Below are 72,089 nucleotides of genomic sequence, written 5' to 3'. Positions count from 1 at the left end.
GCAATGTCCAGATTATGTAAATGTGTTACGAAATGACGAGGCGGCAGTGCGTCAAAGGCGGCAGTGCGTCAAAGGCGGCAAGGTCCAGCATTAAAAGAACAAAAAAAGAGCCGTAACGTTAGATTTATTCACTGTTCACATCATCATGCAGTCAGTTAAACTTTCAATTTCTGCTAAAAAAATACGCTCGAACGTAATTTTGCGTTATTCACAATCCACTGTTGTCAATTAATCAGATTATAAATTCGAATACATATTTACTTGTACAAATACGACGAAGATTCGCTCGAAAACTAACTTCATGAAATATTGTCATTATAGATACATGATAAGGGTCAATTCCCTTTGTTTATAAAAAATAGTTTGAGGTACTGTGCAGGATATTCTGTACACTTGAATTCACATAACTTAATAAAAATTGTAATGCAATAGTAAGAGTTAACTTGAAGTATAAATAATCTATTTACTCAACCAATTAATACTTTCCTTTAGAGAAAAAATATATTATTATAATTGAATTCAACAAAATAAGCAATACAAGCGACGTAAAAAAAAATAAGGAGATGTGGTATGATTGCCAAAGAGACGACTATCCATCAAAGTTCAAATGAAGTGGATGTAAGCAATAACAGGCAACAGTACGGCCTTCAACAATGAGAAAAAAAATACCCTATGGTCGGCTATAAAATCTTGTTATTGATTGTCCTCAGTTATTACCATTCAGTATTGATTAAATTTGAAGGAAACAAGTATAATATGTATAATAAGCATTTGATTCAACATTGAATTTGTGTCACGGAACACATATACTACATGAAACGCGTCTTCTTTAAAATATTACACTTGTACGAAATTGAACTGATCTTTGTTTGAATTGATCTTAAAAAGACCAGTTCGCGTTTACATTTGCACAAGCAAGATGGATCGAGATCGATCTTATTTAATGTAGTGCGTTTACACTGCAACATAAACAGAACCGGTCTGACCTGATTACTTTACATTTCGTAAACAAATAATCGTAAAAATAGAATTGAGTAATAACGAGTGCATTTCGCGCGGACTATCACACACTGCAAAATCATAGAGAAAATAGTTTGATCATTGGAATTTCGTATTATCTTTTTGGTTCACACGTCACAAGTCATTAGACAAAGAAATGCGAGAAGACTATCACTTAAAAACAAACAGTCAATGCCTTTGAAGATGAGGATTTGCAGCAAAGAACTAGAATTTATCGATTCAGAAGAATGATGCAAAAACGGCGGAATCTTTTCCCATCCATCGTTTTTAAACACGTGTGTTTTTGCCGCCGAACATGCGCAGATTTATTTTCATATCTAAATATATCATTCACTTGAAGAATGATCGATCGAGACTGATCTTAGCGTTTTCACTTGACGAAGAATCGATTCAAATAAGACCGAGCTTTTTAAAACCACCTCTGGATTGAAGATCGATCTTTCCAGTTTACATTAGACTAAGGATCGATCTTTTTAAGATCGATCTCAAGAAAGATCGATCTTTTTTTACAAGTGTAAACGGGGTCTTAGAAAGTTACATAAATGCTTCCAATAAAAAAAGACTAAACCACTCACTAAATTCATTTCGAAATTGCAAAATTGCTGCACTTATTTGAACCAAGCGTATGTCAAAGTGTTGCATGTATAATTATGTTTAAAATCTAACAACATTTATCAAGTTGAATTACCTTTTTTTACCACGATACAGTTTATATTAATGTGTACAGTAGCATGTCTTCATCCTTTAACCCCAAAGGTGACTGGTGGTATAGAAATATGGTTTTCTTCCGACCACAAGTAAAACCCTTGGCAAAGTGGAGCATCCGTTTGATTTGTGTTTTTAATTTTTATTTCTATGCTTAATTTATTATTACTGTCTGAAATCTGGAAATATTTAAGGTTAATGTAGAGATTTTCACATGGAAAGGTGGATTGAAACTAATTTTCTTTGATTTTATCATAATAAAAAATGGTAGAAATAGGGGGGGGGGGAGTCAGTTCTTACCCTGGACCTTAGACAAACCGACTTTTGCATCCAACAATAGTAGTCTTATTAAACACTTGCAACACTTCTAAAACAAGAAACTGCTATTTGTGTAAATCATATGGTCAAAAAAGTACATGGAAATTAAAAATTCAAAACATTTGAAAATTTCGTTTTTTAATGTTTTGTGCTAACTAGTACAGTTTCCCGTATTTTCCTGTGCGACATAAGATTTTCACGATGTGTGCTGCGGTAGTTATATTACTAAGTTTTTAAGTGTGTTTTTATTGTAAGTTGGAATGTTGGCAGACAAAAGGTATATATTCATGAATATCAGGCAGATGCTTGGGGTCAAAGGTCAACCATAAAAATGAAAACTCTTGTCCTAGTATATTTCTACCACATATATATTTCAAATAATAAATGCTTTTTGTGTATTTTTTTCATTAAAAAAAATCCCACAGAGTCACTACTAATACTTGCCACTATACATCATGTTTTGTGTTACAACCCTAGAATAGGCCGGCGAGGAATGGCATTACTCAACTAACGCAAGCTATATTTAATAAAGTCTAGTTGGTGCAAATGCATGATGGCGATTCCCGCTGAGGAAAGAACTTAGATATGCCAGAGAAAACTCGCCATGTATAATACAACGGAATCATTTAATGGCTTACTCAAAAACAATGATTTAAAAGCAAAAGGATAATCATATATTTCAAATGTAAGTTTATGTACCTGTAAGTATTCCATCACTTCTTTATACTGACGCCTCCCTCCTAATTTTACTGTTGCTAAATCGTACGGAGTCTCACCCTGAAATACAGAATTGTAGATTTTGTTTGCGAAACGAACATAAATATTATCAAGGAGTTTAACGGATATTTCTAACTTCTTATCTTTCTTCATAAGAAGTTCCTGTATAAAGTCAGCTTCATAAAAATGAAGGAACAAGTCGGCAAGAAGAGGAGCACAACTGATTCCCTTTGGAATGCCGACAGTCTGTTGAAAAACACTTCCTCCAAACGTAACAAATATGTTGTCAATAAGGAAATCAAGCATCTATATAATGTCAGTTTCAGAGAATTGTTTGTTTGAATCAGAGTGATTCTTTACAAAGTAGGATTTATCCCTCCCTAAGACATGATACTTGTATCATGTTTGCCATTCTTTTTTTTATGAAACAAAGCAATACCAGCTCTTTCAATTTGTTTTTAGTTTGGAATGGGGAAGTCTTGTGTAAAGTGTAAAAAAGTCAAAACTTTCTGTAGGGGTTTATCCTCTTTGAAAACTCGAGGTTTTGCTTTTAATCTTTAACAGGTTTGTCTTACTGAAAAGGCAGAAGTTATTAATTTCAACTTATGGCTTGTCCTGCATCCCATGATGCTCCTAACAATGAAAGCATAACATGATGTTGAATTCAAATTCTATTTTATATGATTTTTTTTATTCATTTGTGAATTCAAAACTTGGCATATCATATATTACCTTTATCACAGGACTCAAACCGGCTGTTTCTACAAGGTATCTCGTAACCTGTAAATGTCCATACTGTGCAGCCAGATGTAAAGATATTCTTCCGTCTTTCTATAATTATAACATACAACATGTAAATACAACGGTAAATGTTTTGTAAATAATATCAATAATGAACAATGTATCGTACATCTGAAATTAAAACCTGCCAATGTTGTGTAATTAATCGAAGAAATTATATATCACTTAGATTAGGGAACCAAACTGAACAGAAATGACCAGTCACATTTATTTAATGTTCTTCGACTTAAAAAAAAGTTTTATTGTAGTGTCATAACTAAAAAGTATTTTTTGTCCATTATGTAACGGTTTGTTTCTTCCTCTGTGGTATTTTATCCTTGGGATAATTTGTTACAGTAATTGTTTTCCAGACATGGTATTTCACAGGTAGATTTTATCCAGAGAAGTGAAATTCTATCTGTCTTATGCGGATAGTATTTACCAGGATATATTTTTTGTTCCATATTTCACAGAACCTTGTGAAATAGAGTCCCATTGTCTACTATGTAAGGTACTCGCAATCAATATATACCTGACCATAATTATAAATGTTTTACCTAGGTAGAACATATTTGCATTATTAATAAATCAAAGGGAGGTAATTATGAGCCATTTATATTTTACAGATATTATATTCCGGAATCTATTTCATAGTGACATTTTTCGGTTATTCTTAATTCTTTATATTAATTTATATAGAAAGATGACTTAAAACATGATTTAATAAGACAGAAAATATTTCACAGGTTAATACTATCCAGCTGTTGAAATTGTTTTTGTTCCTAGATATTGTTATGCTATGATTCATCTTGTTTCCACATTATCAACACCTACATCTCTGTCCTCGGACCCTTGCTTTTTATAATTAACATAACTGATATTGTGGAAACACTTTTTTCTCTATGTATACTTTTTGCCGATGACACATCGTTCAGCTATGCAGATCCAGTGGCGGATCCATGGAAGGGTTGCGGGGGTTGGAACCCCCCTTTTTTGAACGATCAATGCATTTGCATATATATGGTTGGACCCCCCTCCTTTTAATCCTGGGTTTGGAACTCCCCTTTTTGAAACTTGATACTTAAACCCGCGAATCCCACTGTAGTAATGCAACTATAGTTCTGCAGTACCTATACTTTTTTATTAGAACAGAGATCTGAAAACAACTCACTTTTACCTGTATTTCACTTACCTTATTTTATATATTAAATTGATCATGATATTATTTCACAATTAAGATCTGTGAAATTACTTCTGGTTTTGTTTCATATGTTTCATAATACTTGTATTTTAAAAGAATGATATTTACTTTAATATTTCAGGATATTATTTTCAATTATAATCTGTGAAATTATTTCCCATTATAATACATTTATTTGGTTTTTTATTTACTAATTTAGACTATATTCAAATACACTATTATTAGTCCATAGTAATTGTAATATTTTAACTTCCCAGATAGAACTCCACGGCAATGGATAATATATCACAGTGAAATATTTTCCTCCGGATAAAAAAATAAAAACAGCTTCTGTAACATTTTTTCCACCGGATGATATTTCATCCGGATAGAATTTTGCTTTACATATATCCATTATTTAAGGAATTACTGTAATATTTTTTTCTGTCTATGAAGAAATAACATCAAAAATGTGGTGCACACTGAATAACCCGCGTGTGCACTACATTTTTTGTTATTTCGAAAAGACAGAAAAAATATTACAGTCATTTCTTATAATTTAATTCTAAATTCCATTTTAAACCGGAGTAAACCATGAAAAAACGTTGATGACGTCACGGTCACATGATAAAATTATGTCTATGAGCTGATAAACAAAACAACGTCAGCCAATCAGAAGACGCGTTACATCCAAAATTAAATTATTCTGGAATAATACAACTGACATCAAAACGTATCTGAAAAACTGGACTGGATGTAGTAAAAAGTTAAAATCACAAAAATATTGAACTCCAAGGAAAATTCAAAACGGAAAGTCCCTAATCAAATGGCAAAAACAAATGGTAAAACACATCAAACGAATGGACAACAACTGTCATATAAATATATGACTGAAATAAATGTAAACAAAATATATATCACATGAATCAGTGGTCAAATCTGAATGAAATGACAAGTCACATTTGTATTATTATTCTATATCAACAACAAATAAACACCATGTTTTATTGTAAATAACCAGATCTTTCACCCAATTTTTTTTCAAGAAATGTTTATTCCTATGGAGTCAATCGATCAAAGGTAGAAATATGAGACCCCACTCTGGATACTGCATTGTTATCAATATATTACAAAATATCTTTTTTTAGTGCTCCAAGACAAGCCAAACGAAACCCTACTTTTTTTCTGTTCTAACAAGTTATTCAGCTCATCATTAAGATTATGCAATGAAGTGTAAGATTTTTTTCTATTATTAGAAATAATATCCCTGGTTACATCTGTAACGTAATATAGGTCAGATGTTAAGTCTTGAAATGTCAGGTGTTTGTATGTTGTTTCATGAATGATACACCAATGCTAAGTTAAAAACAATGATAAAGTGTCAGATGATTTCTGTTGTCAGAGGAATGGTACAATGTCAAATCAAATAAAAAAAGTCCATTATAACTTTTGGCGTCGGGATTAAAGTCATATCAAAACATGACGAAATACAAATGAAAACGCTACAGCTGAAGGCTTTTCCGTTGCATGAACCCTCGAAATTCGGACAATATTGCTTTAAAAAGGAGTTTTGGTGTAGGTATGGTTTTATTCTATTTTTTATATTTAATACCATTTTCAGTATATAATCATATGATGTATTACATTAAACATAGATGAATTTTGATATTGATTTCATGTCACTTTTGGTTATTTGGTTCTTATGGTGATTCAACACTTTTCTTGTATTAAAATGTCCTGTACCAAGGCAGGAATATGGCATTTATTATCTAATAGTTCGTTTCTATTTATGTTGCATTGGCGTTTGTTTTTGTTGCACTTCATTGTTTCTGTTATTTCGTCCTTTTCCTCTTATAGTTGATGTGTTTCCCTCGGTTTTAGTTTGTAACGCGGATTTGTTTTCTCTCAATCGATGGATGACTTTTGAACAGCGGTATACTACTGTTGCCTTTATTTATCAATCCTTGCGTTCACATATTTTGCTTTTATCATTCCTGATGAAGATATTTCCTAAAAAAAAAAAAAAAAACTTTAGACACAAACAGCGTCTACCGTATTGTTTAAGGAATGTCTGATATTTCAAAAAAAGTTTTTAAATCTGATATATAGTTACCTACATACAAATGACAGTGTTGTAAATTGGATTGTACTATATGTCATTGTATGTAAAATCAATAATTGATGTCTTTTGAAAAAATATTTTGAGACTATGTATTAGTATTAGTTCACCTACATCTTTATGTTCTAAATTAGCTCCATTATCTAAACATAATTGTAAGTCTTTTGGATTTCCCTCACGTGCATCCTTAACCAGTTTCTATAAATAAAACAAAGTTTTTTATAACTTTATTTAGAATGTGATGAATACAAGTATGTCTCAATAATAAAAAAAACAGATAATGATAATTCATTTCACTGTATTAAAACAACTATCGAATCAATAGGTTTTTCCCCAAATTGCATCCTGAGAGAACGAGTAAGCTAAAATACAATAATAATTGATAATAGTTAAAATAAAAACATCAGTTTTTTTAGTCTTCTTTCTAAGAATATGACATACTTGACCCTTACTCATATTTTTCTCTTTAATTCAAGATAATCAAGATAATGTTGATAAATCTTATTTCATTCGAATTTTCCATTGTATCCTGCAAACAGAGTAAATATTACTATTTCTAATACTCAAACGCTTCTTTTTGCTGGCGTTTACTAAATTCCTTATATGTCTGTCCTCTTTAACAGGTGAAACAATTATGTTTCCTCTCAGTTAGCAATATCAAAATTACTTAGAAATACGGGTTATTGAATTTACTAGATATTTCAATATGATGTGCGAAAGTTAATGAAAGTTGACTTCAAGGGATTTTAAATGAAATTCACTAGACTAAGTGTAGATAAATAATATTGGATGCCATCCATCAGGTACACTGACGTACGTAAATCTATAAAAAATAAGAAGATGTTAATAGCAATACCTCTATAATTGTAAAAAGTAAGATAATAATGGTTTTCAAAATATAGATTTAAAGAAAACACGATGAGGTAAAATGTGATTAAAGCGCAATGGAAAACTACAGCATCTATAGACAGCGTTTATAAAAAGCAAAATAACAAAAATTCCGAACTCCGAGAAAAATTCAAAACGGAAAGTTCCATAGCAAATGGCAAGATTTAAAGCTCAAACATATCAATCGAATGGATAACAACTGTCATATTCCTGACTCGGTACAGGCATTTTCTGATGTAGCAAATGTTGGATTAACGATGTTCGCTTGTCATGTTTTGAAATTTTTTTTCTGATTTTCGGAATCCTCTGGTTTTTGTCTATTTGATTGCCTTGATATTTTTTGCCCATTGACCCCCATTTTTCTTTTTATAAATCTTTTACATGTATAATTATAAGCCATCTGTAAAAGTTTTATAAAATTTGTGTTATTCTTTAATTGTTTTTGAGAACTTAAACTTGTCAATGATCATGATAAAGTAAAGCTACGTAAAATCTATTCCCGGCAAAATTTCAATAGCTAATATCTCGAAAACAAGCACACTGACCTATATTTTATTTTTGCTCTTTTGGTTCCTTTATTAATCCCCTATCAATATATACTAGTGCTATGAAAAACTTGTTATTTTGAAACTGGGTGGCGAACTTCCTTAAACCTGGTTTATACGTAGCTAGCTAAACCTCTCACTTGTATGACAGTCGCATCAAATTCAATTATCTTGACAACGACAAACAGACATAATAGTTAAAAATGTCAAAAATAATGGTACAGCAGTTAACATTGTGTTATAATCTTAATCACTATAAAAACAAACTAAAAGTCAACAAAGAAAATCAAAAAGGCATATAGACAAAGCACATTAAAAAAAAAAACGAAAGACAAGAATACAAAAAAAATACAATACTAGTAACAATAACACAATGACGGGAAGTATAAGTACGGAGCTACGTCAAATGAATATTACCAAAACATAGACAAAACGGTAAAATAATAATTTCCAAAGAAAAATAAAAGAATACTATAAAACATTATTACTTGATGATAAACGATGATAAAAACGTCAGTACCTAGAATCTATTCTTCAAGACGATCGTGTATCATTTGAATAGTCGATTTTGTATACTTATCAACAAGGTCTTGTTATTTTCCCGATGATTTTTTTCAATAAAAAGGACGAGACTTCATCAACTTTCCATATTAATCCAGCTTTAACCAACCATTTTTCTTAAAATCTCCTGTACCAAGTTACGAATATGATAGTTGTTATCAAATAGTTCGTTTCTATGTATGTTGGCGTTTGTTTTTGTTGCACTTCTGTGTTCCTGGTGTTCCTTTGTTTCCTCGTATAATTGATGTGTAAACGTTTCCCTCGGTTTTGTTTGTAACCCGGATTTGTTTTCTCTCAATCGATTTGTGACTTTTGAACACATGTATACTACTGTTGACTTTATTTAAAACCACACCACTACATTTTATAAGGTACTATACGTGTTTTTTTTATTTGGAATATACAAGCAAATGTAAATATAGTAATGTTTTAATAGATTTTTCATATGTCTTTGAATGTGAGGTATAATTGCAAGGCTCTCACTAACGCGAGTCTGTAAATCCTGGATTCATGCAAATCTGTCTGGACTAATCATTTTCAAAACTGGTGAGTCCAAAGATGCATCAAGATTGTAAAATTTTGTGAAGACTGAGTACAAATATCATTATTTTATGACAAAAGTTTAAAAAAACATTAACCAAAAGATTTGTCTAGCACTAATTAAACAAACAGTTCTAATTTCTAATTTTTCACAAGAAATAGAAAAAATCAAAACACTTGTAAACATTTAGAAATGTATTCTTTAAGGGTAGACATTAAAGAAGTGTACGATGCAGAAGGCATTTTTAAACACATTGACAGTCATTATTGACTCGGAAAAAGTGGGGAATATGAACAAGAAAATATTCCCATTTGAAATATTGTAACGTCTATGGAACAGAATTATTTGTAAATAAAATAATTTGAAAAACATGTTTACACAATTGTGTGTGAATGAAAGAATATGGAAAGCGCTCACATATGTCTTAGTAGATTATGTTACCATAGCTTGATTTCATTTAGAACACACGGTGTTGACTGTACCCCTATTTTGAAATTTTTTACCTATTATGTCCGTTTGTTTTATTCACCCATCGTTGTCAATATAATGGAATTTGATGCGACTGTCATACAAGTGAGAGGTTTAGCGCTATAAAACCAGGTTCAATCCACCATTTTCTACATAAGAAAGTCATGAATATGACAGTTGTTGTCCATTTGTTTGATGTGTTTTAGCCTTTGATTTTGCCATTTGATTAGGGACTTTCCGTTTTGAATTTTCCTCGGAGTGCAGTATTTTTGTGATTTTACTTTTTATGGACACTTTTGATTGATATTTCATTCTGAATTTAAAATGTTTGACCATATGCTTGTAAAAGACTATTGCAGTCAACTCAACTTACCGAATTAACTTTTGTTCAAGTATGAGGAGGGCGACTTTTGAAGGTCTTTCCAACTTTTAATTTCTACATGATTATAAGAAGCCACTTCCAATTCACTCAAAGTTTTTCTGACGTTAAATCATAGATTTATTCATACTGGTTCCAAACATATATAGTTTTTCAAATATTTTTTTACCTGAAATGAGGGAGATAAATGTCTACTCCTTGTTAAGAAAATGTCATCCCACGCCTAATATGATAGCATTATTCACACTGATTCCAAAATATATACTATCAGTTTCTATATATGGGTTACTGTAGGTCCTACTTCTCCCAATTTATGTAAAAGAATCTTTACCTTTATATTGTACCATTTTTTTTCTTTTTAATTTCTGAAATCTTGAGAAAAATCTTTTTCCCCCCTGCCCCCAATTGTTTTCCCTCAAGATATGGTCATAATCTCAATTCACATTTCCGATGGAGGTTGTAACCATAATTACCCTTTTAAATACTTCACAAAAGTCTTAAAATAGAAAATAACATACATAATCATGGCAAAATTAATATACCTTAATCAGCATTTTTAAAATAGTAAGTTCTAAAAATAAATTGACAGCTAATCACCTCAAGAAAATACAACTTTTCTTTTTACATAATTTAAAAGCAGTGTAAGGTAGGTAATTAAAATACAACATTGTACTTAAGTAATTGTCCATTAACCAGGAACCCTTGTTTTTCCCTTATTCCTAAACGGTTTGATAATATAACCTCCAAAAGCCATTCCTAACCATCCTTTGGGGTATGGAAACTTGTGGTATTATTTCAGAGAGATCCATAAAACGTTCCACAAGTTATTGTCTGGAAACTAGAAAAATGCTTATTTGGACCCATATTTTGCCCCTAATTACTAAACTGTTTAACCCATAACCCCAAAATCAATCCCAAACTTCCTTTTGCGGTTATAAACCTTGTGTTTAAATTTCATAGATTTCTATTTACTTATACTAAAGTTATTGTCCGGAAACCAAATGTCTTCGGACGACGCTGACGCCGCCGACGACGACGACGTGATACCAATATACGACAGAAAAAAATTTGCGGTCGTATAAAAACCTCAAGGCAGCTACATGTTATAAAACTATTGTAAAATTATTTAATTGAATAAGAAACATTAGCTAGTTATCATTCATTAATATTTTCAAATTTTAACTTCTGTCCTCTCTCCTGGCATTTTTGCAGTTAAAATATAACAAATACAAGAAAGAACTTTACTATTTATCATAACAGTAGACCGTTCCATAAAATGTAACTTTAAAAGTGCGAACACTGGGAACTATCATGGCAATCGATGCATGCAAAATCTTCCATAAAGAGAGTTCCTCGCACTTAAATGATATGATTGATATTAAAGATACAAAACATCATTTTTGTTAAAAAAACTCAATCAATTAAATTCCATATCTAAGCTTATAACTATACTCGATTACTGTGTTTTGGCTCGATTCGATTTCATTGGAGAGAAACGAATGTGTGACAAAATCGATATCAATATCTCACAGAATGTGGATATACACACACGGGTTGGTAATGTAAATAAAATCAATCTTATCACATAAATCTCCTTTAAACAATATTAAAAGTGTTTTGCGATGGATAAAAATGGGTATAATTTCAGTTTCTCCTCCTTCTTTTCAATATATAGAAAATGCATTTAATAAAACCATAGACACAGTAATTGTACCTTAACGTAGATACTGCTTTTATGTTTTTCATGGTGAACACCTATCCAAGTTTATAAAACCGAATGCCAGGTGTAAGCCCTATCACATTCAAATAGTATCTTCAAGGGGGAAGTTTTGTAATAACGTCATTTTACTATAAAACTCATTCAAATGTGTTTACCATCAAGCTTTTAATTTTGTTGACTTTCATATCATAATTATTACACAATGTCATATGTATACATGTAAGTGCCTTTCAACTGTTCTTGCATTATTACACGCATTGGTCAAATAAATGAAGTTGCTTCAATATCGCGAACAAAAATTTACTTCAAGATAGTTTTACCTAGAAATTAGTGTAACGTTTATAATAGGAACCTATATTATTTACCTTATCATGCTTCCGTTGAATTACAAGTCAGACAGATTTTCTACCTTTAGTTAGTACTGATCACCCGACGAAAATATATTGCTGCGCATGCATGACTGATGTAACGTATTTTCAAATTCAAGTTTGGACAGTAATAAATACCTTAGTCCGACTAAGGATCTTAAGTAAATCGAATAATTCAGTCGTTATATAACGAAGCTGTTATGTGTTAAAACCGACAGGTAGCCGATATTGATTACGGGTAACAGGTAGGACTCACTTTTAAGTATATATATCTACCTCTGTCTACATTTACGTTAACATTTCAATAAATTCGCTTTCAAAAAGACCAAACGAAATATAGGCCGATCGGTTTTTATCTTAACATGATTTACAAGCTATTTTTATCCAGTTTGATACTGAATTGCAGTAACGACGTTATAAGTTTGAGAAATTTGATATTCAATTTTTCCGAACAAGCGTTTTATTTTTTTATGTTAAGGGTGTCAATTTTGCTTCGGAAAAGAAATAGATCGTTTCAAAGAGTATAAAAAACAAGAATTTGTCCATAGTACCTGGATGTCCCACATGCACTATCATTTCAAATGTGCATCAGACCATCGAATTGGGATCAAAACTCTAATGTGGCAATAAATTTAGAAAGATCATATTATAAGGAAAATGTGTACTACGTTTCAAGTCGAGTGGACCTAAACTTCATCAAAAACTACCTTTACCAAAAACTTCAACCTCGAGTGGGACAGACGAACTGATGGAAGAACGAACGGACGCACAGACAGAAAAACATGATGCCCTTAGGTGGGGCATAAAAATACCGAACTCTAAGGTAAATCCAAATAAGGAGGAACGTCTATGAAAACTGACAAAATAAAATATTGTCAGGCAATCAACAAAAATAATTGAAAACAATTGTCATATTCCGGACTTGTTATTTACATTTTCTGAAGAATCTTCTTGGACTTATTTGTCTGTTTGTCATTTTATTTTTTAGCCGTGGCGTTGTCAGATTATTTTCAATCTATGAGTTTGACTGTCCCTCTGGTATCTTTTGCCACTCTTTTGGATATTTTCATGTATATTTGTCTTTTCCTAAATCATAAAGAGTTGTGTCATATTATACAATTATGGCCCGTTGAAAAGTGAATATCCAAAATTGTCAACACGAGAAGGTTATTTCACTGAGAGCGCAGCCCGAAGTGAAATAACTTTTAAGGGTTGACAATTTTGGATATTCATCGCTTCTAAGGGGCCACAATTGTTTTATTATACCGAACTAACAGAGGAATGACCTTTTGACATGTTTGAATTATTAAAAAAACAACTACGCTTATTTTAGTAACAAAAACAAGTTGACATTCGAAAATAATTTTGTCACAGCTACAGGCGTGCATGGAAGTTCTTGTATGTACAACAAAGGTTGAATCTTTTTGTAAAATATCGTTGGCCCTAAAAAGGACCGTTTATAAGAGATACCATTGGACCTAGATGCATATCAAAAGTCTAATATCCTCGTCTTTCGATAGGCTTTTTGTAACGTGGACGTTGCCATTTTGTTTAGTTACATCTGTGACGTCATTTTCATTGGAGATAATTCGTGTACAAATCAAGGAACTGAAAAGGTTATTCGCCGGTGAATAATAGGGTTATTCAACGCTGGTGTAAATATTTAGGATTATTTGTTCTTCCTTGCAATTGAATGAAAATTTACTGAATTATTCCATGTCACGTGATAACGTATTGCCCAATAGAGTTGTTTGTAATATATGTAAGGTATAATAATATCAAATGCTTACACTCCGCGAGATGACAATTTGCATAGCCAGAAATTAGTAGTACTTTTGCTAATTAATATTCATAATATGTAAATGACAATTGTACCACGTGATAATAGTTTGAACTGGACTGGCTTGATATCATTTAAATCTTTAAAACACGGATATTATAAGTTGCCCTTCACAGAGTCCTTGTTTATAATCACTCTGATATTTCCGTAAAGTTGTCAGGCGGTCAAAATCAAAACAATGAACGCGAATTTAGTGAATTTTTCGTGTTTTCGTGAGTTTATTCTTCTTGAAATAGGGGCATTTTAACTTTACGTGGGAACCTAGAGTTTAACGACTACACAAACAAGGTTTGGACTTGCTTATTCTTTGGACATTCAAGTTTCAAGTTTCATCCCGGCAACCTGTTTTTGTAATGACCTTGTTAGCCAATTTTCAACACGAAGTTTGCAAATTTGACGTTTCAGCCATTTTAGCCTGTATTTTATACTGCAATGTTAAAAGCCTCTCGCTTCGATTTTTAAGATAGCTCAGGAACCTTGATTTTTGCAACGACAGTCATTATGTTTCGTTTAAATGGTGTATATTGTTGTGTATATTTATTTTCTGTCCCGACAACCTGTCTATCACTTAAATTAAAGTTAAAACAGACATTTGTTTCAAAATTCCCTATCATTTCAATATAATTTCCGTGACCCTTATCCGATTTCTTTAGTATAATATTCAAATAAGCAAAGTGGCGTTCATTTCTGGATATGGTTGCAGTAGAATATTGAGGCCAATAAGTGTAAAGGGCACAACTCCTGTAAAATAATGGAATCATAATTTTCGATATGAACATCAACATAGTATGATCTTAGTATTAACAAAGTTTCATGAAATTCTGTTGTGTGGTTTCAGAGGAGTTGCGATGACAAACACAGGACTGACAGACCGTAGCATAAAAAGGCCAATAAGTTCAAAGGGGCATAACTCCTAGTAAAAATATGGAAGCAAAGTATGATCTTATTATTAACAAAGTTTCATGAAATTCTGTTGTGTAGTTTCAGAGGAGTTGCTACAAAGTATATAACAAGAACAGGAATGTCAGACCGTAGTATATTAAGGCCAATAAGTTTAAAGTGGCATAACTCCAATTAAAAAGATGGAAACAAATTCTCCTATCGATATGCACATCTACATAGTATGTCCTCATTTTATTATCTACAAAGTTTCATGAAATTCTGTTGTGTAGTTTCAGAGAAGAGGCGATGACAAACTGTTTCAGTAGTATATTGAGGCCAATAACTGCAAAGGGGCACAACTCCTAGAAATAAAATCGAATCATAATTTCCTGACCACATGCACATTTACATAGTATGTCCATATGTGGTTTCACAGAAGTTGCGATGACAAACACAGGACTGTTAGACAAACAGACGTAAAGATAGACAGACAACCAGACAGACAGACCGACGAGTCAAAAACATCATATGCGATGCAAAAATTGCGTGGGGTATAAATATCACACATAATCTAGGAGCATCAAAAGAACATTGGGTGGACACCAATTTTACATATTGTTCTTAAGAATAAACATTACAAAGATTATCTTCTATGTTCTGTTAAGCAGGTATAACTTAAAAATAGAACCAGCATCCTCTCTAAAGCTATTAATTTCAAGCTTGTATCAAAGAATGTCATGATCTTCCAGATCAAAAGCTTTTTTTAAGTTTAACAATATAACTAGTTTTTGATAATCATGGTTTAATTCTTGAAACCCTTTTACCAATGATATTTATAAGTGCAATTTCACAAGAATGATGCGACATTAAACCGGATTGTGTAGGATGTAAGAGTTCAAAATTTAGATAAGTATTATATATATTATTAGAAACATAGCTTTCTATTAATTTAGATCAAGTTGAAAGGACGGGCAATTTGTTGCAAAGAGTTGGTCATCAACTATGACTCCTATATCATTTTTTTATGACATCCTACAAGAAAATGCCTCTCAAAAGTTATGATTTTTTACCAAAATGTACCTTTTTAAAAATTAGTTTCTATTTGCCAATCACTTTGAAATACATGTAACTTAATACACAGGGTTTGTTCATCAACTTTTGTTAAAATCCTATAGTTATTATTAGAAGACATTTAAAATAAATGGGGAATGTGTCAATGGGACACAGATGATGCCCCCGCTTGCATATAACATTATTATTCAAACTTTTTGTGGCAATAAGCAATGTGCATAAATTTCATAACATTTGCTTGAGGCAACTAAAGATGAAGCAATTTTTCCATTTGTAAAGGGGCACTCTAGAATGATAAAAGTGACACCACCGATTTTCAAATATGATCTGTGTTATGTGATAATATGCATTGTGTATAAGTTTCATAACATTTGGTTGAGGCAAACTTAAGTAAGAGAAAGGAAACCCGTTTTGGGATGTATGGACGTACAGACGGCCAAGGGTAAAACTTAATATTTGTAATTAAAATGATTAGCAGAGCGCAGCCTGATACGACCACAGAGGTAGTACCTTGAACAGTTGGTGCAAGTTTACACAAAATTTTTAAGCTTGATACTGTCTGAATTTGGATTTTGATCAAATTTTTGACATAATATAGGTTTCTAAATGTGGTGAAAGATCTAAAAAATTTGAAATGGGTTGAAATATTTGTATTAATTTTCAATTGAAGATTTCTTGCTATTGCGCAATACTGTGATAGATAATTAATTTTGTTTACATACTGGTTCCCAGTTATGATCTCTATGTTTCATCTCATAGAGACATAACTTGGGAATGTTACCAGTAAATATACATATGCATATTGTTTATATTGAAATCTGTGGTAATCCTTCAGTCAAGGTAGGGATAGTTAAGAAATTTAGTGTTAGTTTAAACTCTTAGAAGTTCGGGGCGTATAAACGTTGAAAATATGCCGCACAGCCCTATATTTTGACCTTTGAAAAAAATTGTAGTGCAAATGAACTTTCCATTCTAGGATATGATTTTTTTCAAAACTTCATAGTAAAAGTGGTACAGTTTTAGCCGTAAAAGGAGTTCCTATGGGAAATTGCATTGTCAATATTTACAGAAATGCAACCTATAAGCCAAAAACTGCATTTTACCCTCATGTTCTATTTTTAGCCATGGTGGCAATCTTGGTTGATGGGCGGGGTCATCGGGCACATTTTTTAAACAAGATACCCTAAGGATGATTTAGGCCAAGTTTGGTTCAATTTTGCCAAGTAGTTTCAGAGGAGAAGATTTTTGTAAAAACTTATAAAAATTTACGAAAAGTCATGTAAAGTTGACTTTAAAGGGCAATAACTCTTTATGGGGTCAATTGACCATTTTGATCATGTTTGACTTATTTGTAGATCTTACTTTGCTGAACAATTTTGCTGTTAACAGTTTATCTCTATCTATTATAATATTCAAGGTAATAACCAAAAACGGCAAAATTTCCTGAAAATTACCAATTTAGGGGCAGCAACCCAACAACGAGTTGTCTGATGCATCTAACAATTTTAGGGCAGATAGATCTTGTACTGATGAACATTTTTACGCCATGTCAGATTTGCTCTGAATGTTTTAGTTTCAGAGCTATAAGCCAATCAAAGAGCTGAAAGCTCTGAGGAAAAATGACGCCATTGTCTCTAATATTAGGATATTTTTGATGCAAGTCTTGATTTTCACATAATTTACCTACTGAATCTTAAGAGACTTTTCAGTTCATGGTAGGTAGGCTGACTGATAATAGAATAGAAATGAATTGTTTTCAATTTCTATGGCTTTTTTATTTGTTCGTCAAGATATATATATATATATATATATATATATATATATATATATATGTGTGTGAAGTGAATATAAAAAAGAAGATGTGGTATGATTGCAAATGAGACAACTCTCCACAAGAGACCAAAATGACACAGAAATTAACAACTAAAGGTCACCGTACGGCCTTCATTAATGAGCAAAACCCATACCGCATAGTCAGCTATAAAAGGCCCCGAAATGACAAATGTAAAACAATTCAAACGAGAAATCTAACGGCCTAATTTACGTACAAAAAAATGAACGAAAAACAAATATGTAACACATCAACAAACGACAACACCTGAATTACAGGCTTATGACTTGGGACGGGCACATACATACAGAATGTGGCGGGGTTAAACATGTTAGCGGGATCCCAATCCTCCCCCCTTACCTGGGACAGTGGTGTAACATGACTATATTTATATACTGGTTGTTTCTTTTGTATAAAGAAATAGCTCAATACTACCTGAACGATCTACAATATTCAAAGTTATATGTGAATTTGTTTCTTGGAATTTCATTATTCTTAGTCAAGGATACATTAACAGAACAGTCTATCCCCTTCTATTTAGAATTATTTAACAAAATGATGATGAAGAGCCTGCAGTAAACAAGCTCTGATACCCCACATAGTCCTTATTTAAGAGATAAGTTATAAGTGACTTAGTGACACTGTTATTTCTGTTACTTAAAGGATGATCAAATTCTGTAGATTTAGACAAAAGTATTGTTATACTAGTTTGACAATTACAAATATAGTGACACCATTTATACAATCAAATTTCATTGTTTATATTTATATATATATAAACTGAAATCTTTAAATGACAACATAAATTATTGCAGAATTATCTTTTTTCAAATGATTTAATGTTTGTGAGTCATTTATTTCAAATAATTAACCCGTACTAAAATAAGGAGATTTGGTTACATGATTGCCAATGAGATAACAGTCTGATAACTATCCACCAGAGTCTAAATAATGTGGCTGTTGGCAGTTATAAGTCACTTTACATCATTATAGCCTCAATTTTTTAAATGACCTAGCTAGACCTTTTTCTTAGGCAAGGTGTATTATATAACTCTGAAAGCAATACAATCCAGTGTTCTCCCCAGGATTTTTTTTTATAGCGCTGTGGTATTAGCGCCCGATTTAAAATTGATTCACCTTAAGTTTCATGTGTGTTACTGGGTGTTACATTTATTCATGACTACCATGTTAGTTTTATTTTATTGTATAGACAAAGACCTGGATTTTTTATACATGTGCCATGTGCATTAACTGAAATGCAAATAAGTGACATTTCAATTATTAATTAAACTTTAAAAATTAAAATGCCTAGATAACTTAAATAATTTGATTTTATTACCACCTGTCCCCAAATGTAGCACAGTAGGTATATCTTTTTTTCTCACTTTCGGTTGTTTGACTTATAAACTAGTTATATATCCTTTACAGCTTCATAATTTACTTACACATATCAAAGAAGGTTTACAATGACAAAATTGGAATTTTTGCATTAATTTTTATTTACATTTATCAAATTACAATTTTGCAATTAAAATTGGTATATCCTTTAATATCAAAGGAAGAAATGGAATAACTCTTTCCATAAGTACTGAAATGTTATTAAAGGCATGTTTAAAATATACTAACATATTTGATCATATTCCAAGATGAATATGATAGAAATCTTTTTTTTAAAGAGTTTTTTTTTATTAATAAAATAGGTGATTATCAATAAATAAATGTTTGCCAATTGGAACATTACAACCTCCTTTAAAAGTTGTGTTTGGTTATTTTATGAATATGTGAATTATTGCCACCAGAAATATTTTACAAGATTTGACAATACTTGTTTTAGCACTTTAAATTTTGCCCAATGAAATTGTCTCCCTTCACAACTTCCTGTTTACACATTTTGTTGTATCTCTAGGAATCATTAAATGCCATTCTATATCCAAGTCATCCACAGTTAACATTGATTTTAAATTAATATTTAATTAATAGATATTGAAAAGTGGATGGCAAATCTCAATATTTTTTTTATTTTCAAGAAATTTTCGTATCCGATTTTGAAAATAGCGATGCAAGTAAATCGTAAAATACGGGCTTGTAATGAACACCTGGTCAACGGGAATGCTTTTCTCAAAACAATACAGGTCCAATGAATGCTTTTCTCAAAAAACAATACAGGTTCAATAGTTTAGTTGTTAACTCGAAAAAGTAATGAAATAATCGTAATATTTCAAAAATGGACGAGACCACGTTGTCAGAGAAAGGGTAAAACTTTCCTTAAATACTTTTGATATAATTTATTGAGCACTGCCTACTCCTTTTATAAAGTTTCTGCATCTTATAATTCTTTTTAAAGTGAAGAAATCCAGAAAGAAATAAAGTCTTTTTGACAGAAAAACTTCTGCAATTATCGCCATTTTATTCTTTAATAGAACTGGCCCCTGCGATATTTGACCTATATTATGTCTGCAGTAGTAACTTTGTAAACAAATCCATACGCACCACGTGGATTATCCTGGCATCCCGGCCCAATCTAGCTGCGCGTCGTATACTGACAAGATTAGCCAGGACCCCAGGCTACACGTGGATATAACCGTATCATTATTAAAAACTTCTTAAATCTTAATAAAGACCAATGTCTTTCGTATGATTTCAAGATGATTCCGATTATTATTTTTTGAATGGTTTCAAAGTTCAGCTGACAAGAAAGGTGGACATTCTTTCAAGAACTATTTTCTAGCGATAGCAGTTTGTTATATTATTGGTATGTAAAAAGTCCAAAACCATAACAATACGGATCTATTTATATTCTGATTTTTTTACGGATTGTAAAGTCATGCACATAAAAGCGAAAGCTCATATAAATATGAAAAATATACCAAAGGGATAGTTCAAAATACCATTTAATAACAATAAACATATGGATAGGTTAAGAATGAAATTCTGTACAGGACATAGGTATTTAAAATACGGAACCGAGTTCGGAAGGCGGCTTGGAAGCGACCGGAAGCGATAAAATCTGGTCAATGGTATAGTAAAATTGACGCTTTGACAGCGTCATTTTCCAAAAACTGCATTTGACCCCCATGTTCTATTTTTAGCCATGGCAGCCATCTTGGTCGATGGGCGTGGTCATCGGATACATTTTTTGAACTAGATACCCAAAGGATGATTCAGGCCAAGTTTGGTTTCATTTGGCCAAGTAGTTTCAGAGGAGAAGATTTTTCTAAAAGTTAACGGACGACGACGACTGACGATGGACGCCAAGTGATGAGGAAAGCTCACTTGGCCCTTTTGGGCCAGGTGAGCTAAAAATGCTTGTTTTTGGCCCCCATTTCCTGAAAATTTGGGGCAATTACCCCCAAAATTCAATCCCAGCCTTCCCTTTGTAGTTTCAGAGCGATCCATACACTAAAACCCAAGTTATTGTCTGGAAACTAGAAAAATTGTTTTTGGCAACTATTTCCTGAATGTTAAGGGCAATTACCCCCAAATTGCAATCCCAGCCTTCTCTTTGTGATATGGAACCTTGTGGTACAATTTCAGAGAGATCCATACACTTACACACAAGTCATTGTCTGGAAACTACAAAAATGCCTATTTAGGCCCCTTTTTGGCCCCTCATTCTTAACTATTGGGATCATAACCCCAAAAATCAATTCCAACTTTCCTTTTGTGGTTTCAAACCTTGTGTTTAAATTTCATAGATTTCTATTCACTAATACTTAAGTTATTGTCCAGAATCAAAATGTCCTTGGACGAAGCTGACGCAGACGAAAAGGATGGCGATGACGACATGATACCAATATATGACGGCAAAAAACTTGAAGAGCCAATTTTCACGAAAATATGTTATGCAAATCTACATATTATGTATAACTGTAACAAATGACATTTCTCAAAATTTCTGATTTATTAACAAATCAATGAACTGAAATTTTATCAAAATATGATATGCAAGTCTACATTTTATGCAAATATTATGGGCCCCCTATCTATGCTTTTGGAAGTTGCTCTTACACAAATTGTTGACTAACAGACACACAGAAAAAGAGACATAGCAAAAACTGAAAGGCTTCCACATCCTCGATTTGGGGCCCTGATAATTATCAAATAGAAATTGTACTCTCGTTACTTTCTATCAATCATCAAAAAGTTTCTATCTAAGTTTCATAAAATTCCATGAAGGTTTAACATAGTTGTTAATGTCTAAATAAATGTGGATAGTGTCCACATGTGGACACAGATGATGCCCCCGCTTGCATATCATATCGTTATAAAGGAACATAACTGAAGAACGGTAAAAATGACGCTACCCAAATTTGAACTTGATATGAGTTTTGTGGTAATAAGCATTGTGTGTAAGTCTCATAACATTTGATTGAGGGTAACTTAAGTAGAGAACAGAAACTAAAAATTCAACAATTTTTCTATTTGTAAACAAGCATAACTCTAGAACGGTTGTGTATAAGTTTTATAACATTTGGTTGAGACAAACTAAAGTTAGAGAACAGAAACATGTTTATAAAGGGACATAACTCAAGAATGGTAAAAGTGTCGCCACCAAATTTCATTCTTAATCTGTATTATGTAGTAATAAGCATTGTGTATAAGTTTCATAACATTTGGTTGAGGCAAACTAAAGTAAGAAAACGGAAACAAAAAATTTGTACTTGATCTTAGTTTTGTGGTAATGAATATTGTGTATAGGTTTCATAATGTTTGGTTGGGGCAAAATTAAGTTACAGAATGGAAACTAAAAATTTTTTGAAGACTCCAATTTTAAAAATTACTTGATATTTAGAAGAAAATAAAAATTTTGCAATTTTTCCATTTATAAAGGAACATAACTCTAGAACGGTTAAAGTGACGCCACCAAAATTCAAACTTGATCTGTGTTTTGTGGTAATAAGCATTGTGTATAAGTTTCATAACACTGGTTGAGGCAAACTTAAGTTAGAGAACGGAAACTAAAAATTTTGCAACTTTTCCATTTATAAAGGGGCATAACTCTAGAACGGTTAAAGTGACGCCACCAAAATTCAAACTTGATCTGTGTTTTTTGGTAATAAGCATTGTGTATAAGTTTCATAACATTTGGTCGAGACAAACTTAAGTTAGAAAATGGAAACTAAAAATTTTGCAACTTTTCCATTTATAAAGGGGCATAACTCTAGAACGGTTAAAGTGACGCCACAAAAATTCAAAATTGATCTGTGTTTTTTGGTAATAAGCATTGTGTATAAGTTTAATAACATTTGGTCGAGACAAACTTAAGTTAGAAAATGGAAACTAAAAATTTTGCAATTTTTCCATTTATAAAGGCATAACTCAGGAACAGTTATAGGTTGCAATTCTGTAAATATAGACAATGCAATTTCCCATAGGAACTCCCTTTGCGGCTAAAACTGTGACACTTTTACTATGAAGTTTCGTGAAAAATAATATCCTAGAACGGAAAGTTTATATGCACTACTATTTTATTCAAAGGTCAAAATATAGGGCTGTGCGGCATATTTTCAACATTTATATGCCCTGAACTTCTAAGAGTTTAAACTTATACTAAAATTCTATACTGCCCTTACCTCCATTTCTGGACCTCCTAAGAATTAAAATTTAGGCGCTACCATGTTTTTCTATACTGGTTACATTCCCAAGTGATGTCTCTATGAGATGAAACACAGAGATCATAAGTGGGAACCAGTACGTAAACAAATTAACATATCTATGAATATTATATATCTCCCCAAAAGAGGCGTGGTTTGAGAAACAGCTGTATTTACAAAGTGCAACCTATACAAACATTTATTCAAATAGAAAACTCTCTAAAAACACTTTTTCTCACAACAATACTTATTTATCATAATTATAGCCTTAAAGAAGTCACTGCATATACTCAAAGTTTCCTTTTACAGTACATTTTATACCCCTACCCCTGTTTCAATTTTTTAAAGAATTTGAAAACAAGACTTTAATTATTGCCAGCTTACCCTATGTGCATGTTTTCTGACATGAACTGTCTAAAGCCTGATTGAAACTATTCTGATAACAAATTGAAAGCATTTTAAAATAATATAAATGTAATGCTAAGTACTTAATCATTCTAACATTCAAGATTATACAAAGTATCCAATCATGCCTGTGTCTCCAGTCCACATATTACTGTATGCCTATTTGTCAATGAAAGTTCACAATTTCTGCCTCAAATGGTCAGTTTAGAATTCCTGTTACAACAGTATCATCCCTAACCATATATCTAACATAAGTTAGTTAATATATGAACTAGAAGTGTTTAAACAAAGCCATATTTGCAAAAGTTGTATTTATGAAGATATCAGTCTGGTGCATAAATTCACTAAAAGTTTGATAAAAGTGACTGCTTACATCTGATCTTTGCATAACTTCCTAGCACAGTTATTGTTTTCTTTACAAAAGACCTTTAAAATAATAAAATCATAGCATTTAGAAGTTAAATTATCTGTTTTATGACCCAGGGGGAGGCATTTTTCTCTGTTTTTTTGCCCCTGGGGCCTCACAATTCCTAATTTTTTTCCCTGTTTCTAGCAATGTGGAATATTTAGTACATATTTTGGATAGAACACACTGTTGTAAGTTTTACTGAGGTCTTTTGGTTATTTTAGCTTGTACTTTTTATGCCGCTGTCACAAAAAAGCACATTTAGGTGTTACGGCTTACTTTTGGGTTATCGACAGGACAAAAACACCCCACCAAAAATATTTAAGAAGGATCAATGAGTTGCAATGACTGCGAAGGGTAAATATAAGCACTACTAAACAATTTAAATTACAAATAGGCATATATTATGAATTTATTTTTAATTCAGGGCTTTAAGTAAACAATGCATACTGTAAACTGTGAATTTATGCTGACTCATCATAGTTGAGGCCCAGGATTTTCTCAATCTTCATGAAATATTTATAAAACTTCATATTTGAGTTAGATTCTTCAAAATCTCTGAGATAAACAAGATTTTGTGAAATTCTGTATGTTCTAATTTTTAACCCTATATAGGTTGCAATTCTGTAAATATAGACAATGCAATTTCCCATAGGAACTCCCTTTGCGGCTAAAACTGTGACACTTTTACTATGAAGTTTCGTGAAAAATAATATCCTAGAACGGAAAGTTTATATGCACTACTATTTTATTCAAAGGTCAAAATATAGGGCTGTGCGGCATATTTTCAACATTTATATGCCCTGAACTTCTAAGAGTTTAAACTTATACTAAAATTCTATACTGCCCTTACCTCCATTTCTGGACCTCCTAAGAATTAAAATTTAGGCGCTACCATGTTTTTCTATACTGGTTACATTCCCAAGTGATGTCTCTATGAGATGAAACACAGAGATCATAAGTGGGAACCAGTACGTTAACAAATTAACATATCTATGAATATTATATATCTCCCCAAAAGAGGCGTGGTTTGAGAAACAGCTGTATTTACAAAGTGCAACCTATAGTGACGCCACCAAAATTCAAACTTGATCTGTGTTTTGTGGTAATAAGCATTGTGTAAAAGTTTCATAACATTTGGTTGAGGCAAACTCAAGTTAGAGAACGGAAACCAATTTTGGGACGTACGTTCGTATGTACGTACGTACGTACAATCGAACAAGGGTAAAACTTAATGCCCCCATCGCTACGCCGGGGGTATAAAAATACTTTAAACACAGACTGAATCAAAATGTTAATGACATGGACAACTGAATATTTGATCATTATGGTGTGACTTCTACCACAAAATGTTGCAGGCCCTCCAAAAATAACCAGTTATCTAAATTATTTTATTTTTAATCTGTCATTTGAAATCATGTTTCTGCTGTTTCCACATGTTTCATCCTTAACACAACAGGAACAGATGTACAAGGAATCAGTCTTAGTTCTGTGATCACCACGGATACAAACTCTGGTGGAGTTACATCATAAACCACATTCAATAATGTTAATGAATTATAGTCTCTCCAGTCAGATAAATAGGCTGTCTTGTTTCCAATATTGACCAGGTCATCAGGATCACCTGTAAAATCATATTTATCCATTAATATCAAGGTGCAAATTCAGTAGGCCAAAAAAAGATAAAATGCAAATGAACTAACTAGTATACATTATTGTTTAAGGGCCAGCATAAGCCCACCTCCAGTTGCAGGATTTTCTCGTCATATCAAAGACCCATTGGTGGCTGTTACCTGCTCTTTGGTCAGGTTGTTGTCTCTTTGACACATTCCCGTTTCAATTCACAATTCTAAATGATATGGTTTAACTTTCCCTATGTACCCTATTTTTTTTAGACCCTATCCTTAACTTATTTTGGCCATTTTTCAAGTAATCACTGAAGAAGCCATATTATTTCAAGGCCACTTACTAATGAGTAATGAGTAATAAGGTTGAGCCACTGGAATAGCTTGCATTGATAATACATGATATACAGACAGGAAATTAAGATTAAATATATGGTTAGGTTGCTGATTTAATCATCAGTATTTGAAACTGAACAAAGTTCCTGATTTTTCATAGATCTGATTAAAACAAAATACAGTCAAACCTCATTGTGTTGAACTCTTTTGTGTCTAAAACTCTGATGAGTTGAAGTAATTTCTAGGTCCCAGTAAAATACCACTTTGATCAATGCATAATTACCACTGATAAGTGGAACACAATTGTTTCGAAAACTCGGTTAAGCTGAGTATATTTTATAGTCCCGTCGATATAAAATTAATGAAAATTGACTCAAATGTCTTGAAATTGGAAAGTTACAATTTAAGAAAAATGCAGACCGTATGATAAAAAATCAAATCGAATGTATTTCTTATGTCACCTAATCATTTTTCAAAAGAGATTAATGCTGTGTAGACATACTTGTTTGTATAACAGTTAAAATGACATGTTTATGGTGTCCAGTAATAAACACCTTTGTTGATAGTTCAAGCGGAACATTAGTGTATTAAACATATTTCACATGAGATAAAAACAATTGGAATTTAAATGACCTAAACCTGAGATTAAATAAATCTTTAAAATTAAAAATCAGTAATTATGAAAACTAAAACGATTAAGACAATCATGATAAATTCCTGATAATTTGATGTAAGCAGACAACCTCATCAGAGACCTTTCTGACCTTATTTTGTTCTGGGATTGATTTCATTATTCATAGTGACTGACCTTTGTAAAATATTTGCCTAGAAAGTTGAATCATTATGAAGGACCAAAACTGGAGATTGAATACACAATGTCATATCAAAAGCACACTGTTCAAAGTTTCTACTTTACGCAAATCTCATACCCTATTTCATGCATTCCAAATTTCTGAAAGCAATACAATCCAGTGTTCTCCCCAGGATTTTTTTTATAGCGCTGTGGTATTAGCGCCCGATTTAAAATTGATTCACCTTAAGTTTCATGTGTGTTACTGGGTGTTACATTTATTCATGACTACCATGTTAGTTTTATTTTATTGAATAGACAAAGACCTGGATTGTTTATACATGTGCCATGTGCATTAACTGAAATGCAAATAAGTGACATTTCAATTATTAATTAAACTTTAAAAATTAAAATGCCTAGATAACTTAAATAATTTGATTTTATTACCACCTGTCCCCAAATGTAGCACAGTAGGTATATCTTTTTTTCTCATTTTCGGTTGTTTGACTTATAAAATAGTTATATATCCTTTACAGCTTCATAATTTAATTACACATATCAAAGAAGGTTTACAATGACAAAATTTTTGCATTAATTTTTATTTACATTTATCAAATTACAATTATACAATTAAAATTGGTATATCCTATAATATCAAAGGAAGAAATGGAATAACTCTTTCCATAAGTACTGAAATGTAATTAAAGGCATGTTTAAAATATACTAACATATTTGATCATTTTCCAAGATGAATATGATAGAAATCTTTTTTTTAAAGAGTTTTTTTTTATTAATAAAATAGGTGATTATCAATAAATAAATGTTTGCCAATTGGAACATTACAACCACCTTTAAAAGTTGTGTTTGGTTATTTTATGAATATGTGAATTATTGCCACCAGAAATATTTTACAAGATTCGACAATACTTGTTTTAGCACTTTAAATTTTGCCCAATGAAATTGTCTCCCTTCACAACTTCCTGTTTACACATTTTGTTGTATCTCTAGGAATCATTAAATGCCATTCCTTATCCAAGTCATCCACAGTTAACATTGATTTTAAATTAATATTTAATTAATAGATATTGAAAAGTGGATGGCAAATCTCAATATTTTTTTTTTATTTTCAAGAAATTTACGTATCCGATTTTGAAAATAGCGATGCAAGTAAATCGTAAAATACGGGCTTGTAATGAACACCTGGTCAACGGGAATGCTTTTCTCAAAACAATACAGGTCCAATGAATGCTTTTCTCAAAAAACAATACAGGTTCAGTAGTTTAGTTGTTAACTCGAAAAAGTAATGAAATAATCGTAATATTTCAAAAATGGACGAGACCACGTTGTCAGAGAAAGGGTAAAACTTTCCTTAAATACTTTTGGTATAATTTATTGAGCACTGCCTACTCCTTTCATAAAGTTTCTGCATCTTATAATTCTTTTTAAAGTGAAGAAATCCAGAAAGAAATAAAATCTTTTTGACAGAAAAACTTCTGCAATTATCGCCATTTTATTCTTTAATAGAACTGGCCCCTGCGATATTTGACCTATATTATGTCTGCAGTAGTAACTTTGTAAACAAATCCATACGCACCACGTGGATTATCCTGGCATCCCAGCCCAATTTTAGCTGCGCGTCGTATACTGACAAGATAAGCCAGGACCCCAGGCTACACGTGGATATAACCGTATCATTATTAAAAACTTCTTAAATCTTAATAAAGACCAATGTCTTTCGTATGATTTCAAGATGATTCCGATTATTATTTTTTGAATGGTTTCAAAGTTCAGCTGACAAGAAAGGTGGACATTCTTTCAAGAACTATTTTCTAGCGATAGCAGTTTGTAATATTATTGGTATGTAAAAAAGTCCAAAACCATAACAATACGGATCTATTTATATTCTGATTTTTATACGGATTGTAAAGTCATGCACATAAAAGCGAAAGCTCATATAAATATGAAAAATATACCAAAGGGATAGTTCAAAATACCATTTAATAACAATAAACATATGGATAGGTTAAGAATGAAATTCTGTACAGGACATAGGTATGTAAAATACGGAACCGAGTTCGGAAGGCGGCTTGGAAGCGACCGGAAGCGATAAAATCTGGTCAATGGTATAGTAAAATTGACGCTTTGACAGCGTCATTTTCCAAAAACTGCATTTGACCCCATGTTCTATTTTTAGCCATGGCAGCCATCTTGGTCGATGGGCGTGGTCATCGGATACATTTTTTGAACTAGATACCCAAAGGATGATTCAGGCCAAGTTTGGTTTCATTTGGCCAAGTAGTTTCAGAGGAGAAGATTTTTCTAAAAGTTAACGGACGACGACAACTGACGATGGACGCCAAGTGATGAGGTAAGCTCACTTGGCCCTTTTGGGCCAGGTTAGCTAAAAATGCTTGTTTTTGGCCCCTAATTCCTGAAAATTTTGGGGCAATTACCCCCAAAATTCATTCCCAGCCTTCCCTTTGTAGTATGGTATCTTGCATCATAATTTCAGAGCGATCCATACACTAAAACCCAAGTTATTGTCTGGAAACTAGAAAAATGCTTGTGCAATTACCCCCAAAATGCAATCCCAGCCTTCTCTTTGTGATATGGAACCTTGTGGTACAATTTCAGAAAGATCCATACACTTACACACAAGTCATTGTCTGGAAACTACAAAAATGCCTATTTAGGCCCCTTTTTGGCCCCTCATTCTTAACTATTGGGATCATAACTCCCAAAATCAATTCCAACTTTCCTTTTGTGGTTTCAAACCTTGTGTTTAAATTTCATAGATTTCTATTTACTAATACTAAAGTTATTGTCCAGAATCAAAATGTTCTTGGACGAAGCTGACGCAGACGAAAACAATGGCGATGACGACATGATACCAATATATGACGGCAAAAAACTTGAAGAGCCAATTTTCACGAAATTATGTTATGCAAATCTACATATTATGTATAACTGTAACAAATGACATTTCTCAAAATTTCTGATTTATTAACAAATCAATGAACTGAAATTTCATCAAAATATGATATGCAAGTCTACATTTTATGCAAATATTATGGGCCCCCTATCTATGCTTTTGGAAATTGCTGTTACACAAATTGTTGACTAACAGACACACAGAAAAAGAGAAATAGCAAAAACTGTAAGGCTTCCACATCCTCGATTTGGGGCCCTGATAATTATCAAATATGATGCCCCCGCTTGCATATCATATCGTTATGAAGGAACATAACTGAAGAACGGTAAAAATGACGCTACCCAAATTTGAACTTGATATGAGTTTTGTGGTAATAAGCATTGTGTGTAAGTCTCATAACATTTGATTGAGGGTAACTTAAGTAGAGAACAGAAACTAAAAATTCAACAATTTTTCTATTTGTAAACACGCATAACTCTAAAACGGTTGTGCATAAGTTTTATAACATTTGGTTGAGACAAACTGAAGTTAGAGAACAGAAACATGTTTATAAAGGGACATAACTCAAGAATGGTAAAAGTGTCGCCACCAAATTTCATTCTTAATCTGTATTATGTAGTAATAAGCATTGTGTATAAGTTTCATAACATTTGGTTGAGGCAAACTAAAGTTAGAAAACGGAAACAAAAAATTTGTACTTGATCTTAGTTTTGTGGTAATGAATATTGTGTATAGGTTTCATAATGTTTGGTTGGGGCAAAATTAAGTTACAGAATGGAAACTAAACATTTTGCATTTTTTCGATTTATAAAGGGCATAACTCAATAATGGTTAAAGTGACACTACCCAAATTCAACTTGATCTGTGTTTTATCAGTGGAAGTCAAAATTAAACATTGCATTGTATAAAGCATTGATTGTAGTTGATTCAACTATAATCATGGACAAAGGAAGACTCCAATTTTAACTAGCGGCTCTCAAGAGCCTGTGTCGCTCACCTGATTCTACTTTGGTTTTGGAAATCATGTAAAAATAGATTAAAATCATAACAGATACCCTAATAATGAGTGAGGCCAAATTTGGTTTAATATTGGTCCTGTAATTTAATAAATCAAAGCACGAAAGCGCTGTAAAGGCAGTTAATTACAGGTTGTGTGTATTTTAAGTCCAGTTATATCATTATCTTGCATAGTACAGTGTACTTATCAGAGGTGGCTTTCAGTATTTAAGATTTAGAGTTCTCTAATGATATTGAATAAGTTTTATGAATGTCATATTCTGAGCACTATATGAAGGCGATTGTTCTCACTTGTTTATGAACTAGTGCATTATGTCCAGTTTGTACCTTTTTTATCTATGTTTATAGTCAAATAAGTTATCAAAGGTACCAGGATTATAATTTAATACGCCAGACGTGTGTTTCGTCTACATTAGACTCATCAGTGACGTTCCGATCAAAATATTAACAAAGCCAAACAAGTACAAAGTTGAAGGGCACTGAGGACCCAAAATTCCAAATATTGTGCCAAATACGGCTAAGGTAATCTATTCCTTGGATAAGAAAATCCTTAGTTTTTTCATTGGCAATCATAACACATCTCCTTATTTATATAATGATCTATATTCAACGACCTTAGGTACAAAAAAAATGTATGTAACTAAACTATGATGGGAAACCTTTGACTTCTTTCTTTATATAAACTTTTGATTTGGTACCATAGAACTATGTAGAGTAAATGTACATTGCAACATGTCAACTCTTTCAACTCCAAGCAAAATTATATTTCCAAGCAAAAAGTAATTTATGAATGAAATAAAATGCTCCGCTGGGGCGCAGCTTGATACGACCGCAGAGGTCGAACCCTGAACAGTTGGGGCAAGTATGAACACAACATTCAAGCTTGATTCAGCACTGAATTTGGATTGTAATTAAATATTTGACACAGCATAGGTTTCTGACACAGAATGAAAGTGGTCTAAGATACTTAAAAAAATTTAATTTACCTATTCAAACCATATCATTATTATTTGCTTTTATATATAAATCAGAAATAACCAATTTAAAATGGAAAATTTTAAAGAAAAAAAAGGAAAAAGAATCCCCCCCCCAAATTTTTTGAACCCCCTTATGATTCATCACCCCAAAACTCAATCCCAGCCTTCCCTTTGTGGTATGGTACCTTGCAGTACAATTTCAGAGAGATCCATACACTTGAACACATGTTATTGTCTGGAAACTAGAAAAATGCTTGTTTTTTGGCCCCTTTTTGGTCCCAAATTCCTAAACGTTTAGGGCAATTACCCCCAAACTCAAACCCAGCTTTCCCTTTGTGATATGGAACCTTGTAGTACAATTTCATAAAGATCCATACACTTACACACAAGTTATTGCCATGAAACTAGAAAAATGCTTGTTTTTTGCCCCTTTTTGGCCCCTCATTCCTAAAATTTGGAGGCAATTACCCCCAAAATCAATCCCAGCATTCCCTTTGTGATATGGAACCATGTGATACAATGTCAGAGAGATCCATAGACTTACACACAAGTTATTGTCATGAAACTAGAAAAATGCTTGTTTTTTGCCCCTTTTTGGCCCTTTATTCCTAAAATTTAGAGGCAATTACCCCCAAACTCAATTCCAGCTTTCCCTTTGTGATATGGAACCTTGTAGTACAATTTCAGAAAGATCCATACACTTACACACAAGTTATTGCCATGAAACTAGAAAAATGCTTGTTTTTTGCCCCTTTTTGGCCCCTAATTCCTAAAATTTGGAGGCAATTACCCCCAAATTCAATCCCAGCTTTTCCTTTGTGATATGAAACCGTGTGATACAATGTCAGAGAGATCCATAGACTTGCACACAAGTTATTGTCATGAAACTAGAAAAATGCTTGTTTTTTGCCCCTTTTTGGCCCCTAATTCCTAAAATTTGGAGGCAATTACCCCTAAAAATCAATCCCAGCATTCCCTTTGTGATATGGAACCTTGTGGTACAATGTCAGAGAGATCCATACACTTACACACAAGTTATGTCTGGAAGTTACAAAAATGCTTATTTTTGGCCCCTAATTCCTTAACTGTTGGTACCATAACCCCCAAAATCAATCCCCACTTTTCTTTTGTGGCATTAAACCTTATTTTAAAATTTCATTGAGATCCATTCACTTAAACTAAAGTAAGAGTGCGAAAACTAATGTGTCTTCGCCTCTTCGGACGACGACGACGACGCCAACGTCATACCAATATACAACCACAAATTTTTTTTGTGGTCGTATAAAAAGGAGTTCTTAATTAAGAAATAAACAGATTCGACATTTCACCAAAAAATTCACCAAAGTCAAGGTAAGACAACAAAACTTAGTTGTAAGATCTCTGAAATTTTTTACAGGGTACGAGTTTTTCTCATTGTTGGAGATTATACGGTGACAGTAACACCTGTAACTGCTTAAACCCATTTCTTATGCACGTTAGTTTGATAAACTCACTGAATATCATACCACATCTCCTTATTTTTATATGCATTACAATTTACATGTGCATGTAATTGTAAATATATATATATCAGAACAAATTTCATTGCGTCACTTTTATTTATGCATCCTTTGGCACAATACAAGTTCTAAAATTACACAACATAAAACAACTAAATGTTATTTCAGATGAAAGTTTTGTTTCAGTTCCATTCATAGGATTTATTAGAATTTTGTATGTTTTGCCAAGTCCAATAATTCGCTCTATGTGACATAGAGACATAGTTGACTAAACCACCAGGTGTCGAACATTCAAGAATTTTCAGTGTTTCTGTTTTTATTTGATGAAAAGGTTGCCTCAGCTCTAGGAGCTTTAGGTTTTATCACGGGATATTCTGTGCTGTCAATAATAATCCAAGTCGTAGGAAACTTTAATTTGAAGTTGGATGGTGAAAAATACCCGACTAAACCACTAGATGGCCAAGTGTTAGCCTCACACCACTGTTTAGACATAAAAACAATCCATGTATACACAATATTCTTAACACTAGATTCAATCTAGAATCTAGACAGTTCAAAGTTGGTTGTATGATGCCTCAATTTCATCAAAGTCATAAAAAAAATGATTTTCAACTGACACCCTATCAATTTGAAAATATATGTATCTCAAACAATGTGCTGCTGGACCAAGTGTGGTCAAAACAAATAAAAATTTAGTATACAACTCTAAACCGGTATAAAAATGCATGGCTGTGTCACGTGTCTTCATTTCAAAATTCTCTGCTGAAAACATAGGCATTGATGGTGTTTGCGTAATTCCATCTGTGAAGCTCAACATTAGCTCGGCAGTTGGTGGTGGACAGTCATAAATCCTTTCTGCAGTATGAATGACTTCTTCAGGAAAACCAACTTTACAATCAAAACTTTCCTCTAGATTTCTACTACAATAGTCATCAAGTTTAGTTCTTTTGTTTTCACAGGAAACTGCCCTGATTTTTCTTTTTGCGGACGATTCAGTCTCTTGCTTGGTCCAGGAAAATAGGCTGGGAATTGCAGTAGACTTAAGTCTCTGTATGGTGGGTTTGCGCCCTGAAAAAGGTTATAAAACATTAGTTTTTTTATAATTAAATGAACTTCCATTAGCAATGTATACTTTGTACTACCTGGCGAAATATTAACTAGATTTATTCATTACAATCTGGATAAAACTATGTTTGCCTGATTCAATGTATGTTATGTAAATCCAAAGGACAAAACATGAGAGACTTATGCAACAAACGTACATTGTTTGTACCTAAATAACTATAATATAGATGAGAGCATGTCATTGTTTTGTTCCTGTTAACATTGTCATTGATATTTTTCAAGAAAGTCTATGAGGCATAACTTATGCATTCCTGTCATTACTACATTAGCATAATTACTGCTAAAATAATTCTCAGTAAGATATACCTCTTGTAAGAAATCATTATAATTGTAGCAATCACCAAAAAATCTCAAACAGATCACATTGAATCGTAATCCAAAAAATTATGAGGTCTTGAATTACCCACCCCCTTTTATTCTAAAACGATAATTGCGGTTGTAAACAGACTTTGGTTTATTCGCATGGCGATTACATATATAACTATATATTTCACAAAGAAAATAGAGTTTTACCATGAATAGTTTCCTGCACGTAGTCTTTTTCAGTAAAACGTGCCTTGCAAACAACAGCTGATTGAGATGGACTCCACGATATCATCGTGTTCTCGTCCAATATGCGTATGGGCCATGGCGTTGATCCAACTTTTCCTTCTTTTAAAGTCATTTGGAAATGCATGTCCTCCTCTTAAATGACATCCAGGTACACAACAACAAGTACTTGGCATCGTTAATTAAAAATATAACTGAAATAGTTGCACAGTGCAGAAACCGGAAGTAGAGGAACAGGATCCGCTACCACGGCGCCACCTATTCAGGAACGATAATTTGCTACTTTATATAACTGCGAAAATAACGTTAGACGGGTTCACGTGCATAAACAGAAATGCGCTTTAAATTGTATAATATAATTCATGTTCAGTCGACCTTTAATTATTATATCAACGACTGAAATGATTTATAAACATCTAGATTGCAGATAACACTCGAAATTAACCCGAGCTCTTTCCACACGGAATTCAAATAATTCTAGTTTGTCAATCGGTTGACTGCTTATAATGCAAAATACTAATATATCAAAAGTTTTTAAAACTAACAAAACACAATGATCGTTTCTCTATTTCCCAATGTAAATGAAATGAAACAAAAAACAATTTATATCGCAATAAGAAGAGGAGAGAATTCAACATTTCCGGATCTACTTGGAGTCTAATGACCCCCCACGTAGATAAGTTGGATATCGCGGAAGGAAGGATTAACCCGGCAACTAGAAAGGCATTAAAGCACTGCCTTTAAAAATCATGGTGGCCATCTTGAACAGTAAATCGGCAACAAAGTAGCAACACTTAATCAGCACCTCATAAGAAACATTTATGCCATGTTTTGGTTTCATTCCATTCAGTGCACCTCTAGAAGAAGCATTTGTATGTATTTCCCTTAGGTCTTATGTTAAAGGAAGTCCCCCCATTGGCGGCCATCATGGATGAAGGATCAGCTTCAAAGTAACAAAACTTAGTCAGCACCTCATAAGGAACATTCATGCCATGTTTGTTTTCAATCCATTCAGTATGTGGTTCTCTAAAAGAAGTCATTTGTATGTATTGTCCATAGGGTCCTTTGTTAAACATTGCCCCCATCTGGCAGCCATCATGGATGAAGGATCAGCTTCAAAGTAACAACACTTGGTCAGCACCTCAAAAGGAACATGCATGCCATGTTTGGTTTCATTCCATTCAATGGTTCTCTAAAAGAAAACATTTGTACGTATTTCTCATAGGGTCCTATGTTTAACTAAGTCCTCCGCTGGCGGCCATCTTAGATTATGGATCTGCTTCATAGTAACAACACTTGGTCAGCACCTCATAAGGAACATTCATGCCATGTTTGGTTTCATTGCATTTAGTGGTTCTCTAAAAGAAGACATTTTTATGTATTTCCCATAGGGTCCTATGTTAAACTAACTCCCCCGCTGGCTGCCATCTTGGATGATGGATCAGCTTCAAAGTAACAACACTTGGTCAGCACCTCATAAAGAACATTCTTGCCATGTTTGGTTTCATTCCATTCAGTGGTTCTTAAAAAGAAGACGTTTGTATGTATTTCCCATAGGGTCCCATGTTAAACTAAGTCCCCCGCTGGCGGCCATCTTGGATTATGGATCGGCTTCAAAGTAACAACACTCGGTCAGCACCTCATAAGGAACATTCATGCCATGTTTGGTTTCATTCCATTCAGTGGTTCTCTAAAAGAAGACATTTGTATGTATTTCTCATAGGGTCCCATGTTAAACTAAGTCCCCTGCAGGCGGCCATCTTGGATTATGGATCGGCTTCAAAGTAACAACACTCGGTCAGCACCTCATAAGGAACATTCATGCCATGTTTGGTTTCATTCCATTCAGTGGTTCTCCAAAAGAAGACATTTGTATGTATTTCCTATAGGGTCCAATGTTAAACTAAGTCCCCTGCTGGCGGCCATCTTGGATTATGGATCAGCTTCATAGTAACAACACTTAGTCAGCACCTCATAAGGAACATTCATGCCATGTTTGGTTTCATTCCATTCAGTGGTTCTCTAAAAGAAGACATTTGTATGTATTTCCCATAGGGTCCCATGTTAAACTAAGTCCCCCGCTGGCGGCCATCTTGGATTATGGATCGGCTTCAAAGTAACAACACTCAGTCAGCACATCATAAGGAACATTCATGCCATGTTTGGTTTCATTCCATTCAGTGGTTCTCTAAAAGAAGACATTTGTATGTATTTCTCATAGGGTCCCATGTTAAACTAAGTCCCCTGCAGGCGGCTATCTTGGATTATGGATCGGCTTCAAAGTAACAACACTCGGTCAGCACCTCATAAGGAACATTCATGCCATGTTTGGTTTCATTCCATTCAGTGGTTCTCTAAAAGAAGACATTTGTATGTATTTCCTATAGGGTCCAATGTTAAACTAAGTCCCCTGCTGGCGGCCATCTTGGATTATGGATCAGCTTCATAGGAACAACACTTGGTCAGCACCTCATAAGGAACATTCATGCCATGTTTGGTTTCATTCCATTCAGTGGTTCTCTTAAAGAAGACATTTGTATGTATTTCCCATAGGGTCCCATGTTAAACTAAGTCCCCCGCTGGCGGCCATTTTGGATTATGGATCGGCTTCAAAGTAACAACACTCAGTCAGCACCTCATAATGAACATTCATACCATGTTTGGTTTCATTCCATTCAGTAGTTCTCTAAAAGAAGACATTTGTATGTATTTCCCATAGGGTCCCATGTTAAACTAAGTCCCCCCCTGGCGGCCATCTTGGATTAGGGATCGGCTTCAAAGTAACAACACTTGGTCAGCACCTCATAAGGAACATTCATACCATGTTTGGTTTCATTCCATTCAGTGGTTCTCTAAAAGAAGACATTTGTATGTATTTCCCATAGGGTCCTATGTTAAACTAAGTCCCCAGCTGGCGGCCATCTTGGATTATGGATCAGCTTCAAAGTAACAACACTCGGTCAGCACCTCAGTAGAAACATTCATGCCATGTTTGGTTTCATTCCATTCAGTGGTTCTCTAAAAGAAGACATTTGTATGTATTTCCCATAGGGTCCCATGTTAAACTAAGTCCCCCGCTGGCGGCCATCTTGGATTATGGATCGGCTTCAAAGTAACAACACTCGGTCAGCACCTCATAAGGAACATTCATACCATGTTTGGTTTCATTCCATTCAGTAGTTCTCTAAAAGAAGACATTTGTATGTATTTCCCATAGGGTCCCATGTTAAACTAAGTCCCCCGCTGGCGGCCATCTTGGATTATGGATCGGCTTCAAAGTAACAACACTTGGTCAGCACCTCATAAGGAACATTCATACCATGTTTGGTTTCATTCCATTCAGTGGTTCTCTAAAAGAAGACATTTGTATGTATTTCCCATAGGGTCCTATGTTAAACTAAGTCCCCAGCTGGCGGCCATCTTGGATTAGGGATCGGCTTCAAAGTAACAACACTCGGTCAGCACCTCATAAGAAACATTCATGCCATGTTTGGTTTCATTCCATTCAGTGGTTCTCTAAAAGAAGACATTTGTATGTATTTCCCATAGGGTCCTATGTTAAACTAAGTCCCCCGCTGGCGGCCATCTTGGATGATGGATCCGCTACAAAGTAACAACACTTGGTCAGCACCTCATAAGGAACATTCAGGCCATGTTTGGTTTCATTCCATTCAGTGGTTCTCTAGAAGAAGTTCAAAATGTAAAAAGTTAACGCCGACGACGGACGACGGACGCCAAGTGATGAGAAAAGCTCACTTGCAAGTGAGCCAAAAAGTACTTGAAATTTAGAAGAAAATAAAAATTTAGCAATTTTTCCATTCATAAAGGAACATAACTCTAGAACAGTTAAAGTGACGCCACCAAAATTCAAACTTGATCTGTGTTTCGTGGTAATAAGCATTGTGTATAAGTTTCATAACATTTGGTTGAGGCAAACTTAAGTTAGAGAACGGAAACTAAAATTTTTTCAAATTTTCCATTTATAAAGGGGCATAACTCTAGAACGGTTGAAGTGACGCCACCAAATTCAAACTTGATCTGTGTTTTTTGGTAATAAGCATTGTGTATAAGTTTCATAACATTTGGTTGAGGCAAACTTAAGTTAGAGAACGGAAACTAAAAATTTTGCAACTTTTCCATTTATAAAGGGGCATAAGGGATCATAGCTTTATTCTTACGAGGAAGCTCCGAGCATGCTCAGAGGATGCTCGGAGCTTTTTGAGTAGGCTCTTCTCAGCAGTTTATGTGACAATAATTATCATGATCCATTAAGATGTCAATCAAATCTATAGCACTTTTATAATAAGGAAAGTAGAACATTATAGAGGAAGCTCCATTTACACCTGTGTAAACATCTGGTCTATTCAAACAAATCTTGCATTAATTTTACAAAACTATAAAATAGATGAGAAATTCTTCAATATTACTGTACAATGCTTGGTATCAAGTCTTCACAGAAAGAAAATGATTTTAAAACATTTTCTTAATAATTATCATTCTTTACAATACACATGATACAAAAAAAACACTCAAATTTTATATTTGAAATATAAATATATTTTAAATTTATACTATATAAAATGAAATATAAAAGTCATCAAAGACACAAACTATGGTTATTGATTTATAACCATACTACCAAAACATAGTACATTCAGTTTCATGTGAAAAAGGGTTGATCTTTTTTTATAGTCCATTTAATTTGACAGTTGTTTGAAATTAACCCTCCATTTCATTGCAGAAATGTTTTTTTGAGTCGTAAACATGTTTCTTGGGTGTTTCAAAACAATAAAAATATACTATATTCTACAGGGAAAAAAGAGGGAGAGAATTTAATTGTTTAACTTCTGGTGATGTTTACTTTCTTATATGCACTGAAAAGTTATGCTATATTTTCACTGTAGTACAGGACATTTATTTATGTCAAGTATTTCTTTATTTAAAACATAGATAAATTTTGCACATTTTTTTTTAATGTAACAATCATGACAATTAAACAGACTTATAGGGGGAAAATAATTTTACTCATGCCAAGTATTTCTTTATTTAAAACAAAGCTAAATCTGCACAATTAAAAAAAAAGCCAAGTAAAGAGAGATGTACTAGAGGGGAAACAATGGTGGTATTACCCCCTCAAACCAGGCTTCCACTAATGAATTACAACTTTTCTTAAAGTAGCCATAATTTTCTATAAAAGAACTTAGTTTGCTATTTAAAAACTAGAGGCTCTAAAGAGCCTGTGTCGCTCACCTTGGTCTATGTGCATATTAAACAAAGGACACAGATGGATTCATGACAAAATTGTGTTTTGGTGATGGTGATGTGTTTGTAGAAATTACTTTACTGAACATTCTTGCTCCTTACTATTATCTCTATCTATAATGAACTTGGCCCCGTAGTTACAGTGGAAAATACTTTGTAAAAATTTACAAAAATTTACAAAATTTATGAAAATTGTAAAAAATTGACTATAAAGGGCAATTACTCCCAAGCAATAATGTTCAGCAAAGTAAGATCTACAAATAAGTCAACAAAAATTTGCGAAAAATGGTTAAAAATTGACTATAAAGGGCAATAACTCCTTAAGGGGTCAACTGACCATTTTGGTCAAGTTGACTTATTTGTAGATCTTACTTTGCTGAACATTATTGCTGTTTACAGTTTATCTCTATCTATAATAATTTTCAAGATAATAACCAAAAACGGCAAAATTTCCTTAAAATTACCAATTCAGGGGCAGCAACCCAACAACGGGTTGCCTGATTGGTCTGAAAATTTCAGGGCAGATAGATCTTGACCTAATGAACAATTTTATACCATCAGATTAGCTCTAAATGCTTTGGTTTCACAGATATAAGCCAAAATCTACATTTTACCCCTATGTTCTATTTTTAGCCATGGCGGCCATCTTGGTTGGTTGGCCGGGTCACCGGACACATTTTTTAAACAAGATACCCCAATGATGATTGTGGCCAAGTTTGGTCAAATTTGTCTTAGTAGTTTCAGAGGAGAAGATTTTTGTAAAAGATAACAAAAATTTACGAAAAATGGTTAAAAATTGACTATAAAGGGCAATAACTCCTTAAGGGGTCAACTGACCATTTTGGTCAAGTTCACTTATTTGTAGATCTTACTTTGCTGAACATTATTGCTGTTTACAGTTTATCTCTATTTATAATAATATTCAAGATAATAACCAAAAACTGCAAAATTTCCTTAAAATTACCAATTCAGGGGCAGCAACCCAACAACAGGTTGTCAGATTTGTCTGAATATTTCAGGGCAGATAGATCTTGACCTAATGAACAATTTTATCCCATCAGATTTGCTCTAAATGCTTTGGTTTCAGAGATATGTACAAGGTGAGCTAAAAACATATTACTATTGTTTAGATAGGGGCATTACTTAAACAAGTAATTTTCAAAATTACCTATACAAGTTATGTTGAAAACGAGGCTGTTTCAAATATTACTTCTATATCATGAATATAAAGTAACTTCTGTTAATATTATTTTTATAGGTGTCCATTCATACAGGTTTTACTAGCTTTAACAAGTTTTCACAGACATCTGGTTATTTTCCCCATGAAATATACTGGTAAAACTATTTAAATCCTCAACAAGCACTAATTGCTTTTCTGATGCCACACTTCTTGGTCAAAGATTGGCCTCTTGGGGCTATTAAAATATCATTTCCCCTTAAAATCTTAGAGATAGACAGTTATAACTAGATATGGAACCTTTAATTAAGACTTGAAGTTATTTATAATTTGAATCTTAATCAAAAGCAATTACCATCATATTCCTTAAATAATTGTATTTTTTTATTGTAAGTACTAAGTTTTTTGAAGTTGTATAGAATAGTTTATTAAAGTAATATTTTTGTCATTATTTTTTAAAGTAACCTCTCTATACTCATCTCAAATTGGATAAATACTTAATTTTATTTAATGAAATGATATAGAAATTCTTAAAAACTACATTTAGTCCTTGCTTTATTTGACATTTAAAATAACTATTGAAAATACCTATAAAAGTGACTAAAAAAAATTACTTGTTTAGTATCGCCACCTGACTGTTGTTTGTGTCTTGATAACTTTTATGTAGCATATTATATAATATACCGGTAAACTATTTTAAAATCATATCATCTAATTATAAAATTTGAGAATTTTTTTATTATAAAAAAAGGAATGATTATTAAATATAATAAGAAAATATTTAAATGACTTTTACTATTTGTGGAGACTTGAGATTTCTTTCCAAGCATTACACAGCACTGTTGAAAAATTTCTAATCTATTTTACAGTTTTGTAAAATTTCATGCAAAATGTATTTGAATAGACCAGATGTTTACACAGGTGTTTATGGAGCTTCCTCTATAATGCTCTACTTTCCTTATTATAGAAGTGGTGTATATTTGATTGACATCTTAATGGATCATGATAATTATTGTCAAATTAACTGCTGAGAAGAGCCTACTTAAAAAGCTCCGAGCATCCTCTGAGCATGCTCGGAGCTTGCTCGTAAGAATAAATCTATGATCCCTAACTCTAGAACGGTTAAAGTGAGGCCACCAAAATTCAAACTTGATCTGTGTTTTTTGGTAATAAGCATTGTGTATCAGTTTTATAACATTTGGTCGAGACAAACTTAAGTTAGAAAATGGAAACTAAAAATTTTGCAATTTTTTCCATTTATAAAGGCATAACTCAGGAACAGTTATAGTGATGCCACCAAAATTCAAACTTGATCTGTGTTTTGTGGTAATAAGCATTGTGTAAAAGTTTCATAACAATTGGTTGAGGCAAACTCAAGTTAGAGAACGGAAACCAATTTTGGGACGTACGTTCGTATGTACGTACGTACGTACAGACGGACAAGGGTAAAACTTAATGCCCCCACAGCTACGCCGGGGGTATAAAAATACTTTAAACACAGACTGAATCAAAATGTTAATGACATGGACAACTGAATATATGATCATTATGGTGTGACTTCTACCACAAAATGTTGCAGGCCCTCCAAAAATAACCAGTTATCTAAATTATTTCATTTTTAATCCGTCATTTGAAATCATGTTTCTGCTGTTTCCACTTGTTTCATCCTTAACACAACAGGAACAGATGTACAAGGAATCAGTCCTAGTTCTGTGATCACCACAGATACAAACTCTGGTGGGGTTACATCATAAACCAGATTCAATAATGTTAATGAATTATAGTCTCTCCAGTCAGATAAATAGGCTGTCTTGTTTCCAATGTTGACCAGGTCATCAGGATCACCTGTAAAATCATATTTATCTATTAATATCAAGGTGCAAATTCAGTAGGCCAAAAAAAGATAAAATGCAAATGGACTAACTAGTATACATTATTGTTTAAGGGCCAGCATAAGCCCACCTCCAGTTGCAGGATTTTCTCGTCATATCAAAGACCCATTGGTGGCTGTTACCTGCTCTTTGGTCAGGTTGTTGTCTCTTTGACACATTCCCGTTTCAATTCACAATTCTAAATGATATGGTTTAACTTTCCCTATGTACCCTATTTTTTTTAGACCCTATCCTTAACTTATTTTGGCCATTTTTCAAGTAATCACTGAAGAAGCCATACTATTTCAAGGCCACTTACTAATGAGTAATGATTAATAAGGTTGAGCCACTGGAATAGCTTGCATTGATAATACATGATATACAGACAGGAAATTAAGATTAAATATATGTTTAGGTTGCTGATTTAATCATCAGTATTTGAAACTGAACAAAGTTCCTGATTTTTCATAGATCTGATTAAAACAAAATACAGTCAAACCTCATTGTGTTGAACTCTTTTGTGTCTAAAACTCAGATGAGTTGAAGTAATTTCTAGGTCCCAGTAAAATACCACTTTGATCAATGCATAATTACCACTGATAAGTGGAACTCAATTGTTTCAGATACTCGGTTAAGCTGAGTATATTTTATAGTCCCGTCGATATAAAATTAATGAAAATTGACTCAAATGTCTTGAAGTTGGAAAGTTACAATTTTAGAAAAATGCAGACCGTATGATAAAAAATCAAATCGAATGTATTTCTTATGTCACCTAATCATTTTTCAAAAGAGATTAAAGCTGTGTAGACATACTTGTATTAAACATATTTCACATGAGATAAAAACAATCGGAATTTAAATGACCTAAAGCTGAGATTAAATAAATCGCTAAAATTAAAAATCAGTAATTATGAAAACTAAAACGATTAAGACAATTATGATAAATTCCTGATAATTTGATGTAAGCAGACAACCTCATCAGAGACCTTTCTGACCTTATTTTGTTCTGGGATTGATTTCATTATTCATAGTGACTGACCTTTGTAAAATATTTGCCTAGACAGTTGAATCATTATGAAGGACCAAAACTGGAGATTGAATACACAATGTCATATCAAAAGCACAATGTTTAAAGTTTCTTCTTTACGCAAATCTCATACCCTATTTCATGCATTCCAAATTTATGCGGCACCCTCAACCTCTGATGAGTCGACCTTTGGATGAGTCAAATACTTTGGTCTGGTCCCTTCCACTTTGACACAACGAGGTTCTATTGTATCTAAATGTATCATGTGTTTGTCATATCATAAGCGTCATTAGACTTACATCTATCTAAATTGAAAACAAAACTTAACGACAAATGTAACTGTTTGTCCTACAATCTACTTACCAAGTTCATTCAATACAAAGCTATCAGTCTGTCCTCTTTCACAGAATTTATAAGTTTCACAGCAGACTAGTACAGACACGTTAAATGATTTGGCTACAAGAGCTAATTGTGAGCTGCCAACCCTGGACATCACACATCCATTAGCTAGCAAGGCATGAGCTCCTAAGAACACTTTGGTAGCCTATAAAATACAAAAAGAATAGAAAATGACAGTAAAGAATACACATCTTTAATATTGCATATATTGGTATTATTTATGTAGGTTTGGATTCGCTTAGAAGAAGTGGTAAAAATGCCAGACTTCAGTATGCTGTTTAAGGCAATGGCATCAGCAATATATATATATATAAGTTGGTAATTTGTAAATTCACTGTTATTCCATATTGGTATTGATTTAGTAGGGTTATCTATTATATTATGAATAAGACAGAATATTCATCTGAAGCAAAGTCCAATATCTTTGGTAGTTCGTGTTATCCTTTATGTATTTTAGAAATTAATCAGGTCAATCAACACTTTTAATAGAACCTTTTAGCTTCATTGTTTCTAAATGACTGTCTGATGTCATGCAACAGGAACTTTCTAATTATGACGTCAAATGTTTTGCAGTATTTTGCAGGATCCTGTGTGGTTTTAAGAAATCCAAATTAGCATACAAATTTATTAAATGTCTATTTCAATAAAATCTTGGAAAAGAAAGATTTTTTCACTATCTTATCCAGTATAAAACAAACAGATGTAAATCTCTAATTACAAAGGTTGACTAATACTGAACAATGTATTCAAATAATTCAATGTCACATATCATAGAATATGTGTGAAATTTAGGACACACTGTAAGTCTTGCTTTTATGACTTACTTCGAAATTCCATAATTGAGCAAGTTAAGATAATTGTACTACTTAAACAGGCAGAAACCCAGTTGAAATTTAACAAAAGAAACTCTTTACTAGAGAAGGTAAAAAAGGCATAGTTGGTAAATTTGAATTGTTTACATCTATTTCTATGCATATGGCTTTTAAAAGTGTAATGAATAAGCAAAATATAGAATTTTATGCAACTTATATACATGTTTCCACTTAAGTGTTTTAGTTGACTATTCTTTCTTGAAAACTTACAAAAGAAAAATAGTTGATACATCGTCACGCTTCAGATTCTATTATTGTTATGTATTTAGGCTATAGGTTGATATAGTAACATTAAAAATTTACAGGACAAAAACTGAAATATCTGGGTCAAGCAAAATATCTTTCTAATGAGTCATAACAACAGAGTGGGTGTGTTCTTATAACAATTTTTTACTAAAAGTACTTAAGCAGACTTAAAAAGTGGGTCTTTACAAATGCATAACTTCAAAATAGCTAATTTTTTGTTTATGTTAAGTTAGGTAATAAGTCTTCAACCTCTGAAAATTATTAGTGTACTCTTCCACGATTTTTTTTTTAACTAGGTATATTTTTTTTTAGATATTTTTTAACTTTTTTAATTCACCCTAACAACTGATTAGACAATAGTTTTAAGTAGTGCAAATGCATTAAAGTACATTCAATGATGCTCAATAACTATAAGATACATTTTTCTTTTAAAATACAACTGGCTCAGATGATCCTATGTGGATAAATTAATCTGTTTCCAAGATCTAGAGCACATCATCACTACAATGGCTTCCAGTTTAAGATTTTGAAAATTAGTTGTAATGGGGAGATAACTTTGATGAAGTAGAATCATGACAGTAAAGTAACAGATTTATTGTAGTTTGATCTCTTAACATCCAGTTTAGGAGCAGAATAAGTAACGTCATCTAGGATATAAACATGATCATAACACAGAATGACAGAATATATCAGAGATTGTATATAGATAAAATTTTCTATTATGAAGACATACCTCTTGCATGGCATATGACACAGCATTAATCAACATATAGGAGCATTTGATTCCTGCTCTCACCAGTCTTCTTAACATCTCTTTACCTGTAATTAATAAGACACAGCATTAATCAACATATAGGAGCATTTGATTCCTGCTCTCACCAGTCTTCTTAACATCTCTTTACCTGTAATTAATATGACACAGCATTAATCAACATATAGGAGCATTTGATTCCTGCTCTGACCAGTCTTCTTAACATCTCTTTACCTGTAATTAATATGACACAGCATTAATCAACATATAGGAGCATTTGATTCCTGCTCTCACCAGTCTTCTTAACATTTCTTTACCTGAAATTATTCAAAAATGTGCAATTAAGTCACATATAAAATTCATCAACATCTATCAATAAATATGTATGTAAAGAACAAGATTGAATAATGAGCTATAATGATATCCCGCTAATAGTATTCAGTTAACAGGAAATTATAATAAGATTATATACACTGGGTGCTTTTGATACACTTTTTAATTAACTTTAGTGAGGAATACATAGAAGTTTTAAGGACAGGCATATGCATGTATAAAGAATGGCATACTCGAGCAGCTATATGAACAAAAAGGACCTTATAAGAATATTTATAGGTCGTCCCACTGTCTATATCACTCTGTTCAGCTCTTAATAAAATTGCATATCACGGCTCTATGACGTCAAGTACATTGACCCGGCCTTAATAACTTTTAACGGACATATCAGCGACGTCATAATGTTTGAACCTACATTGATAAGTTTGACCTGAACTTATCAAGTCATCTTTTGGTTTGCTGGTGAAACAAAGAAAACACTTCCAAAAGACGCAAATACAGACCGATAAATCGATTATCAGATTATCTGCATATTGATATTGTAAAATATCAGTTGCTCAACACAATATGAAGGCTTTTTGATCTCGTTCGCTGCGCTCACTCGACAAAAAGCTTCATATTGTGACTCGCAGCTGATATTTTACGATATCAATATGCAGGCAACCTGATAATCGGTACAGCTCATACCATCTATCTAAAAATCAACTGGGCTGAGGTAATTGGAACCTAGGTTTCTATATAATTTTTTAATTTATCAATGGATAATTTCAGAGAGGTATGTCAACTGAGTTTTACTGTGCGTGTTGCTGTGTATTTCTTTATTCTACATTGGCTAAAGGTATAGGGGGAGGGTTGAGATCTCACAAAACATTTTTAACCCCCCCCCCCTCTGGATTTTTGTGCCTGTCCCAAGTCAGGAGCTTCTGGCCTTTGTTAGTCTTGTATGTTTTTCAATTTTAGTTCATTTATATGTTTTGGAGTTAAGTATGACTTCCATTTTAATTGAACTAGTGCACACCTTTTATTTAGGGGCGAGCTGAGGCTTGACTCTGGATGCAGGATTTTCTCACTGCATTGAAGACGCATTAGTGGCCTTCGACTGTTTTTCTCATTGACATATTCCCCATTTCCATTCTCAATTTAATCATGTCAAATTGAAAATTTAAGAGAGGTATGATATCATGTCAGCACAGAAGCACTACTGAAGATACACTCTATATATATATATAGCTAGGACTTATGGTATACCATTAGCAATATTGGGACAGTGCTAGAAAATGTTGTGTCTGTATTTTCAAGTACCTTCATTGGTAAATCTAAACCTAAAATTTGGAAGAGAAGGGATGTATAAATACTTAAATATTGGAGTTGATGAGTGATCATGAATGTAAAAGTGCATCCCATGCTCACTAATGCTTGATACCAAATTTAAAGAAGCTTTTGTGTACTATTGTTTGTCTTTTTTCTTATTTAGCCATGGCGTTGTCAGTTTATTTTTTATTTATGTGTTTGAAGGTCCCTCTGGTACAGGGCTTCCAAAACGGTCATATATTCCGGACTTGACCGAAACTTTCATAAAAAGACCGGCTGCTCTCAGCCTCAAACGGTCAAATAGAATTGGTGGGCCACATTCTGTTATTCAAGGCATTTTCATGAAACGGTCATTTCAATTTTTACCAACTATCGATCGATAAAAATGTCCGTTTGGGGCTTTGGGCATGTCCGTTTGGGCATTTTAGTTTATAATTGTGGCAATCTATTTCACAAAGATATTTCGGTCATAATTGGGTTTAATAAAACAGAAGCAGCATATTTCAGATACTTTGAAGTGTCTCAGTTAGTCTAATCCTCTGGGTACATAAATGTACGGCTTGGTCTTTAGCTTGTGTACATCAATAAAAAGTAGAAAAAACACGTTTTCTTTTATTTTAATAAAAACAAGCTGTCAAACAATTATCCCTTCAATAAGTTATATTGAAGCCATAAATCATTCACTGATTACAGGTTTGTTACCTTTGATGAGGTGTCCTTAGCTTATCTTTATCAATAGAATTAATGATGCATAACAATGTACATAAAGGTAATCCGGTAAACGAGGTCAAACATGTAAGCGTGTATGGAACAACATCCTATTTAATTACGCTTTATAGATATTATTTTAAATGAGCATTCAGTTTTAAAAGTATCCTGATATTTAAAAGTTATTCTTCAAATAAGGACATTTATAAATGAATAAGTATGATATATATTATTTTATTTAACACTGTACATCGTGTTAAATACTGGGGTACTCTCAAGGGGAAAATTTACTAAAATATATAGGAAAAACCAATGGACAAATTTCAGTCAATAAATGATTTGAATAAGTTAAATGGTGCCGTGATCACTTCTAAATTATATCAAGAGAACAATGCCTGCTCCGAATTTATTCAGACAATTTCCGATGTTATAGAGAAAGAGGTGATGTCCGACGTAAAGTTAAGTCCCGCCGTGGGAATTATGATCGACTAAGGTGTAGTCTAGGTATTGACGCTTTAGATCAACTTATGAGGATAAGCTTAGTAGGTGTAGATGTTAAAAACTTTGACCCTGTTCCTGCTATCCGCAAATGGCAATCCGTTCGTAACCGCCATGTTTATCAGAACAATGCATTTAGCAAGCTCATGAATGTAAAATCTTTAATTAGACTAAATGAACTCTAATCTTGTGCTGTGATCTGTGCTTCTTTTCAATGTGCTCATTGTAATATTTATTGCGTGTGTTTGTCAGCATTGTGCTCTTCTGACATTTTATTGTTGTTATATGCTTACATAAAATATCATGTTGTTATTCATTAAATTATTTATCAACTGAGTATGTTTTTATTTATTCCTTATTTTCTAAATCAGGTTGGGAAATTGTACAAAGAAAAATGTTATCACTGTTCAGTAGATTTTACACGGTTTAAAACAATATCCTTCATCGGGCCTCCTCAATATTATCTATAAATACCGCATCAGTTGTAAAAGTCACGTGGTCAGGTAATCAATACACAAAAAGAAAAGTATCACGTGTATTGATGATCAAGTTGTACTGCAATTAAAGCCAACATCAACAGTTTCAAATAAGATGGCCTTAATTTACAAAGTGTTAAGTACTCACAGAGAGAAGATAGATTATATAAACAGAAACAAAAACATGAGAACAGTCAGGTACTGAAGCTGATTGATGCAATGATGGTTACTGTATTACGATACACAGAAAAATGACACAATACCGAGGATAATATTTTAGAATGAAGAAAACAAAACAGTTATAAATAATTTTATTGCATATAACACTACTAATTATTTAGACACATATATCAATTTATGCATCCTCTCAGTTACATTTAAGTATCCAGCTGATCATTGACCGTCAAAAATATTTCTTTGAAAAATGTCCGGCTGTCGTCAGGAAATTTTGGAAGCCCTGCTCTGGTATCTTTTGCCCCTCTTTGATTAAGTAGAACTGTAAATTCAGATTTTTTGCTATATTTTTTTAATTATAAAAATTGCGATGATATAGGTGTCACAAAAATAAAACTCACATTTAAAATTTTGATACCTATATTTGAATGCAGCATTTTTTGAAATCACAATAATTAAACTCATATTTTTTGTCGATTGTTCTACAATCAAAAAAAGCAATTGTAAATGCAGCCAATAATTTCTGAATCTACAGTGGTAGTTTTTGAAAAAATTGCAGTGAAACTTTCATACATGACCATTATGTCAAAAATATGTATTGCATGAAGTTAATTATGAGTGATGAATGTGAAAATCCATCACATAGTGAAGCATGCCCCTTTGAAGCTTGAATTTTGCACAGTGAAAGGAACAGCCCAGAGCTAAAAATAGAAAGTATCAATATGGAATTAATGTTTGTTACCTTCCATTCTAGGTCGTCCATCTATCACAATAACTCTGAATTTTATACCATGTTCATGTGCTGTACGTAAAACTCTTAACACCAATGACGAACTGTAAAGAGAAATGATGTAATAAAACTCAACACGAATGGTAATTTGTCAAAAGAAAAATATAATTCAAAACTTGATGACTTGAAATTAGGTTGGACTGATAAATATATAAAGAACAGAACTCACCTACTCATTAAGTCATACACTACATTGTCATCTTGAATGATGATTATCTTATCAAATCCTGATTGAGAGTGTACATGGATTCCTCTGTACCCTTGCAGGTCTTGAGAGGTGCTCCGAAAAACGGAGGGATCTAAGTATACATATATAAAGGGACATAAGTCACAAAGTCATACAATACATTGACATCTTTAAGGATAATAATCAAATCAAAGGGACATAACTCACAACGTCACACAATACATTGACATCTTCAATTGTGATTATCTAATCAAAGGGACATAACTCATCAAGTCATATAATACACTGACATCTTCAATTGTGATTATCTAATCAAAGGGACATAACTCGCCAAGTCATACAATACACTGACATCTTCAATTGTGATTAACTAATCAAAGGGACATAACTCACAAAGTCATTCAATACACTGACATATTCAATGGTGATTATCTAATCAAAGGGACATAACTCACCAAGTCATACAATACACTAACATCTTCAATTGTGATTAACTAATCAAAGGGACATAACTCACAAAGTCAAACAATACATTATCATCTTCAAGGATGATTACTGTGAATTCAGAAATTATTGCAAGGGTTTTATTAATGCAAATAATGCAACTTTGTGATTTATAGTATCTAATCAAAGGGACATAACTCACCAATTCATACAATACACTGACATCTTCAAGGAAAATTTTCTAATGAAAGGGACATAACTCACCAATTCATACAATACACTGACATCTTTAAGGAAAATTATCTAATGAAAGGGACATAACTCACCAAGCATATACTACAATGACATCATTATCAACTATCTTCTTGTCCTCTATAACAAATGTAGAGATAGCTTTTGCTGGGAGGATAATTTTAATCTTTATATACTCATCAATACTCTCGATTAAGTTCTGTTTTGCCTAAAAAAAAACAAATATTGATAATTGTTTGAATATTTTTTTTTCAGTTTGTTTGATATTCATACATTTTGTTTTAAAAATATCTTGAGAGGTTAAGTCTGTGCAGATTGATGTCCTCTGCATTCACTAGCAATAACACAGTTTTCATATTAGATTTGCGTCGATAATTCATTTTACTATATATATTGTGATGATTGACGGATGGCTGCATAAAGTTACTATGCATATTCAGGACAAGAACAGGCTTTAATGTAATGTAAATATTTAGCCTGCTTTTTCTAGACTGAAGAGCTGAGTGGATTTTTTATGTGCAAGGTAACAGTTCGCAGGAAAGCATGTCACCTTACCCAGACACATTATTATGACTCCAAGCAGATCAGTCTTTGATCTTACTCCCTTATGTGGGGTGCTTAGCCAAAAAGCAGCAAATACTAATTTTAATGTCTTTGGTTTTACCTTACCTGGGTTCAACCACATAACATTCTGCACTCAAGGCAAACACGCTACCAAGAAACCACAGAGGCGGTTACAAATTTTTTCCTGAACATTTAGGCCACAAAAGATAAGGAAGACTTTCATACAACCTTAAGACAGATTATATTTTAATTGTGCTATGCATAAATTTCAAGGGGAGGTAGGGGGTCTAGGAATTGAGGGTCTTAATTGTATGCAAAAAATATTGCCGATCAAAGTGAGGTGATTTTTTTTAACAATCTTATGCAAGATAACTAAATGTTTGATGATCAAATGGGGACTATGCCCTCTAGAACCCATCTGGATCCCCACTGTGTTTAGCCTAACAAAGTCTATATCTAGAAAAATATAATAACAAATGTTAATTAAAGACAGGCAAAAGATACCAAAGTGATAATCTAATTCTTAAGTTGAAAACAAACTGATAATGCAATGGCAAAAACTAAAAACAACCAAATAAATAACAATTATTTTACTTACCTCATTATCAGAAAGATCTCTGGTGCCACATGATATATTATATTTTAGATATTTTATGGCATTTCCCATACTAACAGACATAAGTCGACACTGGTTTAAAAAACTACAACAGAAAACAATATTTTATTGTGATTTTGAAGTGTAAAATTCTTTTTTCTGTGCATGTGGCGATTCTAAATATCAGCACTTTTTATGGTGAGGTTCTAAAATCTTTACAGCTCTATTCATGGTAGTGATGACATTCCCCTGATGAAAACATTGCTTCTTTTATATTATATATAAAGTACTAAACATGCTGAGCACATGCACAATCTTTAACTATAGGGATCAAGTCAATAATTGCAGAATATGACTAATGTCAAACTTAATTTTTAATTATTCACCAGGAAAACACTTAAATAGTTCAGCTGTAAATAATGATTGGTTGAGTTTTGGTGCTTGATGTCACTTCCAACAAACTTAGTTCTACCATGGCATATACCAAGGCGACCAGTTTTTATTGATGGATGAAGCAGCGGTAATCAGAGAGAAAATCACACCTTTGACAGGTAGACTGGCAACCCCAGTTAATGAAGATCAGCTTCGAAAGTACCTTATTGAAGTTGGATTTGAACTCACAAAATTAAAGAGGAGTATACATATACATAAAAGGTTACTCTAAACAAGAATATGTCCACAGTACACAGATGCCCCACTCGCACTATAATTTTCTATGTTCAGTGGACCGTGAAATTGGGGTCAAAACTCTAATTTGGCATTAAAATTAGAAAGATCATATCATAGGGAACATGTGTACTAAGATTCAATTTGATTGGACTTCAACTTCATCAAAAACTACCTTGACCAAAAAACTTTAACCTGAAGCGGGACAGACGGACGGACGAACTGACAGATGAACAGACGCACAATGCCAATAAATGGGGCATAAAAATAATGAGAAAGAATTACTTTTATAACTAGTGTTGACAGGGTTGTGATCATTGAAGATGCCCTACTTCGACAGAAAAGTGGCATTGTTGTATATCATGTATATGTACCTTATGATTAACTTTCAGTGAGTCAATTTATTTGGTAGTTATATTTTAGGGCTATTCCAGAAAAAACTGTATGGGGGGGTTGGAAGGCACTTTATATTAATAATACATGGGTGATGGGTATCAGAGCAACTTTTCACACTATAATGCACTATGATTCTCAATTACAATTGTCTGGGTGGCGGGTTCTGACAAAAACTGCCTTCCAACCCCCCCATACATTTTTTTCTGGAATAGCCCTTACCTGATATCTGATCCAAGGATCCAGAAAAATTTTCACACAATTTTGGTCATTTTGAATTTGAGATAACTTAAAAGTTGGTGCCCTTTTAAAAAAAAAATTGTTGAAATCACACTAGGTTCATAGCATCAATGAACTTGTTTTGACTGTTTCATCACATTTTCTTCATGAACTTTCTTACCATTTTACTAAAACAAAATATCTCCAAAATCCAAATCCGTCGTTTTAATAGGACATATCGATTTCGGATTTGGTCATGTCTGGCAAATATGACCATTTCCGGACCCTTGATCTGATCTTATTCTAGCTAAGCAATATTCAGACAATACCTTCCTTGATAATGATGGATTGATTGGAGTTCTAACATCCAGTTTCAGATATTACATGTTTATATGAGATTAATTGATATTTGTTATTGTAGACAAGATAGAGTTACCTTATATATGGTTTAATTCTAGCCTCTAAATCCCTTGACAGTTCTTTATGTGCTGGTGTTGTGTAATCTGCTATTACCTATAAACAAAAAATAATTATACATGTTTCAAAGACCCAGTCTTCTAAATGTGACTGTATAATAATAATAATAATAATAATAATAATCTTTATTTCAAGAGGGTATGCTCAATTAGTACAAACACTATTCTCCCTTGAGGCCCTCTCACTCCACTCACAATAAATCACACAATTTCATCATAACAAAGATAAACATAAGAAAACATAATCAAAATTGATACATAATCATTTAAATAATTCCAGGATTTTCAAGTAAAAACTTAAAGCAGTTTGTTTTAAAAGTATTTATGTTTGACATGTGTCTTAGTGCTTCTGGTAGTTTATTCAATAAAGTTGGGCCAGAATATGAAAAAGATCTTCTAAATGTGTTTGTTCTTGCCTTTGGTATATTAAGTAATTGGGTAGTATTTGATCTAAGCTGTATTCCATTTTTATTTGTAACATAGGAGATTTTGTTAGACAAATATTCTGGGACAGATCCATATAAACATTTATGAACATATAAGGCCTTGTGGTAAATTACAAGATCAGTAAATCGAAGCCATGATAACTTTTTAAACATTGTATTAGATGGGGTATCATAAGGAAGTTCAAGAATAATTCTAGCTGCTCGTTTTTGAAGTTTATCTAATCTATTTGTATTTTGGTCACTGGTGTTTCCCCAAATTGTACAACAGTAATCCAAAATAGGGAGAATATAACCATTAAACTATAACTTTCGTGTTTCCAAGGGGAGGGATTTCTTTATCCTAGACAAAAGATTTAGCCTGGTACTGATTTTTGTGCACAAAGTGTCAATTTGGGCTGTCCACTCAAGATTTTCATCAATAAAAACCTCTAGGAGCTTTTCGCCATTAACATCTCTTATGTGGGAGTTACCAACAGTCAAATTAAGAACATGGTCTGTTCTTGCTAGTTTCTGTCTATAACCAATAACCATAGATGTAGTTTTTGTTGGATTTATATACATCTTATTTCCCTTGCACCATTCTTCAATTCTGTCTAAATCATTCGTAATGCTGTCCTGGATGGTATTGAGACTACGACCTGTGCAGTGAATGGTAGTATCATCTGCATAGAGGTCTGCTTGAGATGAGGTTATATGAAGGGGCAAATCATTAATGAACAATAAAAATAAAAGGGGGCTTAATATGGAGCCCTGAGGTACTCCAGATTTTATTTCTAGTGCCCTTGACTTGATTGTCCCATTTTCAACTTGTTGGAATCTATGAGATAGATATGATTTAAACCAGTTACATGATAAATTTGAAATTTTGTAGCACTGCAGTTTTTGAAGAAGGATAATGTGATCTACCAGATCAAATGCTTTTTTAAAATCTAGGAAGATAATACCTATAATTTCTCCATCATCAATGGCTTTCAACCACTGATCAATAAGTTTTAGTAAAGCAGTGTGACAAGAGTGGTGGCTTCTAAATCCAGACTGACTTGCATGAAGGAGCTTATATTTTAATAGGTATCGGTAAAGGTGTTTGCAGACATGCTTTTCAAAAATCTTTGAAAGAGTAGGCAAAATAGATATTGGTCTATAGTTGTCGACAGTATCTTTAGGACCCTTTTTATGACTTGGCATGACACGGGCATTTTTAAGCTCAGAAGGAAATATACCAGCAGTGATACTCCTATTTATAATATAAGCTATTGACGTTGAAATAACTTCTGATGATAGTTTAAGTATGCGAGGACTGATCTGATCAATGCCTGTAGCTTTTGCAACATTTAAATTGCTAAGGCAGTCCTTAACTTCTGCAACTGTAATTAAGGGGATGTAAAACCAAGTATCTTGAGGTACTTTTAATTTGCTGCTACCTCCTCATAAATCTTATTACTATCAAATTTGTATGATTTAGATGTTGATAGGCTATCTTTCGGGGCAATATTTATAAAATGTTTGTTAAAAGCATCAACTATATGCTGAGTTTCTGTGATAACACCATTGTGTGTCTTAAGTTGTGATGGAAAAGGAGAACTTTTAGTTTGGTTGATCCCCTTGACATATTTCCATAATTCTTTTGGATTTTTAGCCTGTTCAATAGATGTTTTATAAAAATTGTTTTTTGCATCATCTATAAGTGATGTGCTTTTGTATAAAGAATTAATGGCATAAAATGTGTGATCAAAATATCTGATACAAGCAAGAAGAACAGTTCCTGGAACATGAAATTGCTCTTAAAAAGTCAATATAAACATAATAAACAGTGGCGAGTCCAGGGGGTTGAAACCCCCCTTTTTTGACGATCAATGCATTTGAATGGGGACATATATATAGTCGGAACCCCCCTTTTATCCTGGGTTGGGAACCCCCCTTTTAAAAATGGCTGGATCCGCCCCTGATAAAAATAAACTGTCTTCAGTTTTCAATTCTTTAAAGCTAGGATACTGCTGCTAATTCTAAAATTTGTGCATGCATTTAATATTAAAATGTTTTAATAATGGACAAAAAATGTGAGACTAACTATTGTAATTTCAGTAAATGCTGCATACATATATTAAAGCTACTTTGGATTTACTTTTTTTCATGGATACTAATTTTTATGATAGTTGAAAAGTGTATAAATATTTTCATGGGTTTTTTATTTTGTGATTAAGTCAAATTGTTGCATTCAAGCCTATAGAAACAAGCATTCTGCGAGTATTGCATGGCAATACATAGTCCCTACCAGTTAAAAATTCATTGTATTGGAACAAAATTATAACTTGATCTATAACTTGTCATGGTGTAAACTATATAACAAATATCTAGTCAATATCTTCAAGCATGACGAAAAAAAGTGTTGAAAACTGATTATTTAAGTGAATTTTCTAAGTCCAAGGACCATAACTCTGCACAAAATCATCAGACCGGAACAAAATTCGAACTTGAACTGTAACTTGTCATGATAAAACTATATACCAATTATCAAATCAATATCTTCAAGAATGACAAAAAAAAGTGCGGAAAACTGATTATTTTAGTGAATTTTCTAAGTCAATGGACCATAACTCTGCACAAAATCATCAGACCGGAACAAAATTCAAACTTAATCTGTAACTTGTCGTGATTAAACAATACACCAATTATCAAATCAATATCTTCAAGCATGAAGAAAAAAAGTGTGGAAAACTGATTTGCCGGACTGACGGATTGACAGACATACTGAGTGCAAACCTAAAGTCCCCTTTGACTTCGTCGGTAGGGGACTAATTAGTACCTCCCTGAACATTTAAATTTAAATTAAAACCTACATCCACGAAATTTGTGAAAATTGGTATTAAACCCACGAATAATAATGAATCCACAGTATCAGGAAAAAAAATTCTGAATTTACAGTATATGAAATTTGGGGACTACACTGATCATGATGGTAGATCACACTAAGCCTAACATTTAACATGTTTAATACAATCTTAAATAATCGCTAATCAAACATTAATAAAATAAAGGTACTGATTTAACTTCAACTCGCATGGTCAAATATCTAGGAATAGACCAACATTCGTCAGGCTTAGTGGACCTCTAAATAAATTTACCATAAACCTGTTTATATGCAACTAGCATTAGACCTTCATTTGTTAGCCTTAGTGGACCACTAAATAAATAAACCATATACCTGTTTCAATGCACTAGCATATGGCCAAAAATCTAGCAATAGACCAACACTTGTCAGCCTTTGTGGACCCTAAAATAAATTGCCCATTACCTGTAAAAATGCAACATACATGTATTCTTGTACATGACCAAATATATATCTAGTGTTAAATCTTTTTTCAGTCAGGGGTAATACAAGTGTTTTCTATTTACTTGTTCAGGTTAGTTATTTTAGAGGTAAAGTTATATCTTTTAGAAATTCTAGAGGTAAAGTTATATCTTTTAGAAATTCAGATTTTTTAACCATATACCTGTTTAAATGCCACTAACATGGCAAGACACCTTGCATTAGACCCACAAATAACACCTTCAGCATACTGGACCCCTGCTTAACCACTTACCTGTTTAAATGCCACTAACATGGCAAGACACCTTGCATTAGATCCACAAATAACACCTTCAGCATACTGGACCCCTAGTCTAACTATGGCTGGATGTATAGTGGAATTTCTAAAACTGCAAAAGAAAATGATTTACCTTCAATACAGCATGTACAGTTACTGAGATGACTTCATTGATTCTTTAAAACTATAGTTTAACTAGAATGTATGTCAAAACATGCTATAGGACACCATGCCCTCCAGTCTCACCATCTTATTTCTATGTTCAGTGAATTGTTTTAAATCTTGGTCAAAAGTTTTAATATAATTTTGTATATATGCCAACAGTTAAATTCATAATGACACAAGTGTACAACATTTTAAGTTGATGTGAACACAAACTACCCTATTAAAGACTTTGGCCTTATACTAAAACTTTTGATTACCTGATACCAGAGGACAAGACTTTGTGTTAGTGACAACCCTTTCTCATAAGCCATAAATCATCACAATAAACATTGTGCTAGTGAGCCCTCGCACTCATCAGTCAAAAACTCACAGCTTTCCTTTTGTAAACTTGTGACAGCTACATCTCGTCAGCCATAAACTCACAGAAAAATATGTGTAAGTGAGCCCTCTCACTCATAAGTCATAAATACTCACGATAAACTTTGTGTTAGTGACACCTCCCTCTCATACTGGTGTAGATGTTCAAACAACCTGACTTGACGTTGAACTTTTGTGCGTTGAGGTATTTTCTGTTTCTCTAACTTCTTAGCCATTTTTTTCTGTGCTTGAACATCGTCTGCCATTAAATGGTCTGGAACTCTCTTAGGTTCTATCTTAGCCACTAAAATAGTCAAATATATCTATATTTCAGGGTGAGAAAATATAATATGGTGTAACTGGCCAAATTGGCAAGTTTGTTCTAATATTGACTTGCCCTCAATGAAATATACCAGCTATTTTAATAGCATAAATAAATGAATTTACTAGTGGATAAGTTAAAGCTTGCTCTATACAGTCAAGGGTATAACTTAAATAAGTTACTAGAGAAAAATAACATACATGTGTTATTACAGATACTTTCATGAGTTGTCTACTCTTTGTTTCTAAAATTTTCTTAATCTGTAGTAACATACATGACATATGTTTGTTATTTGTTAAAAAAATCATAAATATTTTCATTTTTAGTGGGCACATGGGAATTCTTGAAACTTTGCACAGTAACTTAATCAATGTTAATACATAGCCTTGATATCTAATTTTCCAATTAAATTAATACATTTTTTATCAACCATGGTAAATCATTGAAACAAGGCTTTTAAGCTATGAACTTTGCTGTAATAACAAGGCGCATGTAACTTATTATATGAGACACTTGGGAATTACTTGGAAGTTTGTGCAGAACCTCATTACATGCTCTGATCATTATTTCTTACAATAAATTAAAACACATTGTGATTAAGTATGATACATGTCTGAGCAAAGGCTTTGAAGTGATGTAGAGAAGCTGTAATAATACCTTTAGTTATTACAGGCAAATTTTTTCTGTAATAACATAGGTGTACTATGCATGATTGGCAAACTATGAACTGTAATATATCTTTCTAAAGTTTAGTATACATAAAGACAATAATAATATCAATAGAACTTGTATACAATTTAAAAAAACAAAGGATGTGTATTGCCCCTTTGAAACATGTAACATACATATGTTATCACATTTTTTTTTCTTTCTAAGTTATACCCTTGACTGTATACAGTAAACCTCAGTAGATTTGATAATTAACTGTTGACACAGAGATAATGTCTTGCTGTATGTAATGTTGATAGTAAAATGCAAACATTGAAATTTAAACATCATGTTAAATGGTGTAAACTATGCACAATATTCAAAGTAAATGTGCCATGACAAAAACTAAATGGGCAGAACCAAATGACATATACAACTCAGACAACTGTATACCACATATATATATCATTGACTTTCCTTTAAACTGTACAAACTTGTAACATGACTGAGGGGTCAAATAATCTCCATGGATATAAATACAATTGGTTTCCCTCAAACTGACCTAATCACAAACTTTGACATGTAAACAATGCAAAAGTTCCAAAGTTAATAAACCATGACTGAGGGGCGGGACCATATAATCTCAATAGAAATGAGATTTATTAATGCTAATGCAATTGCATACCAAATATCATTGACTTACTATTAGTGGTTGTTCATCCTAAACTAACCTAATCACAAACTTTATCATGTGTAAAATATGCAAAAAATTTGAAAGTCAATTGAACATGACTGAGGGGCATGGCCAAATAATGTCCATGGATGTGAGATTTGCTTATGCTATATACATTTAGTAACCATAAATGGTTTCCCTTAAACTGACCTAATCAGTTGCTGCAGGATAGTTTCATATACTGTAAATGCACAAATTTCAACAAAATTAAGTCCTGTGGAGTCTTGTCAAAGCAATGAAAGCATGTTTGAAGATCTTTATATTTTGTGGTTTCAAAAAGAAACAGAATAAAATGCTTCGCTGAGCACAGCCACATACGACCGCAGAGGTCTAACCCTGAACAGTTGGGGCAAGTTTGGACACAATATTCAAGCTTGATACTGTCTGAATTTGGATTGTGATCAAATTTTTGACATAACATAGGTTTCTGACACAAAATAAATGTGGTCAAAGATCTTAAAAATTTGAAATGGGACATTTAATTTACCTAGAATGGTCTGATATTCAAAATCTAACAACATGGTTAGATTCAGCATATAAAAAAACACCAAAAATTTAATTTAGATGACATGGATGAAATCAAACAAAGTTTAATTTTAGACCCTTCAAACCTTAATACGGACTAATTTGAAAACAGGACCCAAAATAAAAAATCTAAATGCACAATAAGATTCAGCATATCATACAGCCGCAATAATTCAGTTTTTGATGAAATCAAACAAAGTTAAATTTTGGACCCTTTTGACCTCAATGTAGACCAATTTAAAAATGGGGTCCAATATCAAAAAGAGTAATCAAGGTTAGAACACCCAAAATACAGTGCTATTGCGCAACACTGTGCAATTGAAGATTTCTTGCTATTGCGCAATACTGTACATTGAAGATTTCTTGCTATTGCGCAATACTGTGCAATTGAAGATTTCTTGCTATTGCGCAATACAGTGCAATTGAAGATTTCTTGCTATTGCGCAATACTGTGCTCAGTGATCTCCCCAGGCAGTTTTAGCGTCTTTGCACCACGACGCTGTAATTTTTTTCCCGTGACGCTATAATAATTTCTGCGACGCTAAAATTATTTTGAGGATGCTATTTTTTCTTGTCTCATACATTGCCGCAAAATCGATGTCCTAATTTTTGAACTTTCATCTAATTACCACTTGTGATCATAAAAATTATATCACCTTTAATTGTAATCCATTCAATTGGGACAATAGAGGCAATTAAGAGTGATTAAATGTGAATTACCTTTTGGTTGATAACTGTTTGGATACAAATACCCCAAGCTGACACTTATGTCAGTTATGACATGACTAATAACACGTGGTCCAATCGCAAATTTTGAAATCGAGAAAATGGAATCAGAAAATCATAAACAATTAAAAATCTACGTTTGAATCATGACATAACCGTCTCCTAAGAGATGAAATAATTACGCGGTGTACCTCGATGTTGACAAAATGGCTGACCAAACCAAGGTGTACAATTTTTTTTCATGTCGATTCAACAGCAATTTTTTATTTATAAGTAAAGAAATTCAAAGATATAAACGATTTATTCCTTTAGAAAAGAGGTGAAAGCACTGACTTTTCAGATTGGTCGTATGCATGGTTACTCGAGAGCGTACAATAAACATTCTGATTTTCGGCAAAATAAGTTTGATACTTCATTAGAACATGATGAAAATTGCCTTTGGTTAATGTTTCATCCATTTATTGCATAAAAAGCGTCATATTCATTCCAAATCGCTTGTCAAACATTGTTTATTTTCGTTATTTTTTCTTCGACTGCCATTGGAATATTTGTACAAACTACGGATTGGAAGCGGGATTCATCGGAAGCGGACCCGCTATGACCAAAATCCGCATTTTTTCGATAATAACTACAAATGCACAAATGGCACAGCTGACAGAATAATAATGATCCCAAAAGGGAAAACTATGCTTTCCACACGCATTAACAGACTTTTTATTAGATCTCCTTGCTAAATGTATTTATTTCTATGTAAATGCATTGTTTCGATTTACTGATTAAAGTAGCTTAACTTTGTAAAAAAAATATAAAACCAAATGTGTCTTTGGACGACACCATTGCATTATACGACGCAAAAATTTTTTTATGGTTGTATAAAAACTTGAATTTGGTGTGTCCAAGGCATTTTTCGGGATTTACTTTCACCAGAAATGGTGAAGAAGAGCTGGCATCCCTAATGTTACTGGGATCAAATTACTCCTTTTTTACCTAAAGTAGGATTGGTATCACAACTGGGACCAGACTTGTCTTTATAACCTTAAGCAGACTTGGAATACTTAATGGAACCAGAATCTCTTTTAAAAACCCAAATCTGAGCTGGTTTCCTAACTGGGACTGGACTTCTCTTTTCGACCCAAAGCAGAGCTGGTATCCTTATTTAGATCAGAATCTTTTTACATTAACATGATGAAGCAGAACTCCTTGGACTCTTTTACCTGACGCTGAGCTTGCATCCTTTATTCTAGGACATTTTTTTCTGAATCAATTTATTACCTGAAGCAGAGCTGGTATCCTTGCTAGATCTTTATTTACCTGAAGCAGAGCTGGTATCCTTGCTAGATCTTTATTTACCCGAAGCAGAGCTGGTATCCTTGCTAGATCTTATATTAACCTGAAGCAGAGCTGGTATCCTTGCTAGATCTTTTTTTACCTGAAGCAGAGCTGGTATCCTTCCTTGAACCTTTTTTTAACTGAAGCAGAGCTGGTATCCTTGCTAGATCTTCATTTACCTGAAGCAGAGCTGGTATCCTTACTGGAACGTTGTTTACCTGAAGCAGAGCTGGCATCCTTCCTGGAACCTTGTTTACCTGCAGCAGAGCTGGCAACCTTCCTTGAACCTTATTTATCTGAAACAGAGCTGGTATCTTTCCTGGAACCTTGTTTACCTGCAGCAGAGCTGGCAACCTTCCTTGAACCTTATTTTCCTGAAACAGAGCTTGTATCCTTGCTTGAACCTTATTTACCTGAAGCAGAGCTGGTATCCTTGCTTGAACCTTATTTACCTGAAGCAGAGCTGGTATCCTTGCTTGAACCAGAAGTTCCAGTTTCTTTTTTCTGATCTTTTAAAGCCCTCTGTTGTTCCTACAATAATATCATATATAATCAAAATTCATAATTTATGTTTTATCATAAAATAATATTTTATTATACTGCAAATGAGTCCTTGAAAAATATCAATTAAATATAAAAAGAGAATTTCATTTATTATATGATTATATATTTTCTTGTTTTTTTTCCATTGTAATCAACTCTGCAAAAATCTTGTATAAATTCTAAATATATAAGATTTAGAGTTCAGCTCATGTACGTAAATATAGTAATGGGAGATTTTTTTGTGACCTATTACAGGGATGTATGAATACAATGTTTTTTATTGGATGACTGAATAAATATGAACCAATAACACCCTTTCGTCATAAAAGCATTTCAATCTTGCAGGTATCAGTTATTTGTTTCCAGGAATGAAATACATGTATGACAGGAGCAACCGGAGCAGCTGACAAAAGGTTTTGCAACATTAAACAATAATAAATAATATTGATTTTAGCATGTTTAGTAGAAAAGGACACTAAAAATACTGGCCAATCAAAGGACTCGAAAAATACTGGCCAATCAAATTACTCTATAAATAATGGCCAATCGAGTGAATCACCTAGCCGACCGTGCGAGGGCTGTATAGCCAGTCAATGTCGTTAAAAAATCCCATCATCAATCACCTGACAATTACCAGTATTCACCATCAAGAATGAGTTTTACCTGAATCGGTCCTCTATATTATTACCATGTGATTACACTTGTGCACTTACAAAGGGAATAATGTAAATTCAGAAAATTTTGTTGCATTTAATTTAGTATTGCCAATTTTTTTCTTAAAATGAACAAAAATGATAAAAATAATATGTAGTTTTAGAAAATGTTGCATACAATAAATGGCATTCAAATTTAAATGCAAATGTATACTTTTGTCTATTAAAAATAAAAATTTTGCAAGATTTTCTGAAGTTACAACTTAATAGTTTTACCTGTAATGCCCTTCTCTCGGCCTTTAATTCTGCCTTACTTTTCTGTGGTTTGTTTGGATCTGTCTGACTACCATTATTTGAGGTCTTCTGTTGTCCTTTAGGTTTTTGTCCTTTACTTGGGTCTGTTTGATTTGTTACATCTGTGGGCTTCTCTTCTGTCTTTGCTCTTGGAGATTTGCTACCATCGGATGTTTTCTGTTGACCTTTACAATCACCAGACGGATTACCTCCCTTTCCACCTTTTGGTTTTTTGTCTTTCTTTTTTCCTGGTGTTGATCCTTGATCTTTCACTTTATCTTGACCTGATGCTCCCAATTTGTCTGACATAATTCAATCTAAAAATAGATAACTGCATGTAAAAACTGTGTTAAATTTCCATACTTTATAAGGGTCCACCCATAGGGAATTTGAAGGACCTGACAATATTAATTGCAACTGGTTCTACTGGCCGGCCTTCACAATTTTAGTTGTTATGAAGACCCCTGATTTGTACTTCCAAAAATTGTACCTAAAATTTTAAATCTTTAAACTTCAAGCATGTCAAGTCTTGTAAAAAATTATACAAGTAATTGTTTTTTAACCCTGAAATCCTCAAGTTTTGGAAGTCAAAACATGCCTCAAACATTTTTTCCCGCAAACTTGTATAAATGAATAATGAAGATGAACATTTTTTTTTTTTGTTTGTGTACGAATTGAAATGAGTCTAGAGCTTATTCAATATACAAAATAAGTTTTCTAGTGGAAACTCACCTCAGATCAATCAGGCAGATTTTTGTATCTGTACACTGATCAGTAATAAATCAACTTTGCATATTCGTTGTTTTAAGGCATAAATTATTATTAGAGATGTCAACGAGTACTCGAGTATTCGAGTATAGCTTGGTAATACCGAGTATTGAATACCAAAACGATATTCGACTAATCGGTTTCCTGTAAGAATATTGCTGTCTTCTTTTTATAAAATTGATCTTCTTGAGAACCTCTTTCGGAAAATTAGATAGGCATCACTGATTATTCATACTACATGTACTAGTAAATAAAATACATTTTGTTTGGAATGCTTATGCTAAATTGTCATTTAAATTCCTCCGAAAATACGTGGGCTATACCCAGGCTAACAATTTAAACTAAACATGGCATTGCCATTCCGTCACATTGGTACAGTCAGAACATCATCTGCAAGACTGTAGTTTACAAAGTTGCAAAACTGACTGTTCCCTATAATAGTTGACAAGAAAATGTGTCCAAATTCAATAAGTTTATTGCATCCTATGGTGACCTTCAGTGAATAGCTAAACTTCTTATCACGCCTTTGTAAACATGAAATGTTTTTTCTTAACGATTACCAAATACTATTGTTTGATATGGTTTTTCCTTGTTATAATTTTTAAATAGGTGTTCATTAAATTATATTGATTAGATTATTGTTTTTACTTCATTAGTACTTGTAGCTAATAAGCTCTTAATTAAGGTGTGTAATTCTCTGTCCCAGATACTTGTGCAATGTAGATGGTTTTTCGTCTGTTGAACAACAAACCACAGATTGTAAAATATGTATTTTTCTGTTTCCGTGTTGTAGATATATTACTGAGCGAGTACTCGAGTATCGCTCGATTATTGATAAAACCAACGAGTACTCGATTAGTAATTGTTAACGGAGTTGACATCCCTAATTATCATATTATCAATTAAACTATATACATATACTTTAAAAGAGAGGCGAAAAATACCGAAGGGACATTCAAATCATAAGCTGGATATAAACTGACAATGCCATGGCTAAAAAAGAAACAGACAAACAGATAAAACAAAAGAAAAAAACGCTACCTGAAGATAGAGTTTCTTTGTTTACATTGAAAATGACATCATATATAAAATTCCTAACAAACGCCCCAACATTGGATATGTTTTTGTAATTCAGTTACTTTTTCGCCAGAAATTATTCACGGAATTTTTTTACAATAAATATAAAAATAAGGAGATGTGGTATGATTGCCAATAAGACATCTATCCACCAAAATTCAAATGAAGTGGATATAAGCAATAAAAGGCAACTGTACGGCCTTCAACAATAGGAAAACCCATACAGTATAGAAGCCTATAAAATGTTCATAAATAAATATATAAATCTGCTGTTAACGGGATATCATTAGGTATTCTAAAAGTTTGATGTCTTCATTCCATTTCACAGGTAACACCTGCTTCAAATTAGATCATGCAACATGCATCTTTCGATTCTGAATGTAAACCAAATGTACTGATTTGATTATAAACTAAGAAATGAATTTGGGAATTATGATACAAAATTTCTTCAGATTATCATGATTATCAAGTTGCAGTTAATATTCGAGTATTTACTTTTAAACTACAAAAGTGATTCGATTATGATCGATAATTGTTGATATTTGGCATGAAATTATGTCAAAAAAGTCATGTATCATGTGTATGTTCTGTTTTACGATTAAGAGTATAACCTTGTACTTGTTTAAAAAGGGGGTTACCATGGTTACTGATTTGCATAAATTAATAAAAGCATGTGTTTGACTTGTTAAACTTTTTTCTTCATAATTGAATTTACATTTTATTTCTAAATCTAAATTTTCTTAGCATTTGCTCAAAAGTAATTAAATGATGCAGGCCTTTAAACAAGGAATTATTTGAATCTGGAATAATTTTGAATTCTGGAAAATTGATGAGAAATATATGATGAAAACTAACCCAACTAAATAGGGTTAGCCATGCGCGCATGGCTAAGGTGGGTTAGTTAGTTCATACTGAAATGATAGTGAAAGTAAAATTAACCTTAGCCATGCATGCATGGCTAACCCTATTTAGTTGGGTTAGTTTTCATCATACATTTCTAATCAATTTTCCAGAATTCAAAATTGTTCCAGATTCAAATAATTCCTTGTTTTTACATTATTATTGTTTCGAACTTGTCCATTTAGACAAGTTGCAAGAAAATCAACTTGTCCGACGACCTCTTAACTCACTTGCCGGAATCTAAGGTTAAAAATTTTACATATTGATTATGTGCACAGTGACACTTTGGGCTTTTAGCGTACCTGATGAAGACAGTAATTTGTTGTATTATGTAAATTTGTCTGTAACAAAATAAAGAATACTACATCAAAAATCATTTTTATTATTTTCAAATATTAGTTACCATTCCAAAGTTAGATCTCTAACTCAATGTTTGTCTTAAGGTGGTACCTAACACTACAGGGAGATAACTCTGTAAAAATCAGCTAAACGTTTTAATTACGTTGTATTGTTAAGGAAATATTAAGCTTCTCAATGATCAAAATTAGTGTTTGTCAAACTGCTATATAACCAATGAAATTTTTCTGATAAAGTGGTTGGTTCAAATTTTTTGAAATTTTTATATTTTTGTCAAAGGGTTAAAGTAAAGGTTTTGTCAAAATTTTATGAAAATTAAACGAGCCAAATTAATATTAGTCAAGGTGTTGGGTACCACCTTAAATCTTAGCATCTTATTTTTGATACTTTTGTTTTTTCTATGAATTATTCTGTCCATAGTAAAATTTTAGTGAAACAGTAAAGTTTTGTGACAAATTGATAATAATCACAACATTCACAACTAAAATTATGGTCTATTGACCGATCTTCTTTTCTTGATTTTTTAGGACTTCTTTGCTCTAATATAATTTTTAATTGTCTTTCCTTTGCAGATGTCTTTACCAATCATTTAAGTGTAATTTCATGGACAATGAAAATCTCATTTGTCTGTTATCTTCAGAACACTGCTCATTACAAGCCCCCAAGGGGCAATTTTTGAAGGCCTAATGCGCAAATACTTACTTTGCGCAATCAGTTTCTTGATTGAATTTATGAGATGAAACATTGAACTCTAATAAAAAATTATGAGCTAACCTGAGAAAAATTGTTAAAGGCATGTTTTTACATCTCAAAACTTGAGAATGTTTGTGGGACTGTAAAAAAAATTTACTTATACAAGTAAATTTTTGAGAAAATTAAGGGGAGATTATTCAAACATTATAATAAACTTATATAAGTAATTATTATTTACTTCTTCAAGTAAATAAAGATTACTTGTACAAGTAGCACCCCTGACTGTATGTGTTTAACATGTTTAAAATTATGGTAAAATTACAAAATCACAATTTGTGACAAAATTTCGAATTTGCTACTAAAATAAGTGATTTTATAAATCACTTATTTCAGTAATTCCCCTGACTGATGAAAAAGCTTCTAAATTGTAATATGGTTTGTAAAACAAAAGCTTTAGGAAATTAACTCAATCTCTTGGCCAAAAAAAATGGAAAGATGATCTTCTTACAAATGATCAATGAATTGGTAAGGATTATCTGTCAGTTTTATAATTATGCAAATATAATGATTATTTGTACAACGCATTGTTAATCAAAACATTAAGAGCAATCTCGTGCAATCAAGCCTAATAAGTCTAGAACATATGAAAATGTATGAAACCATTTATCATGATTGGTCAATATACGTTGTTGACATTAGGGCAATAGAATGGAAATTGCTATTCCGGCGACCTGGATCTCTAAGGATTTATCTCCTTTGACAATGTTTGATATGAAAGCTTCTGTCAGCAATCATGTCAATCAATGAATAAACTGATCATAAATATCAGAATTAAAACTAAATTTAGACTTTGTTTGGTCAATAAAAGAATTGTTCATTTTTAAGCATTTGTAACTCTAAAAAGTATGATATGTTTTATAATATCATGGATTTTTTGTTTGTCCTGTCAGACAACTAATATGTAGAGTCTACTTGACCGATGCCTATGTCCACTTGTCCCGGACAATCGGACAAACGATAACGTCGAGCCCTGTGATGCAATAAATCGTCTCTCATGGTTAGGTGTTCTCCTGTCAGGTATCTCAAACTAACTGTACAAGTGAACAGTGATCGTTAGCCAGATATCCCTAAGGCATGTCAGGGCTTTAAAACAGTAATTAGGACAACTCTTTGAATTATAATACAATCTGGGCTTAGCCTATGCAATTACATGCAATTTATTATTGCTAACAAAAATAATCTGGGTTATGCAATTACATGCAATTTATTATTGCTAAAAAAAATGGTGGAGGCTAGGGAAACGAAAATAGATTTTGCCTACATTTTTCAATCATAGTGCAGTTATTTAACAATGGAGGGGATCATTTGACAATGGCAGAAGATAATTTTATCACTGCCAGCATAAAACTGGTCATGGAGATCACCTCATTTTATATTCGTGTCATTTTCGTACATGCAAGAGAAGAGAAAATAAATCGCTTTCGAAAATTAGATAGTTTACAGTAATCATCATATAATTTGAAAAGAATTGAGGTTTAATTAATTCAATATTTTGTTATAACTGTCGAATGATAGTAACTTACACTGTAGTAGTATTTAGTAATTGTAGTTATTTGCAAGAAATTTACTCGACTATCAACGAAACTGGCATCGTAAACAGTCAGGGGACTTAATAAAATGAGTGATTTTCTAAATCACTGATTCAAGTAACATTATGTCCATAAAGGTTGGAAGTAAGAGTTGTCTTTCTTTAATAATTACCTATTTAAGTAGTACAAATTAATCACTAGACTAAGTGATTTAATTTTATTTTAGCTTTAAATATAGAATACAAATGATCCAGGAACTAATTATGTTGCTAAAATTATCAGAACCAACATCTGTGTTGATAAGATGACCGGGTCATGTCAGGTGATGACCTTGTACTAAATCTAGGATAATGACATAAAAATCACTTGTTTACCTATCATACCTCAATTTCCTCCCAAAAAATCACTTCTTTAAGTATCATTATTATAATAATCCCCACTAATTTCAACACCCCCGAACAGTGAAATTTTGATCGTGAACAGTAGAATTTTATTACATAATCTGTAAGATGAAACCTTAAATTTTACAGGAAAAATACTCCCACTGATTGGAAAAATCTGTTAAGAAAGTATCAGTTCATTATGTAAAGCCATTTTTATACTGATAGCATTTTTTCAACTAAAATAGAATTTACAGCTAAATGATTGCATCAAAGGCATAAACCTTGCTGCTTAAAAGAAGCAAAAAGATCATTTTTTTCAATTTTACTAATGAAAAGATATCATCTAAACCTATGTGTTTAAAATTTTGGTAAACTACAAAATCACAATTTGTGACAAAACTTCGAATTTCAATTTGCTACTTAAATAAATAAGTGATTTAAAAATCACTTATTTCAATAAGTCCCGTGACTGGTAAAAGATGACTCAATCACTCACAATAGTTGTGATTGACTTGAACAGCTCTATTCAGGATAACCTGTGAAAAGTATAACAAAAAATGTATACAATTATATAGTATTGGGGACTACTGGTACAAAATGTTTGCTGTCCAATAATGGCAATATGTCTCGTCTAACAGGTGGAATCTGTCATCCAACTCCTTCATTCCCCGTAAAGTGTCGTTCTTTATTTAGACCAAGAACCGAAAAACTTAAATGTTTAGTTACCTGTCTTCTATAATTTAGATTAAATATACAAAGTCAAATTCAGCCTGATGAAATAAACACTGAACAGTTTTAAACGTTGAATACCGAAAAATAGTTAACATTCAGAAATGCAACGTACGTTATTCATTATATTGAATGTACATAATGGACTTGTTGGATTTAAGAACTGCCAGTATGTTTCGTATAACAGGAAATTCATAGTAGGGGATTAAATTCATTCTCTTTTCGCAATTTACTGCTTGTATTATTCTATAGTTTTGAACTTGTTATTTGATTTACTCCTCAGACACGTTCTTGCTTGGACGTAGAAAGTGAATTGATTAAAAGTCGCCCCAGTGCTAGATCGCCCCAACTTTCTAGTACTACCAACTCGACCCACAAAAACAAGAATT

At 32.7% G+C, this 72,089-nt stretch overlaps 1 protein-coding gene and 1 long non-coding RNA gene across 4 annotated transcripts; both read right to left on the bottom strand.

The window, feature by feature from the left end:
• Positions 1-25,715: 25,715 nt before the first annotated feature.
• Positions 25,716-71,660, bottom strand: LOC127731966 (translation initiation factor eIF-2B subunit delta-like). Of its 3 annotated transcripts, XM_052240932.1 has the most exons (13): positions 71,537-71,657; positions 65,187-65,521; positions 64,167-64,245; positions 59,549-59,735; positions 58,963-59,021; positions 58,817-58,872; positions 54,840-54,916; positions 53,129-53,231; positions 52,041-52,174; positions 51,036-51,127; positions 46,776-46,861; positions 44,889-45,069; positions 43,226-43,472 (listed from the first exon to the last, which is right to left on the bottom strand). In XM_052240932.1, exons 2-13 carry the CDS (start codon positions 65,511-65,513, stop codon positions 43,264-43,266), a joined length of 1,590 nt encoding a protein of 529 aa, XP_052096892.1. In that variant the 5' UTR covers positions 65,514-65,521; positions 71,537-71,657; the 3' UTR covers positions 43,226-43,263. The 3 variants fall into 3 exon arrangements, with proteins under 3 accessions (XP_052096893.1, XP_052096892.1, XP_052096891.1); XM_052240933.1 differs by lacking the exons at positions 43,226-43,472; positions 58,817-58,872 and adding an exon at positions 25,716-25,962 and having other exon boundaries at positions 58,907-59,021; positions 71,537-71,660; XM_052240931.1 differs by lacking the exon at positions 58,817-58,872 and having other exon boundaries at positions 58,907-59,021; positions 71,537-71,656.
• Positions 33,595-35,932, bottom strand: LOC127731970 (uncharacterized). The gene is made up of 2 exons (XR_007995922.1): positions 35,153-35,932; positions 33,595-34,582 (listed from the first exon to the last, which is right to left on the bottom strand). It is a non-coding gene; the product is annotated as an uncharacterized LOC127731970 (long non-coding RNA).
• Positions 71,661-72,089: the final 429 nt, after the last annotated feature.

The sequence above is a fragment of the Mytilus californianus genome, unplaced genomic scaffold (assembly GCF_021869535.1).
Source record: "Mytilus californianus isolate M0D057914Y unplaced genomic scaffold, xbMytCali1.0.p SCAF_21, whole genome shotgun sequence".
Classification (NCBI taxonomy): domain Eukaryota; kingdom Metazoa; phylum Mollusca; class Bivalvia; order Mytilida; family Mytilidae; genus Mytilus; species Mytilus californianus.
This window is presented reverse-complemented; position numbering and strand designations above follow the sequence as displayed.

Excerpts from the sequence above, each read along its gene's own strand:
- LOC127731966 (XM_052240933.1), bottom strand. The coding sequence starts at position 65,513 with ATGTCAGACAAATTGGGAGCATCAGGTCAAGATAAAGTGAAAGATCAA. Across the intron at positions 64,246-65,186 it reads CCGAGAGAAGGGCATTACAG|GAACAACAGAGGGCTTTAAA; the intron begins GTAAAACTATTA and ends ATATTATTGTAG. Across the intron at positions 45,070-46,775 it reads TGTCATATGCCATGCAAGAG|GCTACCAAAGTGTTCTTAGG; the intron begins GTATGTCTTCAT and ends TGTATTTTATAG.